The sequence below is a fragment of the Euprymna scolopes genome, chromosome 14 (assembly GCF_053919585.1).
Source record: "Euprymna scolopes isolate OS-2025 chromosome 14, ASM5391958v1, whole genome shotgun sequence".
Taxonomy (NCBI): Eukaryota; Metazoa; Mollusca; class Cephalopoda; order Sepiida; family Sepiolidae; genus Euprymna; species Euprymna scolopes.
Window position 1 is genome coordinate 158,211,277 of NC_136495.1, and position 72,089 is coordinate 158,283,365.

General features: G+C 34.9%; 2 protein-coding genes across 3 annotated transcripts in view; both read right to left on the reverse strand.

Moving 5' to 3' along the window:
* Positions 1–4,222: 4,222 nt before the first annotated feature.
* Positions 4,223–54,163, reverse strand: LOC145293307 (ATP-dependent RNA helicase DDX51-like). The gene is made up of 17 exons (XM_080139950.1): positions 54,012–54,163; positions 50,226–50,356; positions 47,129–47,484; positions 43,466–43,616; positions 42,690–42,835; positions 34,758–34,874; positions 32,920–32,981; positions 30,474–30,582; positions 29,796–29,944; positions 26,832–26,853; positions 23,447–23,639; positions 16,408–16,481; positions 13,655–13,770; positions 12,903–13,019; positions 10,930–11,095; positions 5,583–5,720; positions 4,223–4,347 (listed from the first exon to the last, which is right to left on the reverse strand). The coding sequence occupies exons 1-17, from the start codon at positions 54,032–54,034 to the stop codon at positions 4,300–4,302; spliced, it is 2,118 nt and encodes a 705-aa protein (XP_079996076.1). The 5' UTR covers positions 54,035–54,163; the 3' UTR covers positions 4,223–4,299.
* Positions 54,164–66,547: 12,384 nt separating this feature from the next.
* LOC145293309 (WD repeat-containing protein 90-like) overlaps positions 66,548–72,089 on the reverse strand; it is a 199,468-nt gene continuing 193,926 nt past the window's right edge. For both annotated transcript variants that reach the window (XM_080139952.1, XM_080139951.1), the window contains one exon: positions 66,548–66,874. In XM_080139952.1, coding sequence (XP_079996078.1) covers positions 66,720–66,874 — 155 coding nt within the window. In that variant the 3' untranslated portion in view covers positions 66,548–66,719. The remainder of the gene's footprint in view (positions 66,875–72,089) is intronic.

The window sequence follows — 72,089 nt, forward strand, 5'->3', positions numbered from 1 at the left end:
CTTCTAGTCAAATTAAGGCGGTTACAGATGCTGATTGCAGTCCAATAACCATCAGACGACACTTACAAAAAAAAGGCATGGTAAATAAAAAGTGTAAACAAATTCCTCGATTGCTTCCATGTCACAAAGTGGACCGCTTAAGATTTGATCGTGAATACCAAACCTAGGACATTGAGAAGTGGAAGAATGTCCTGTTTTCTGATGAGAAAAAATTCAATTTAGATGGTCCTCATGGTTTCTAGTGATATTGGCATGACAAAAAAAATGCGCCTTGAAATTTTTTCCACACGTCATAGTGGTGAAGGGTCCGTAATGGTATGGGGTGCCTTTTCTTACAGAGGAACGATGGAGCTCCAGGTGGTGCAGGGTCGTCAGACAGCAGCTGGTTATGTTAGCATGCTACAAAAAGCATCTTTGATGATGGAGGGTCATCATTTGTGTAGGGATGAATGATTACTCCAACAGGATAATGCTGCAATCCATACTGCAAGACGGACTTTGAGCTTTCTACAAGAAAATGGAGTCCATTTCTTGGGACATCCTACATGCTCACCAGACTTGAATCCAATTGAAAATGTTTGGGGATGGATGACAAGAAAGGTTTATGGAAATGGCAAACAATAATCAACAAAAAATGAACTTTGTGAAGCCATCTTCAGAAACAGGAGGAGGAGCCCCTGCACTTTAATGAAAACCCTTATTTCTAGCATGCCCCCCCCCAAGAATTTTTGAAATCATAAAAAAACAGTGGAGGTAGAACTCATTATTAAGTTTGATTGTTGAATGTTTTCATATACTTTTCATACACTTTTTGTACAATTTAATAGAATTTTTGTCTCTGGTTTTATAATTTTGATCATGTGTAAAAAGCCTAATTTAATAAAAATGTAAATTTTAAATAAAATCTTTGGAATGTAGCTTTTTGTTTCCATAACTTTTTAGATTGTAGTATTGGTAATCTTAAGTTGGAAGACTGTAAAATCTATCCTTAACAAAAAGGTTTTTTTTTTTTTTAAGATTTTTAAGTGGTCTTAAATCTTTGATCAGCAGTGTATGTACAAAACATGTTTGAATCAATTTGCACTTTATTTATGCCATTATATTAATTTATTTACAACTGAACGAATTAGTTCAACTAGGTCATAAAAGGTTAAAAACAGACATTTTAAACTGTTTATTTATTTATTCTAATAATCAAAGCACAAAAGGCACTCGAGGATAAAGGTTAATAAGATTGTTAGAATGGATGATAAAAAAATACTATGAGAAGATTGTAAAGTGCAGAATTTGATTATTTAAGATGATCGCTTGACAGTTATCGATTTTTTTTACATTCATTCAGGATGGGTTGAGCCAGTTTCTCCCATAAAACACGTAGCGTCCTAGATGCATGCAGACCACGTTTCAACAGCCAATCTCGGTACTAGCAGAAACAATGTAGACCTGTGGACCGAAGATGTGCAACCAAGTCTCCAGTGGGCCTCTCTGGTGTCTTCATCAATCTTGGAGTAGTTCTGGAGTTATTCCTTTGTGGATGAATTCTTCTGCGTTGCCGTGCACAGCGTGTATGAACTAATAAAGTCTTCTTTTTAAAAGTTGTTGGTTAAGAGACAAAATGGTACCAGCAGAAGTCGATGGAAGCAGTATAGGTCAAACACTAGCAACCTTTTGAGATCCACAGCTCATCAGGTCATCTGACAGTTATCTGTTGACATTGAACTTGAAAAAGACCATGTCATTGTCAGCAGGAAAGCAATCCTATCGTACTATGTTCTACAGATGGGAATTTCTTGGAAAAGAAACTCTGTTCATGGAAACTTCATTTTCTTCTAGGTACATAGAGGAAGAATAAAAAGTTCTGTGAAGTGGTTGTAGGTAGACAAGTTGGATAATATGGATTATTCGCATGCAATTGCCTCCTGAGGTAACTGAGTGCAGAATTAAATGCAATTATGACACGTGTTAATGTAATGTTAGTTCTGTCATATATTGGCACCCTATGCTAGTAAGTAAAGATTATGTTAACTAGTATGAATTTTGGCAAGGGTTACATTAAATGCATGTCAGAATAACTTGGTGGCAACCAGACCCAGTACAGCTGTCATGATTTAAGTAGTGGGGGAGTGTCAAGACTACCTCCCGGGACAAAATACACTAGAAATGCAGGTGTTAAATGATATTATGTAGAACTGACGTTACGTGTTTAGGGGACAGAACAATGTTTCGACAATATCAAAACCGGGAACTGATAGGAGAAAAATATGTCTGAAAATATTGAAAATCTAAGTGAATACTGTATCAAGACTCTGTCCATGTCCCTCGCCCATCTTAAGATTAAGTTAAAAAACTTAAGTGATCAGAATTAGATTGATCTCTCCTCCCATAAACAACCATTTTCTAAATAAAACCTTTGAAAGCCAACAAGTCTCCATTATGTTTTCATGTGTGAGCAGATTTGTTTGTCTTGTGTTAAATGGAAGATCAACGACCAAAAGGGGTCACAAACCACGCATGGAAAAGCGACGATAAAAAATGAAAGACCAGCGACCACGCACGTATGTATAAAAGATTTTGTTTGCTGATTTGTCTCGATTGCTCACTGGCGATAACACACGTTTGTGTGAAAAGACATGTCCAAATGATCTGCTTATTTAATGTTTATTGTTAAACGTATTGAAAATGTTACAATTTTCTCTTGTGATTCTATTGTTTTTGTGCCTCACATCTGCTGCTGGTTTACAATTCCAGTCGCTTTTTAAACAATTAAAAATTCATTTCTGATTTGGCATAACCCAACCCTGGAAGTCACCTGATCAGAAGAGCCTGATTCAACCTGACAAAGTATTTTGATTAATTTTTTTTCAATAAGTAATAAAACTAATGGAAATATTAGGTTGGCAAGAAGGTTCTTGCTGAAAAAATTAATTTTTATTCCAAATGATGTATTTTCAAATAATTTTTCGTTATAATACTTTTACTTTATATATCGTTTTAAAGAGTGTTTTTCGCTCTAATCGTTTAAATTTACAATCGTTTTAAAACAATTATGTCTTCTTTTCAGATCATTGAATATAAGATGGAAAAAAAAAAAAAAAAATCGCCGAATTTTCTTTGTTTTTAATTCAAGCTAGGCCGAAAAGCTGCAGAAACAGCATGCGATATCAATGAAGCGTTTGGCCTAGGAACCACTATTGAATACATAAGACAATGGTGATTTAAGAAATTTCGTGGCGCCGCCGAGTTTTAGAAGATGAGGGTAGTGATCAGCCATCGGATGCTGACAACGATCAATTAAGAGCCTTAGTCAACGCCAATCCACGCACAACTGTTCGAGAACTAGTTTTTGAATTAGACGTAACATATGATGATTTCCAACCACTTGAGGGAAATTGGAAAGACAAAAAAAAACTTGATAAATAATTGAACAACAACAAAAGAAACAGTTATAAAATGTCATCTCTTTTACACAACAAGAACAACCTGTTTCTTGACTGGGTTGTAAGTTGCGATGAAAGGTAGGTTCTTTACAACAACCAGCAATGCTCAACTCAGTGGTTAGACACTGAGAAAGCTCCATGACACTTTCCAAAGCGAGAGTTACATCAAAAGAAGGTTATGCTAACTGTTTAATGGTCTGTGACTGGTCTTATCCATTAAAGTTTTATGAATGCAGATGAAACCATTACGGCAGAAAAGTACTGTCAACAAATGGATGAAATGCATCAGAAACTTCGACAACAACACCCAGTATTAGTCAATAGAAAAGGCTCAATTCTCCTCCATGACAATGCCTGACTGCATGTTGCTAAGATAACCCTACAGAAGTTGAACGAATTGGGCTATGAAATTCTGCCTCATCTACCATGCTCTCCAGACCTTTCACCTACCTTCTACCACTTTTTTTAAACATCTCGACAACTTTCTGCATGAGAAATGCTTCAACTAAGCGATATCAAAAACGTCTTCAGCAACATCATCGCCATCAGAACACAAGATTTTTGCATTACTGGCATAAATACACGGGCATAAATACTTTGGATTCTGATAGTGCTTAGTTCGATCAATAAGTATTTGTTTGAGCAGACATATGTTCATCTAAATTTAAAAGTTAAAAACTGCAAGAACTTTCTTGTCAACCTAATATATTGTGTTCTGAAATAGCTACAACATTTTGATGAATTACAAAAAAAGCTTGTAAAAATATAAAAATTGCAAAAAAAAATTAAATAAACAAAACGTTTAAACATTTTTTTTATTAAAAAATTATTTTTTTTTATTTCTATACAATTAAAAAAAGTCTCATATTCCAAGGTCAATTGATTTTGTGTTTGTTCTTTTCTTTTCATCCTGTAAAAAAAAAAAATGAAATATATAATTATATATCCTAAGCAAAAATTTTAATTTCATTATATCTAAAAATTTTAATGGAAACACACAAATCGTTGCAAAACATAGATCAAATTTATTTTAATAGCTCAATTAGACTCATAATTATGATCGTTCAAACTGTTTCTGTCTTGTCTACTATTTATTAAAAGTCAATTTTTATAATGTATAATAAGGAGGTCTTTTTTACACCACAAGACAATATCACACACACACACGCATGCACATACACTCAGAGCTCAACTGATTTCTGAGTAATACCAACAGTTTATCTTATGTTGTTTTTATTACAGTGTGATCGCAAAAGCAACACGTAGATTATAATAATACTTCAAACTATGAAGCCTAACATTATCAAAAGTAAAACAGACAAACTGCAGACACTGTAATAAGAACATAAAATCAGCTGAGCGAATTCTATTCTGTATTGTCACCAACAAAATCTAAAACTTCCTTTAAACACCTCGGCCTAACATTTACAGGGAACTAGAATAGATTCATTGAGAGCATTGCCAAGGCTGCTGCAAAGAAGGTGGGCTCTCTCTATCATGCTAGAAAACTACTTACACCTGAAAGCATCTTGTACCTCTATAAGGCCACCATTCGCCCATGTATGGAGTACTGTTGTCACATTTGGGCTGGTGTATCTGCTTCTTGTCTCTCACTCCTGGACAGGGTTCAAAAGGAAATCGCCAACCTGTCATCTAGGCTTCAGCCTCTGTCCCATCGACGAAATGTTGCATCCCTCTGCCTGTTCTACAAATACTTTAATGGTTAATGTTCTGACGAACTACAAGCACTTGTATCTCCTCGATGTGACTACCCCTGACAAACCCGACAAGCAACTAAGTCCCACCCCTTTACAGTAATGATCCCCAGGTGTAAGAAAGCCTTTTACTCTAATAGTTTCTTCCCCAGAACTGCTAGACTTTAGAACTCTCTTCCGAGACTCTGCTTTCCCAACTGCACTGATATGCAGAAGTTCAAGTGTAATGTGAACAAACATCTTGCTACTCATCTTCCTTCATAATACCCTTGCAACTTATGTCCCCGATAATAGCCTCCTACTTCAAAGTGGCACTGTGCCTTGTTTGGGGTGAGAATTGATTAAAAAAAAAAGAAAAACTGGACGCAACATAGTTGTCTTGTAGATCAACAGAATCAGAACGAAAACCACGATGAAGAAATTTGCTTACTTTTAGTGTTTGGGGCAACAACTCAAGAGATTCTTTGAATTTTGGAATTAGCAGTTCCAGATCTTCATTTGGAATCCGTAATCTGGAATAATTCTCTTTGCCTCCACACTTCTTTCGTAACGTCTTGAAGTGAGTCACCTGAAAATATATTTTTTTTAATAAAAACAAGTTCAGAATTTGAAATCAAAAAAGATGATTTAGGAGTCATTCTTATGTTTCCAAAATAATTTTGTTTTATTTGTAAATTCCATAAAATGGTTGACAATGAAACTGGTTATAAAAATGATAGCCTCAAAAATAAAATGATCACTCAAGTTTTATCTGTATCTCTATTTCTACCTATACATGTGTGTGTGTGTGTGTGTGTGTGTGTGTGTGTGTGTGTGTGTGTGAGAGTTCGTTCCCTATGGACTCAGAAATGGCGGGGCCGTTTTTTGTTTTCAACTTCACACAAATGTACTTGATGTGTCTAGAAGTGTTCTTAGATAGGTATTGTATCAAAAATCGATAATCAAAAAAATTCTGATTAAAGAAGAAAGTCCCAAATTGACACCCTTATACAATCTAACTTCACAAATGCGTTAGAGAAGTTTTATCACCGCACAATCAGAAAGCCTAATGTATAAAAATCAACAGTACGTTCTTTTAGAAGACAGTGGTGCATTCAAAATAAATATTTCTGTTTAGAGCACAACTAAACCATGATACTTGACTTTTGCATTTTAAACTTTAATTCAAGACATTACATATAAAAATGATTTTATCAAATCAACAGTAGGTTCTCTACAGTGCAATGTAGACTACAATGTATTGTGGGCTAATTCAGTGTGTGTGTGGGGGGGGAGGCATATTAAGCTTCCTCCCAGTACAGCATGATGAATCCCCAACAATCAATCGATTTGATTGAAAAATGGTTGATTTCACCGATTTCGATGGCAATAAAAGTATGGAAGAGTGGAACAATCCCGGGCAATGTCGAGTGTCCTTGCTAATTAAAATTAATTAAAAGAAATGAATAAATTCAGATGTCACATCATATTTTCAAATTTTCTGCCTATGATTTTTATATTAACACATTTTTTGTAAAACTAGCTGTAATACAGTGATTACGAGAAAAGCTGGAAATTTTAGGTTGTAAATTTTATTTTGTTTAAATTTTATTGTGTCTGCCTTCTATCTTCGATTTGTCTAGAATTCCGCCATAAAAAAAAAAAAGAAAGAAAAATCTGTATGATGTATTTATCTGTGATGAAAAGAAAATATTTTTGAAAAGAAATCATGTAAATTGATGAATTAGTTTTATTTTTAAATAAAATAAAATGAAATTAGTTTTATTTTTAAATAAAATAAAATGAAATTAGTTTTATTTTTAAATAAAATAAAATGAAATGACAGCTCAAGCAAAAGTTACGTTTAAACCAGGACCAAACTCAAAGAAAACCAACCTGCCTCCTCCCTTGAGGTTTGCATTTACTAATATCCGCGGGCTTAGAACTAACTTAGATGATGTTGAGTCATTTCTCCTTGTAAACACCCCGAATATCTTAGCATTAAGTGAAACTAACCTTCACTCCTCCATTCCCTCTAACCACTTTAACATGCCTGGTTATCTCCCACTCTACCGTAAGGACTCGGACAGACATATGCATGGACTTGGAGTCTATATTCGTAACACCCTCCCCCTGACTAGAGAAATAAAACTAGAATAAGAGGACCAGGCCTTTATGTGCTTCAGACTAAATATGCAACACAATATTAGCTACTTGTATTTTCTCTACCGCTCTCCCTCAAACCAAGACTGTACCCTAATAAACAAAGTCTCAGACAGCATAGATATAGCACTCTCCCTCGATACTAGCGCACAAATACATGTATTTGGTGACTTCAATGTCCACCACAGTAACTGGCTAGGATTCTCTAATCACACAGACGTAGCTGGTAGCGCAACACATAGCTTCTCTATATCCCATTCCCTATCTCAGTTGGTTACATTTCCGACACGTTTCCCAGACCAGCAAGATCAACATGCCCCACTTCTAGATCTCTTTCTGACAACGGTTCCCAATGACTGTACAACAAATGCCCACAGCCCACTTGGGAATGCTGATCACGCTGTGATAATGGTAGAAATCAGCCTAAATTCTCGCCCTAAAACTGAAGACCCACTTCTCAAAACAACGAGGTATTACAAAAAGGCTGATTGGGAAGCCATCAGGGAGCTCATCAGAGATGCCCCATGGCAAAATATCTTTACTCTTCCAGCGGAACAGTGTGCAAATGAGACCACTGAATGGTTCAAAACTGCTATTGAAGCACATGTTCCCGCACGGAAATTCTATAGCAAGCCCCACTCCCCCCAATGGTTTACTTCTGCTTGTGCAGCTGCCATTTGTCAAAGGCAGCATGCGTTCCGCAGATTCAACCGACAGTTTATAGAAGCTAGAAATAATTGTAAGAGAGTGATAGAGAACGCTAAGACAGATTACTCTGAAACCACCAGAAAACGCATCGAAGCACAGAAATTAGGAACCCGGGATTTTTGGAAAATCTACAACAGCGTAGTAAATAATGGACAGTCAACTATTCCCCCACTATCAAACGATCACGAGGTTGCTTGCACGGCAACTGACAAGGCTAATCTACTTGCCAGTCGGTTTGCCTCAAACTCCACACTGAACTCGGTACACCACTCACTCCCTGATTTTCCTCTGCGAACAGACGCCTCACTAGACGATTTGAAAATCACCCCTTCTCAGGTACATGCTATTATAAAAAACCTAGACACCTCAAAAGCGTGTGGACCAGATCTCATCCCGGCTGTGCTATTAAAAAAATGCTCTGCCGAGGTTGCTCCAGTTCTGTCCAAACTTTACAATAAATGCCTTAACGAATCTTGTTTTCCTGATTGCTGGAAAACCGCCTCTGTGGTACCAGTCTTCAAGAATTCTGGTGAAAGAACTGACCCACTAAATTATCGCCCCATTAGCCTCCTCCTGCTTTTCGCCAAAATATTTGAGTCCTTAGTTAATCAAGCTCTAGTCCAGCACCTAACAGCTGCTAAACTCCTGACTGACAAACAATATGGATTCAGGCAAGCCCGTTCAACAGCAGATATCTTAACTGTAGTTTCTGAACGTATATACCGTTCATTGGATAAGACAGGGGAGGGTAGAGCGGTGGCCCTTGATATATCTAAGGCTTTTGACAGGGTATGGCACGATGGTCTTCTAAGGAAAATTAGATCATATGGAATCACTGGAAGAATTCATAATGTAATCCTTCTTAAGTAATAGAAAAATCAAAGTTGTCCTCGACGGTCGTACATCCAAACAATACGACTACGACATAAGTGCGGGAGTACCTCAGGGGTCTATCCTTGGACCTTTATTATTCCTGATATTCATAAACGACCTCCCTGATAAAATTGTTTCGGAGATGGGTATATTTGCCGATGACACCACTCTCTATGAGGGGAAAACAAATGAACACATATCCAAGGAAATGGCAGAAACACTAGAGGATGACCTCCAATCCGTAGTGGAATGGGGACAAAAATGGTTGGTCACATTCAATGCTGCTAAGACTAAGCTTGTTTCCTTCTATAACTACAAGAAACCTTCTCTACCACCAATAGCAATGGCCAAGAACACATTACCTGAAAGTACTTCTTTTAAACTCCTCGGCCTAACGTTTACAGGGAATATGAACTGGAATAGATACATTGAGAGCATTGCCAAGGCTGCTGCAAGGAAGGTTGGCTCCCTCTACCGTACTAGAAAACTACTTACGCCTGATAGTATCCTATACCTCTATAAGGCAACCATTCGCCCATGTATGGAGTACTGTTGTCACATCTGGGCTGGTGCATCTGCTTCTTGTCTCTCGCTCCTGGACAAGGTTCAAAAGAGAGTCGTCAACCTGATAAATCCTGAGCTGTCATCTAGGCTTCAGCCTCTGTCCCATCGACGAGATGTTGCATTCCTCTGCCTGTTCTACAAATACTTCAATGGTGAATGCTCTGACGAACTGCAAACACTTGTACCTCCCCGACGTAACTACCCCCGACAAACCCGACAAGCTACTAAGTCTCATCCCTTTACAGTAGAGATTCCTAGGTGCAAGAAAGCCTTTTACTCCAATAGTTTCTTCCCCAGAACTGCGGGTCTTTGGAACTCCCTTCCGGGATTCTGCTTTCCCAACTGCAATGATATGCAGAAGTTCAAGTGTAATGTTAACAAGCATCTTTCTACTCATCTTCCTTCATAATGACCCCGCTAATTAAGTCCCTGATAGTAGCCCCCTGCTTCAAAGTGGCACTGTGCCTTGTTTGGGGTGAAAATTGAATAAAAAAAAAAAAAAAAAAAAAAAAAAAGAAAGAAAATTAAATTTTACGAGTATCCTAAGAGTGACCGTCTTGCCAAGCATTTGGAAAAAAAAAAAGCTCCAAAACAAAGGGAAATAACTCAACAATAATTCATACACTAGATTTATGATGTAATGTCTGCAAATTTCTATTAATCGCTTCAGAATGATTTTCTTTATAAAAATAAAACTACTTAATCAATTCATGTGATTTTTGGTATATGATATTTTCGTTCTGTCACATATAACATACAGATCTTTTTATTTATTTTTTTCAACAAGAACCAAATTATTCTTCATAAAAATTACTGCTTGACAAATTTTTTAGCAATCACCCTATATGATAAATTTACTTAATCATTATACTCCATTGTTAACTCTGCCAAGGAACTTATGCTTTCGATTGCATTTGTTTGCTGGTTTGTCCCAATGTTTATTTGTGCATAGCCTGGTCAAAACATTGATCATGATCAAATGTAATTTCTGAATATCTAGCTCAAAAGTTAAGCTCAGAGAAAACATAAAAAAATAACTTTGGTTTTGTTCATTGTAGAAACTCACTACTTGGTCCATATTGTAGCCAATGAAGTACCCATCTTATATGATTCATCATGGTCAAAATTTTGATGAAATTTCAATTTCTGATTTTTTAAAATTTAATATATTGATCAGATGCTTTTTGATGACAGTAAGCACCATGCAAAACTTTAGCTTGATTTCAGAAATAGTTTTTGAATCATCGACGTTTGCATGGTATAACTTTGAGAATATTTCATACAATATGGAAAAAATAAGATAAGATTTTGATTGAGTCATAGTCAAAATTTTGACAGAATTTCAATTTCTAATTTTTAAAAATTTAATATATGTTCTAATATATAATAGGTATTTCGTTTCCACATTAATTCAAAAAGGGTTGATATGCCATAAAAAAGGCAAAAGAAATAAAAACGAAAAACTTGAAAATGAAAATTTATTATCTTACCTCTTTGACTTGTACTAAACTTATAGCAGTGCCCTCCTTCCCTGCCCTCGCTGTACGTCCAACCCGATGGACGTAGGTTTCTACATGACTAGGGCAGTCATATGATACAACAAGCTGTACATTACTTAGGTCCATTCCGCGAGCCATTACATCGGTAGAAACAAGTCTGGAAAACAAGAAAAGAAAAATAATTGAAAAAAATATTTATGTGAAATCGCGCCATCAGTTTTAATAACAACTCAAAAAAATGAGCAGAGAATGAATTGTAATCCTTAACAAATTATTCAGCAACTTACAGAGGTAAATGGTAAGGTAGAAGCCGCTGGATACGTGATGATTAAAGAGACACATTTTGTTTACTTTTTAAACTGTCATAGCGAACCTTCTGTTCTTCTTTTAAGATTAGCCTTGTAATGCCTATAATTTCTAATTAATTGCTTAAAATTGTTTAAAAATGTTGTTTTTTTTTTAATAAAAATAAAACCACTTGATTAATTTATGTGATTTTTGAAATATGATCTTTTCGTTCTGTCACAGATATGTACATCTTATGGATTTTTCTGGATTCATGTCTGTAACATAGGGAGAATTCTGGTTGGTTGTTTTGTTTTATGGCATATCAACCTTTTTCAGTTATTTAATGCTGAATCTAGTAATCTATCTCTTTTTTGATCAGAAAAAAACATTTTTTTTATTGAAATAACTGTGTTACATGATAAGGGCTGTCCCCTTTTCATGTAAGTAAAAAAATCGGGAATTAGTTAAATGTAAATATGAAATAGGATAGTCAAGGATTCGAACTTGCGAAGCTAGATTTGGAATTGAAAATTCCATCATAAGTTAAAATAAATGCAGAATGTTATTGAAATAAGGAATGTGGGATTGTAATTGTTTAGCTTACATATCTGTATATGGAAAAGGAATGTAATAATGAAATTTGTTTCTGTGAAAATTAAAATAAGGAATTTAATCTTCAATTGAAATTGTAAACATATTTTGTAAAGAGGTTATTTGAAAAATAGGTAACTGAACTCGGGGTCATGTCAAGTTTGGCAATGTGACGCATGTCATCCAACGTGCTTTATGAGCACATGTTTAATCATGCAATGATGTGACGAGTTCTCAATATAGATAGAGTTTTTAGATGAAGTTGGGAGAAGAGGAGAAGAGAAGAAGAGTCGGGGAGAAAGAGGTCAGAAATGGCTGCTGACGTCAAACCTTGGAAGCGAAAGGTTAGAGAAGAAAAAGCCATGTAAAGAAACTTTGAATTCCTCAAGCGAAATCATGGATCGGTCATGAAATAAAGGACGTCATCATCTTTGTGTATCTGCGTTTTCGTGTTGTGATTCAACAAAAAAAGGTATTGTCCATTTATATTATAAAAACTTTGTGAAAATCATCATCTCAAAAATAGGTAAGAAATATATGTATCAATATTTATAGAAACACTCCCGTTCATACAGAACTGTCTCTCTCTCTTTATATATACCTGTTTATGTCTCCAATACGCTATCTCTTACAACATGAACATCTTAAGACATATGAACACTCAACACATGAACACTCCTAAGACTGTCTCTATCGCTCTAAGACTCTCACAAATATGAACAACAACAAATAACATCAGTCCTCTTCTAATAAGAATTACATAACATATACGAATATTTGGTGCCGTATTTGGTACCTACTAAAAATAACACCCCTATGCAACAGCTGTAGACAAGACATTAATCCACTTGATACAAAAAAAAACTAAACAATGTAAAAATACTACTTAAAGGTCAAAAACTAACCAACGATAAAATGTTATATAAATACATTCCAACCCCAAAACAGCAATTCTTTCTCTTTTTTCATAAACATCGTTGATTGAATGTGAGAACTAAGGGATAATATAAGGGAAGTGAAAGTTACAAGGCTGCAAAAAGTAAACCCAAGATTCACTTTCTACTTTTTAAAAAGTATTTACTTACAAATTAATTTTTCCAGCTTCAAACCAGGAAAGGATTTTCTTCTTTTGATCACTTTTCATGAGTGAAGTTATTTTGGCAACTTTAAATTCGTCAAAACATTTCGCGAGAAGAAATAACCTTTAAAAAAAATGAAGGGAAATATTTTGTTTTCAGACATCATATGCATTCATCAGGTTTAGATTAATAAAATTGTGTGTTTCTCGTCTATATGTGACTTACACATGTTTTTTTTTATTAAAATTAAAAATGAAATAGCATAAAGTGCTTAAATAAAATTTAAAAAATTGTTAAATTATAAAATTGAATCCATCAGGATGAATTTTGGCTTCTTTGGAAACAAGTCAGCCATTTTCATCATTTGACAGTTAACAAAATAAAAAAAAAACATGAATTAATTTGTGATCCTTAAAAATTTTCAATAAATCTGGAAGAATCTAAACTGTCAAATAGAAAGTCATTTAAACTAGCTTTAAAACTCTTTGCAAATCCTAAAGTATTAAAAGATTGAAAATTTGGGAAGTTATTCACTTTCAATAATTTTATAAATAAAGATTAAAACATTACCATAATCACAAAATTGGTTCCTTGATAATTTAATCTAAGTAATAATGGTTTATGTCCAAATAAAATTTAAATTTCAAGAAAGAAATTATTTGGTAAAAAAATCTGTCATAATTAAAAAAAGATAATTTAAGTATTATAGTAGTTCATTTTGCATTAGTTTTAAAGTAAAAAAAATGTTGATTTCTTACCTGTGTGTACATTCTTTTGAATTGGTGAAACACAACACATGTTTATATTTCATTGCCGTAAGAAAATGGAAGAGAATCAAAGGTTTGTATGATGGTGTACATACTACATATTTTTCCTGAAAAATTCAATTAAAAATATATATTTTTATATAGAAAAGTAAAAATTCAATTAAAAAATATATATTTTTATATAGAAAAGTAAAAATTCAATTAAAAAATATATATTTTTGTATAGAAAAATAAAAATTCAATTAAAAAATATATAAATTATATATAGAAAAGTAAAAATTCAATTAAAAAATATATATTTTTATATAGATAAAAGTAAAATACAATAGAATGAGAAAAATATAAAAAGAAAAGTAAAGTGACATTCAAATTGTGTTTTCATGCAAACCAAAGCAGAGTTGTGGCTCACAGATGATTGTTAAAGTGAGCATGAGAGGATAGAGAAATAGTATTTATAAACTTGGGGGGAAGTGGGGGGGGGAGATGAAAATGGAAGAAAAAAGTTTAATCAAAACAAAGTTTAACAACAACAAAAAAAAAAAGAAAAAAGAAAAAGAAATCAAAATCGAATTGAGTAAAATTTGAAACAAAAAATTAGTTTTTCTTATGTAATTCTTTTGTTGAATTGATGTTTGGCAATAAATCTCTAATTATTCTTGGGCCAATAATACCTGATCTCTCGACATATGCTAATTAGAAAATATATGTCATGCTTACTGTAATCTAAGGAAGACATAAGTAGAAAGACCTTTTTCAAGGCTTTATTCTACTAAATTTGCAGCAGTAATAACAAGGCAAGAGGCCAAGAATATAAATAAACAAAAGAAAACATATTTAAATAGGAAAGAAAATAACAGGATCACCTGAGAGGAAATATGCAAAAATAAATAATGTAATAAATTTAATATTTCTTTTAATAAAATTAGAACACTTATACAACAGCAAAAATTGCATTTCAAGTAAAAACTCTATTCAATATATTTATGTATCATGCAAAAATAAGTATCCTCACCAAAAATTAGGAAAAATTATTGGACAAAACTTTAGTTAAAGGTAAAAATCAGTTTTTGTATTTTGCTGTGCCTCCACTCCTTATTATTTGCTTAAATGACATACTGAGTTATCTCCCCGTTCTTCATGGGATTTCTGCTTTTACTGTCTTTTATCCTGAGAGATTATTGCAATTTGGTCATGTGATCTGGTTTTGCAGACATAGTTGTTAACAATGATTCTAAATAGATCCCACTTTTTTACAAAATGAACGCTGGTAATACCATTAACAGTAACTTTTAATCAAGATGAAATTCATGAAAGATAGTAATACCATTAGAGCATTAATAGTTATTTTTAATCAAGATTCAATGGCTCTTGTGAGAGAAACCATGTCGCTTTCAAACTGAGAGTATTCTACATCTCTACAAAGCCACCATTCGCCCATGCACTAAGTGTTGTTGCCACATCTGGGCTGTTGTATCTACCACTAGTCTCTGACACTTAGACAGGGTGCAGAAAAGACTCTAATTTAATAGGTCCCATACTATCAAGGAAACTCTAACTCCTGCCTATTCGCTGCAATATTGCATCCCTTATGCCAGTTTTACAAGAACTTTAATGAAATGTGCTTTCATGAACTCATAGCACCTGTACATACCCCAAGTAAATCGGGAAAACAGCAAAATTCCGCCCCTTTACTGCTGAGATCCCTAAATGCTTGGAAGCTTTCCACTTTAATAGCTTCTTCCCTTGGATTGCTAGACTGTGAAATTTCCTCCCCGTTTCCTGCTTCCCATTAACATGCAGAAATTTAAATGTAACATAAACAGACATCTTGCTTCTCAACTCCCTACATGGTATGGTGCCCCTGTAGATATGGTTCCAAATAGTAGCCCCTTTTGTCCAAGTGCCAATATGGCTTGTTTTGGGTGAATAAGAGTAAAATAAAAAAATATTTTTAAACATATGAAATGATTAGAATGGTATGAAATGAATAGGATGGTATGAAATAATTAGGATGGTATGAAATGAATAGAATGGTATGAAATGAATAGAATTGTATGAAATGAATAGGATGGTATGAAATGAATAGAATTGTATGAAATAATTAGGATGGTATGAAATGAACAGAATGGTATGAAATGAACAGAATCGTATGAAATGAACAGAATGGTATGAAATAATTAGGATGGTATCAAATGATTAGGATGGTATGAAATGATTAGGATGGTATGAATAGAATAGTATGAAATGAATAGAATGGTATGAAATGAACAGAATGGTATGAAATGAATAGTATGGTATGAAATGAACAGAATGGTATGAAATGAATAGTATGGTATGAAATGAACAGAATGGTATGAAATGATTAGAATAGTATGAAATGATTAGGATGGTATGAATAAAATAGTATGAAATGAATACTATGGTATGAAATGATTAGGATGGTATGAAATGAACAGAATGGTATGAAATGAATAGAATGGCGTGAAACGCTACCTATATGGATGAAAAGGTGAATATATTACAGCAGAGTTAGATCTGCATCAGTAAAACTCACACATATTCATAATCGAGCAGAGAGCAACTATTATAGAAGTTTGGGACAATGAAGGTTGTGCATTAAGCAACCCAACCAAAGAATGATAAATTTACAAGCAAACAAATTCATCCTGAAGAAAACAAATTACAAAGTTTTAATTTTAGTTTAAATAATCAAAAATAAAATTAAAAACAAAACTATAACTTACTATAAGACATTTTGGAATTACAAATTGTTGGACAATGTCTTCAGCTGGTTTGAAGAGATTCTTGTTTTCTTCGGCTAAAAATAGAAAACAATAAAAAATAAACAAAAAAACATTTTGAAAAAAAGAAAAATAAATATCATTTGGTTAAAAAAGGGTCCAAGTTTGCTGTGTTACAAAGCATCATAGATTTGGATAACAAGAATAACTAATATTTTTAGCTTAAGTTACTTTGTCTAGTTGCATCAATTATGAGGTGCGTTCAATAAGTTTCCAGATTTTTTTTGCATGAGCACTTTTATTGATCGTAGACACATGAAACTTCAGTCCCCTTCTGAAGTAATCTCCTCTGGCTGCAATTCACTTGTTGTACCGTTCAAACAACTTCTGGAAGGTCTTATGGAAGTATTCTTGTGTTAGTGTGTCACGGATCCTCATCACAGCTTTTTCATCTCCGTATCATAAAGACGCCTCTTAACTGAATTTTCAAGAGTCTATGACAATTGTAAAATGTTTGTAAAAAAAAGTTTGGAAACTTATACAAGACACCTCATACAACTGTTTTTTTTTTAACAAAAATATGCTAATTGGCAATAAAATTTAATGAAATTAAAGCAATTTGTTTTGATAAAAAAATGTCTAAATTACCAATTTATTTTGATAAAATGTATAAATTAGGTAATGACAGTAGATTTTTGCAGTTCTTGCAAGAAGATGTCATTCTCCTACATACAGCACATGGTATTTCCAAATGGTCACCCATCTAGTATTGACCATAATCAACATGGCTTAACTTTTGGTGATCTAACTAGAGCTAATGTGTCAACATGATTATGCTGTATGTTAAGTGTATTAGTGAATAATAATCACAAATGACTCATTAATATTTGAACTTGGTTGATCTGATTCCATAATCTTAAACAGTATCCATTATGTTAATCACACACACTCTAAAAACTGAAATGAAAATGAATCTAAGGAAGATGTGAAAAAAAATTTGAACGTATTGATAACATACGGCTTTTCAAAATACAAGCAACCTCTGTTATACTTATGTATCAGGTAAAACTATTTATGCATATAAAAAATTATGACAAATGATCAAATAGAATTTTAATAAAAAAAATTAAATTATTTCATTATTCGCAGTCAATGAAATCTGATGGATAAGACCTCATAGCATCTAAGAAGATATCAGAAGGGAGATAATCTTCTACGATGTGCATGATGAAAATATGAATTAAAAACAAATTTTATTTACTTTATTAATCGCAGAAAGTCAAAAATGATATTTTTTATTCACTTTATTATTCATAATTGTAATAAATTATTTCTTTAAAAAAATGAATGAGAGTAATTCCATGTCAAATCAGCCAGAAATTTAGGATTTCAAAATCCATATCATCAGATTTTGTTGTGCAGGATGGAACGATAAAATTGTTGCCCTAGAAAAGATGGCATGATTCCATTTCCATTTGATGAAACCTGGTTTTCTTTTTCTGTTGCATACCATCTATTAGTTGGCCAGTTGTGACACAATGTTCAACAAGCAAGATTGGAGATGCGCCATTGTACAACTCATGCTTTCTACCAATCCAAGTTATGATAGCAGTACCATTGCCAGCACCCTCAAACTGCATCACTGGATTGCCATGAATAACAGAGATGTGCCCAGGATGATTAAAACAAAGTTTCTAGCCACAGTTATAGTCTTTGATGTGATTACCTGAAATGATTTTTTTCAATAAAAGTTTTAAAATAAAGCTGTAATGTCAATTTCTTTAGGGCAACAATTTTATTCTTCCATTCTGTAACTCGCACCATAAAATGCTAAAAATTTCAGGATATCTTAGTTTTTACAATGTCCATCTATGATGCAATTTATAACAAAAAATCTGAGGATTTGGGTTTCAAGTACTGGATCATTTGACAGCAAATTTTCAACCACATTAAGTCCTTTTCAAGCATTTTTATTCTTTTGTCACTTTGGAAATATTGTTTGAAATTTGAGAAATTATTAGAAATTTAAAAATTCCAAACAAGAATAAAAATAGTAATTGTCTGTATTTTTGAGATGAGGTGTTTTCATTGATTGAGATTGTCGGACTGACTTCCTCATCTTGGTTGTTATTGTCACAACGTTTCAGCCGTTTTGCCCTCCTGCCTTCGTCAGGTGTTTTGTATCGAACTGGGGAACCGTTTGTTAGGAGTCTCGAACCCAACCCTTTATTATTATTAGGGGCTAGCTATGGGCTCGCATTTATCACCAGTGATGGCGAACATATACATGGAATACTTCGAAGACATGGCCTTAGGTTCAGCTCCCTTAAAGCCCACCATGTGGCTAAGATACATTGATGACACCTTCATACTCTAGCTCCATCAGGAAGGCATCCAGGCTTTCCTAGACCATGTAAACTCAATAAGACCATCGATACAGTTCACAATGGAGAAAGAAAAAGATAACCAACTGGCCTTCCTTGATATACTCATATCACGCACAGAGCATGGGTTTAAGATATCCGTATATCGCAAGCCTACCTTCACCGGACAATACGTAAACTTCAACTCCCATCACCCATACAGTATCAAACATGGAATCGCACGTTGCTTACAACATCGAGCAGAGACAATAAGTAGCGACACCATTACATGTCACCAAGAAATGGTCAGGTTGAAGAATACCCTCCGTCGTAACAACTACCCCGATAGCATACTATCCACCAGACGTGTTAATAGTATAAGAGAGGAGAATGAAACCCAAAAACCTCCAACGGTCTGCCTACCATACATACGAGGCATCTCCGAAAAGATTCAGAGAATATGTGCCCCCTACAACATCAGGACAGTATTCAAGAGCGAGTCAGCACTCAGACGACACCTGGTATGAGTGAAGCCCCGCATGGAGGAGAACATGACCAAAAACTGCATATACTCCATCCCATGCAGTTGCAGAAAGGTTTACAAGGGTGAAACATGCCACCCCCTTAAAGTAAGGGTGGAAGAACACCGAAAAGCGGTAACTAAAGGGGAGACGGAAAAATCGGGTATAGCCAACCATGTCTGGATGGAGAGGGGGGACCATCGCCCCCTATGGGATGAAGTAAAAATAATAAACAGAGAGACCCACTGAAAAGTGAGAAAACTTAAAGAAACAGCTCACATGCTCGGACATAACAACCTACTGAGCAAACCAAGCATAGAGCTGAATGCAATTCGGACACCTCTGATAGAGAGAGAAAACCTTGAATAACAACATAGGTTTAACATTAACAAAAACCAACTAAGAATTGTCCTAGTGACATATGGCCGAGTGGTCCTAGACGTATCAAAGTTTACAGTTACCCAAAGGTGCTGAGTTCAATTCTGAACGAAGGCAGTGAAAAAAGTAACATTCAAAACAGAGAATCAGCAACTATGTCCCAAAGCCTAGCTGGAGTCTGAACACAGTACCCCCGTAATAATAATAAAGGGTTGGGTTCGAGACTCCTAACAAACGGTTTCCCAGTTCGATACAAAACACCTGACGAAGGCAGGAGGGCAAAACGGCCGAAACGTTGTGACAATAACAACCAAGATGAGGAAGTCAGTCCGACAATCTCAATCAATGAAAACACCTCATCTCAAACATACAGACAATTACTATTTTTATTCTTGTTTGGAATTTTTAAATTTCTAACAATTTCTCAAATTTCAAACAATATTTACAAAGTGCCAATATTATATAATATTTTCACAAAAAAAGTCAGACCATTGATAATTAATACTTTGATGGACTTCCATCCTTGAAAGATCTTTAATTTTTGTTGTACTAAGTTGATTTTTATAAATCCATCGTCTACACAAATTGTGACAAACCTATCAGAGGTCACCAATATTTGTAGCGCTATGCTTGTTCATCAGGTTCTTGTCAAGAATTCTTCCATATTAAAAAAAACAAAGTAAAGATGTATGATGTACATAGCTGTGATGTAATGAAAATATCATATTCCAAAAATCATATAAACTGATAAAGTACTTCTAGTTTTAAAGTAAATAAAATTTTGTGAGTAACAAAAGGGCGGCTGTCTTGTCCAACATTTTGAAAAAAAATCTAAAAAAACAAAGGGAGATAACTCAATAATTCAAACTTATGAGACATGTTATAACTAGCGTTGCCCGGGTGTCTGCAGGTGTGTGTTGAGCAAAACAAAAAAAAAAAAGTAGTAGTAGGCAGGCAGGCTCGAACCCGTACCGCGAAAGAGAAAAAGAAAATGAAAAAAAAAAAAAACCTGAAATGTTAGCTGTTGTGCCCATTGCCAAACTGGAAGTGACGTAGGTTTAAATTAAGGCTAGACTATGGAAAACAGGTGATGACTTTTGAAAATATCTGTGAAAAAAGCGACCCCCCCCCTCCCTGTAGAAAAGTGCCCAGTTGAAGATGAAGAGATTAATGATTTTGGCCAATTTTTCGATATTTGTCGTACGAAGGGTCGAGTTTCAAAATGATACTGATCTCGTGAAAATCCGTCACCTCTGTTGAAAGGCAGATATACATACATACATTTAAACAGACAGGTGAGATTTATATTATAGATGTTGGATTCTCGTTCGCATAAAGTGATTTTCTTTTATATAACTGAAACAGTAAATGTATGTGTATGTAAATATTTAACAGGTAAATTCTTAGGTAAACTACTGGTCACATAACATTGAAATTAACAGGAAACAGTAATCATACACCAAAGATGATTTATAACGAGTACAATCTTTGTGTGATAGATGAATAATGCATATATATATATATATATATATATATATATATATATATAAAATAAAATAAAAATTACAATTAAATTTACCAAAATGATCCAAGATGGAAATTCTTTTAACTTTCTTGAAGTTTTACATTTGGATTTTACCGTCACTGGATTTTTTATCTTCCACCAGACTATCCATTCGTGTGTAATCACCTTTTTCTTCACCATATTCCCTCTGCTTCACTTTTTTTTTTTCAAGTAAGATCTTTGACTTACTTGTTGTTTCATCAAATACTTCTGCATGCAAAATCTGATCCCTCATTTTGCTAATTCCTACCCTCTGATGAGAAGGAGAGTATTTCTTCGAAACTCCGCGGATTAAGGACTATCCATTTATCTAGTGTTTCCTTCATATTATTTGGATTCTTCAGACTACTGTTCTCATCTTGTGTGTGATTTTCACAATGCTTCGGTCAACGTAACCTCCGACCTTCTTCAGGTGTATCTTGTGGAACTCAGAAATTTAGACGGAATTTTGAGCAGAACCCTTTATTTACTTAATGGGGGTAGCATGTTCTTATTCCATCAGCCATGACTGGATAGAGGTTCTAAATAATTCACAATTGCAGTTTTTGGTCGCCCACACTGAGGATTGAACCTTCAGGAGAATATCACTTTTACAATTGATTTTTCCAAGTATTCTAACCACTGCGCCACGGGTTCTTGCGGACAATTCTGGTATGAATTTTAGGAGCCTTAAACCTATTTTATTTCTAGTTGTAAATATCACTTTTTATTACTAACTAGCCTGGGTGCCCGCCGTTGCCGGGGTGTTGGAGGTGTATGTTGAGCAAAAAAAATAAAAAAGTGGTAGCAGGCAGGCTTGAACCTGTACCGTGAAGGAGAAAAAGGACATGAAAAAAATGTGACATCTTTGTCGTTGCGACATCGCAAAACCAGAAGTGGCAAACATCAAAATTAAGGCTAGTCAATCGAAAATAATGGATGACTTGCAAAAATATCTACGAAAAAAAGTGACCCCTCCCTGTAGAAAAGTGCACATTTGCGGGTGAAGGAATGAATGTTTTTGGCCAATTTTTTTTATATTTGTCGTCTGAAAGTTTGAAGTTTAAAACGTTACCGGTTTCATCAGGTTCCGACGCATCTGTCAAAAGTTTTTAGCAGACATACACACAGATTTTTGCCCTTTATATTATAGATCATGACTATATATTAACGTATATATATATATATATTAATGTTTTTACTTATTACTTGTATATATTGTCTATTGTTTATAATTACTGGTTCCCATATCGTATTGACTTCTATACTAGGTCTACTTAGTAATTGGTTATTTCCTAGCATATGTGCTGCTTCTTTCAGTCGTCTTACTCTCCACTGTTCTTCTCTTTCTATAATTTTTTTGTTTGTTTCTGAAGAAGGTCGGATGTTGGTTGGTTGGTTGTTTTTGTTTTACGGCATATCAACCCTTTTCGGATTATTTAATGGCGAATCCAAAGATTTTAAAGAAAATTTTTTTTAATAGAATATATTTGTTGTTTTCACGTAAGTTTCTATTCAGCCTATAGTTGGGACCCTAACAGGTACTACTTTTACCCTCTGCAGAGAGGCAGTCGGCGTATTCTAATGCCCCACCGACAGGGCCAGGTCGGATGTTACATCAACTGAAACGTTGTGATGAAAACAGTAGTCCGAGGGATCCAAATAATATGAATAACCAATCCTCATCTCAAAAATTCAGAAACGTCATATACATGCAAGTTGAAATGCAAAATGTTCATTTCAACTTGCCGACATTTCTTTCAATACATTTTTTCAATCTGTTTAATATTAAATCTTTTTTTCCTATCTCTTGATAGCTGCATTGGTAGAGAACGTGGCTGGAGTGCTACATGTTTTAGTTTCAATTCTAGCTGATGGCACCCAAGTCATTTTTTGTTTTCAAACTTTTGAAATCACTTTCATATATTAGGTACAATATAATAATCGATAGAGAATTGGTTCTGTAATAATAAATACAAAATCTGTATGAATTAAAATATATTTAAGCGTATTTTAAGACCCAGTAAGGTTGGGAGCTTGCCGCTAGTTATAAAAATAAAACTAATTGATTATTTTATGTGATTTTTGAAATATGATATTTTTGTTTCGTCAAGTGTAGTACATCATAAAGATTTTTTCTTTCTTTCTTTTTTGAATGTAGGTTGGATTCTGGTCAAGAACTGTTCATCGTTACATAGTAATCCTTCACATATGAAGAAATATTTATAAATACCAACCTTTGTTGGAAGATTTTTTACTCTTAGCATCTTCCACTTGATTGTCTGCTTCATCAGCAAGTGGAGGTGAAGAAGCGGACTTCTGTGCATTGTTGTTTTTCATGGCAGAAAAAAGCCGCGGCTGGAAGAGGTTCAGCTGCTTCAGTTTCTGGGAATTATCTGACATTGTAGCCGAGAATAGCAGTTTTTGAAACTAAAATGTACAAAAAAAATATTTAGTAATACAACATTTTTTAATTGTTATAATACGTAGAAACATCATAAAGTGTTAAGCAAAAGTAAATTTCATTTATAAAATTCACTATGTATGTCTGTCTCCATTTTTTTCAAACTGTAACTCTTCCGAGATGGAAGGTTGCAGAGAGGCAGGTCAAACAACTGCATTTTTTGTGGACCTTTTTTATAGGTCTTTACCTGGCTAAAGTATATATAAATATTTGTATGTTAATGTTAGTTTATTTTAAGCTACTTATTACCTGTTGTATATTTATTTTTAACTTTCTATAGGTCTTTACCTGGCTAAAATAGCTGCTAAAGAGGTCAAATTTGAAAGAAATTAAAACTTGTCAAAAATAAGTCGACTTAAACCGCTCTTCTACATATGCACAAATATATATAAACATTTGTATGTTAATGTTAGTTTATTTTTAGCTACTTATTACCTGTTGTATATTTATTTTGTAACTTTAGAAATCACAACTATATATATTGGGTACAATATAAAATAGTCAATAGAGAATTGATTTTATAATAATATTTATGAAATCTGGATAAATTAAAATATCATATATAAACGTACTTTACGACCAAGCGCCCCTCTGCTAGTTTTTAAATAAAGCTTTTAATAAAGTATATTCCAGGTATGCAGACGACACTGTGTTAATAGCAGAATCCAAAGAGACCCTGAAGCTTGGGTGTTCTTGGATATTGTGATGCTTACCATTTTTGAGGTGTTCAAAGCTTCAACATGCAAACTACAATGTTGCAATGTATCAGTTAAACAAGTTAATAAATTTAAATATCTGTATTACTATCTGATGGAAGGTGCATTACTGAAATGCATAGCTGCATGCCTCGAGGGAGATAGATAGATGACAAACCATAGCCAGGACACAACTTGATGATGATGATAAGCACTGGTTTATAAAAATCAGATATTTTTTTATTACAGAAAGCTCTAAGTGCCCATAATTTGTGCTATTGTTGAAATATTGGTGAACCTAGATTTTGAGACATATCTCTTTTTAATAGTTTTGCAACATGACTTTAAGGCGTGACCACGGTTCATGTATATTTAAGGAGTGCAAAATTGGTTGGAATCAGTTGAAGTTGCAAGTTGGAATGCAAACATCTAGCGATTAACTTATCAATTCATGTAACAGTTGTTGCTACCTGACATGGACTTCTATTATCTGTGTATTATTTTTTACTTGACAAAACAAGATTTTGATATAACAAATAATTTTGGGTAAAAATAGCTATTCATGTTTTGATTAACTTTGTTGAATCAAAGTGACGTGTTAATTTTTTGCAAGATTCAAAAATTTTTTTCCGATTCTGATACAATTACCGATTCTGATTCGATTCTTTATTTAGTTATATATTTTTTGCTTTAATCTCCAGTCCCCCCTCGCCAATCTTTCACGAAAAACACCCGTCTAGCTGAATCCACTGTGAAAAATTTCCCCCACTCTATATCTGTGCCTAAATCAAAACGCGGATTCCATGAACAAAGCTTCTTTCTTAGAACTGCACGCCTGTGGAACTTTGTTCCGTCTGCCTGCTTCCCTCCAGACTACAACTTGGATGTTTACAAGTCCAATGTTAACAAATTCCTAATGAACCGCCCCCTTAATTAAACACTTCATCAAATCTCCACACTAAAATAATGTACTTGCAATAACCCTTATCCCTGAGTGGCTTTGGGGCCTTGATAAGTGGTGATCTCTGTGTAAAAAAAAAAAAAGATTTCCATAAAAACCCATGTAATATATTTGTGCAAAAGTAATACACGTAGTATGTTATATTAGTTGATAGCGCTAACTATTTTTTCTCAAATGTTTTACTGAAATTAGTGAGATAATTGAAGATTTATTTCTCTTTTAAAACAAAGCCGATTACTAGGAATTCATCATCAGTTGAAAAAAATTAAATAACATTTTTGTCATAAACGATTGTACATACTCTATGAAGGCAGTTTTTAGTAAAAAATTAAATTAAAAAAAATCATTAATTCATTTTGGAAATGAAAATAAAAAAAGAAGAAAAATTTATTCACTTGTGCCATTTTTAGCATATCATTTTTTTTGTGGCGCAATTTTTACCTAAATTTGTTATTACGGCCTCTAGATTTTAGTTTTACCGGAAGTTGAAAAATTCAATAAACATTTATCATTTTATCATTAGTACCTGCAATAGAAAAATCTGTATAAAAGCCAAGTACATCTAAGAATGGAGTACTGCTGCCACATCTGGGCAGGAGCTGCTAAAAGCAGCCTATCCTGCCTTGACAGAGTTCAAAATAGACTTTGTGGTTTAGTGGGGGATGCCCTTTTCTCTTCCCTGCAACCTCTCTCCCACAGATGAGACATTGCGAGCCTGTCTTTGTTTTATTGTTATTTCCATGGCAAGTGCTCGTCTGAGCTACAATCTCTCGTCCCCCCTCGCCAATCTTTCACAAGAAACACCCGTCTGGCTGAAACTACTGTCAATAATTTTCCCCACTCTTTATCTGTGCCTAAATCCAAACGTAGATTCCATGAGCAGAGCTTCTTTCTCAGAAGTGCACGACCGTGGAACTCTCTTCCGTTTGCCTGTTTCCCACCTGCTACAACTTGGATGTCCTCAAGTCCAACATAAACAAATTCCTGACAAACCGTCCCCTTAAGTAAGACACTCTATCAAATCCTCAATACTAATGATTACTACAATACTATCTCATTGATTACTGTACACGCAATAACCCTTATCCCTGAGTGGCCTTCAGGCCTTGATAAGTGGTGACCCCATGTAAAAAAAAAAAAAATTAAGTTTTAAACAAAAAGATAAATAAATAAAATGAAAGATTAGTTTTTGGAATCAAAAATTGGGCTAACATTTTTCTGATTCTGATATTTCTGATTCCCAATACCGATTAATCTTCTCTACATGTCTTTTTTTAAGTAAATAATAATTATTTTGGAATTTTTTTAAGGTAAAAATGTCATTTTCCAACCAAATTAATTAAAAAATATGTATGTTACTTTGTTTTGTTTATGTTTGGGAAGATGTGGCTTTTAAGTGACATCAGATACTGTGTCATGCTAAACTTGTTCCTTTCAATTACTAGCACAATGAGGGCTGCCGAATTTGCATCAAAACTAAAGTAAATTTTTTAAATACTTACCGGTATGTTAATTTTCAAACAACTGAAATGAAATAAAATAAATGAAAGAATTAGTAATAAGTAGCAGGGATAGCCAGTGTTGTCCGGACAAAAGTGTAGCATATTTCTATTTAAATTTTTATCTTTTAAATACTTTTACCACTGCCCTGGTTTCTTCCTTCCTCTCCTCACCACTTTCATCTCCACCAAGGCCATTCCTCTCTCTGGATATGCACATACAGTGACAACTCGTTTTTATAGATACCTCAAAAAAAGGAATCAGCATAAAGAAAATAACTCTTGGATTAAAAAATAAGAGTTACTTTCCTTTAGTTAGTACATAATCTGTCTGGACCCACTCCCCACTCTCCACCCAACCTTTATGAAATCTGCGCCAGTTTATGGTCAAAGAATGAATTTTCTTTTTCTAACTTTTAGATATTATTCATCCAGGCAACACTGATCAAGAAAATACCAACTTTGTGGGTTTTTGTTTTGTCATTTTTTTTAGTTTTAGCCAGACATACAAGCATATACACAGACAATGACCATTTATATTATAGATGAAATTTCATTTAACAAAATGACAGCTTCAAGTCAAAGATACAAAAAAGAAACAAAAATAAACGGATCATGTTACTGATTATACGAGAAATGAAAAGCTACGCACTTGATAGAATTAAATAAGGCACTTGTCTGGAATTTGTTCTATATAAATATATAATAAAGAAAAATCTATATCATATACGAACTTCTGTTAAACAAAAATATCAGATTCCAAAAATTACCTAAATTGATCAAGTAGTTTTATTTTTATAAAGAAAATCGATTTTAAATGATTAATGAGAAATCATATGCATTACAAGGCTGATTTCACAAATTCCAATTATTGTGGAGTTATCTGCCCTTGTTTCCTCAGACCTTTACTTTCCATAGTTTTCACGTATCTACAAAGTGATGCAAAAGTATTGTAATGCTTAACAAAAAAGCAATAACAATAAAGAATCGTACGAGGATAACTGCATAAAATAGTTTGAAAGTCACGTCAATAAGAGATCGAGTCTCACTTATGAATTTATGACCTACTAAAGTCATAAGAGTACCAAATCTCGTGACACTAGCATCTTCTAGCGCTAGAACCAATTTTCTCTAATTTTCATTTGCTAGTGTTCTAAGCCACTGCTCTTCAAATCGTGTGACAGACATATTGGTTTGATGCGAGAAGATGGAAGATACGGTTTCGGGAAGATTTTTCAAAATTACACTTTGGTCTTCACTTGCAGACTATTACTTTCTATAGCTTTAACAAGAGAGTTTTTATTATGTTTCTGAATTTTTGAGATGAAGATTCGTTATTCATATTATTTGAATTCTTCGAACTACTGTTCTCATATCGCGAGTCATTACATTGACCAAAATGTGTAAATGACACTCAACATGAGAACAGTAGGCCGAAGAATTCAAATAAGAGTTTCCATTGTTTCACAGACAAACACTAAATCATCATCTCAGACAACATTTCCCAAGACACAAATAAAAAAATAAAAAAAAACGAATTCAGTGAAGGTTCTTGATGTACTCTCACTTTCACATTAAAGCTTTCGCTCCGTCTCAGAAATAATCTGATAAACTACAAGCACTTGTACCCCCCCCATAAATACTCCTGACAAACAATCAGCTAAATCCTACCCCTTCACAGTAGAGATCCCTAGATGTAAAAAGGCCTTCTACTCCAATAGTTTCTTCCCCAGAACTGCTAGACTTTGCAACTCCTTTCCGGGATTCTGCTTCCCCAACTGTACTGATATGCAGAAGTTCAAGTATAATGTGAACAGACATCTTGCTGCTCATCTCCCTTCATAATGCCCCTGCAACTTATGTCCCTGATAGTAGCCCCCTACTTCAAAGTGGCACTGTGCCTTGTTTGGACTGAAAATTGAATAAAAATAACAAATTAAAAAAATCAAATACAAGGGGCATTCCAAAAGTAATGTCTACTACAAATGGATCAGAGGGGATTGCAAATTACATTTTTATGATCACAGAACTTTTGCATTCATAACCTGAGAGTTTCATCTCTCTCTTGCATATATTGACAGTGTGAGACTAAGAAAGCAACCCCTGTCATGAACATGCATCAGAAGCAAAGATGCATCATTGAATTCTTGGCAAAAGTGCATCGAGAATGGTGGTGACTATGTAGAAAAATTAATTCTGAAACACAAAAGGTTGCTTGTTTTAATGGTACCACTCCTGTCTTCGAAGATCTTCAACTTTTGGATAAAAAATAAATAGAAGGCTTTACTTTTGGAACAACTCACATACTAATGCTAAAATAAAGAGTGGAAAAGTACGAGGTCATAGCTGTAATTCTTCAATGATACAAACCAAATCTTATAAAATGATTAATCCTAATTTTAAAAAAAAAATAATGTCTTACTTTGCGATAATGATTGGACCTTGCTTTGGTCTTATATAAAAAAAAAAATGTCTTACTTTGCGATAGTGATTGGACATTGCTTTGGTCTTATATAAAAAAAAAATCTCTTACTTTGCGATAGTGATTGGACCTGGTTTTGGTCTTATAAAAAAAAATCTCTTACTTTGCGATAGTGATTGGACCTTGCTTTGGTCTTATATAAAAAAAAAATGTCTTACTTTGCGATAGTGATTGGACCTGGTTTTGGTCTTATATAAAAAAATAATGTCTTACTTTGCGATAGTGATTGGACATTGCTTTGGTCTTATATAAAAAAATAATGTCTTACTTTGCAATAGTGATTGGACCTTGCTTTGGTCTTATATAAAAAAAAATGTCTTACTTTGCGATAGTGATTGGACCTGGTTTTGGTCTTATATAAAAAAATAATGTCTTACTTTGCGATAGTGATTGGACATTGCTTTGGTCTTATATAAAAAAATAATGTCTTACTTTGCAATAGTGTGGACCTTGCTTTGGTCTTATATAAAAAAAAAATGTCTTACTTTGCGATAGTGATTGGACCTGGTTTTGCTCTTATAAAATCGCAGTCAAAATCAGTTTTGTTGTCAGTCGTTTTGTATACTGCTTTCTCGACATGAGTCAACCAATTGTGTTTTATGTCATCAATAACTCGATCAGCTTCATCAATCACCTACAATTAAAAATTAAATATAAATCAATCAAAAGTTCACATTTTAATCAAGTTATTATCTATCACGTATAGCCCCTTTAAGAATTAAAGTTGAGCCTTGTTTAGGGAATACGGAAAAAAAAGGTCAACTTGAACGCAATATTCTGAATCCTAGTTGTTGAAGACTCTCTGACCGTTTACTATGTATGCCTGCCAATATGGCATTCATAGACACTTAATTCTCTTCATATCTTGTGTTAACTGCCAGTGGTCTTGAGGTGCTAACCTATGTAGTCAAGGGGTGTTTCTGATTGGATTCAACACTTGTGATCAACCAGCAGTAATTGTTAATATTTATAAAAAAAACATTATAGTTATTTATACACATATATACATTAATTTGGTAGATTTCAAAAAGTCAAAACATTAACTAAAATTTCAAATATTATAATCAAGCTCCAGGAATAAACACTAAACAATGTCTATCTAAACGCGTTTCAGAAAACCACCTTTATTATCAAATAGAATGTACGTCTATGAAAAAACTTACCAAGAATCTTAAATGTCTCAAATCAAAACCTTCTGTTTGAGAAATGTGATCAACAAGCTTGCCTGGTGTTGCAACAATTACGTCAGCTAAGCATTCATAACCATCCGATCTGAATTGAACAAAAAAAAATATTCTGAAAAAAATCTTTAATACAAAATAAGAATGATGCAATAAACAGTTTTTTATAATAATAATAATAAAAAAAACGGTGCTTGAAAATCTGTACAATGTACGTATCTGTGATGGAAAAAAAATATTGTATTCCAAAAAGTCATACAAATTCATCAAGTAGCTTTAGATATGAAATAAATTGAAGAAATAATCATTTATGTATTTTATATATATATATATATATATATATATATATATTTAGTAAAAATGGTAATTAATAAAAACCTGGAGAAAGTGCTCAATACTGTTGTAGAGCAAATATGCGTTTTATTTTTTATTACCGTATTTTTCTGTTTAGTTACATTATTGTTTCAGCTACGCGACCGTTTTTTTTGGCCGTCAAGTAGCTTCCTCAGACTTTTACAGAAATGTTCGTTTATGGTGGAATGAAAGCGTGAATGATGTCAGGGGAGGGGTGCGAGAAAAGTGGAAAGAGAAGAAGGGAACAAGGGGGAAAGGTGGAAGGGGGGTGCTTGGTATGTCGGTAATGTTTTAGTTTTGGAGTTTAAGGACATTAGGTGGTTGTGTGGGGTCTGGGAAGTTCATCTCTGGTGTGGCTGAGGGCATAGGGATACATGGAGGGGGGAGGGAGATATATGGGGGTAGGAGAAGGGGGGGTTACTTTAAATTTCAAGTCCTAAGGTTTAGGTTGTTGGCGTCTCATTGTGAGATGATTTCTTGATAAGTAGGTCTTGACCTGTTGGGTGTTCGCTTAGGTTGGGAGGCAGGGGGGAGGGGGGCTATGATTCGGTTTATCTATTTGATTTTTATTTTTTGTTAAGTGCTTGGTGAGGGTTAGCTTGCGGCCGTACATGTATATATATGATATGTACTAACAATTGCTATAAGAATTAAAGGAAATTTAACACCTATAAATGCAAAATGCAGACACAAAAATAAAGAATCAAGATACATAAAATAAATAAATTGAATAATCATTTTTTTTTGTAATAAAAAAAATGATTATTCAATTTATTTATTTTATGTATCTTGATTCTTTATTGTTGTGCCTGCATCTTGCATTTATAGGTGTTAAATTTCCTTTAATTCTTATAGCAATTGTTAGTCATCAGGAGGTAACATCTTAACAAATGGAGTCAAAGGTAACTTTTTAGAAGGTTCAAATCTCCTGACGAGTATACAGTGCCTAGTATTCCAAAGTCATCACCCATCTGATGCTGGCCAGCACTACTGTCAAAGGAAGAGTAAGGCACCTTCTTCCCTTTGCTAGTCTGTGGAGACCCTTGAACAAAGTAGAGAACCCACTTCAACCCCCACCATCACTACCAATCAGAGTAATGTGAAGTCATGGAAAGCAGATGACTGATGCAATACAGAAGCAATCAGGAATAATTCTGTTCATGGTTTCGTATCTCGTTGTGCTCGGCAGAAGATTCATTTGAGTACAAAGGTTAAGACAATTGCTCAGTATCGGCACTGTTTGAACAGAATGAAACTGTAACCTACTGTCTGTACAACTGCAAAAAGACCTATGCCAACACACACACACACACACATTAAAGATATGAGGTGAATACATTTAATCCAACATAAACAATAATTTCTGAAATAATATGAATTTTTCAGGTTTCATTATCAACACAGGAAACTGACTCCAAGTTCAAAGTTAAACTATAGCATAATGACATTAGTGAAGATAATAAATATTACAAAAAAAAAAAATCCCGTTTATACATTGTTAAAGTTCAATTGTTGAATTTTTATTCAAAAAAAAAATGAACAGATGAACAATTTGAGGGAAATTTTACTCCTATAATATCCCCGAGGGGAAACCAGAGTTATCCCAGAAAATTCGTTCTGGCAAAAATTTACTTCCATCCTGACTAATGTTTGTGCAAAATTTAGAAAAAAAAATTATTGAGAAAAGTGCAAACAAACAGACAAATGGGAATGAATTACTAAGTCCAAGCCGTCCTTTGTCGAGGGACCAATAACTATTTTTAAATAAGAAAATCAAATTTTATAAATATCTGAGAAGTTCACCAAAAAAAGAAAATGGCAACGAAGGGAGATAACCCAACAATAATTCATACTTACTAGATTGATGTTGTAATGCCTATGAATTCCCATTAATCGCTTAAAAATGATTTTCTTTATTAAAAAAATACTACTTAATCAATTTACACGATTTTTGGAATATGATATTTATGTTTCATTACATTTACATTCATCATATAGAATATTCTTTATTTATTTATTTATTTATTTTTTTTTTAATATGGGACAATTTTGTACAAGAACCAAATAAACTTACCTTTTCTTAACTAAGGACATTTTTTCTTTTTCAAAACTTTTTTCACCCATGATAAGGACAACCTGAAAAGATTTTTTAAAAAGTTTATAATGATTTAAAATATTCATTTGGTATATACGATGGTTAGAGTGTTTCTAATGGGCTGAGAGAAAGAGTTTAATCCCTGGTAGAGGCATATGTTAATTAATCAATTAGTTATTAATCTTTGATAGTTAGTGATGAATTAAAAAAAAAATTCTTTGTTTAATCTAAATATCTATAAAAGTGAAAGTGCCTGTGTGTGTGTGTCTGTGTACATTTCCTTACGCAATAACTATGTCAATTTTCAGTCTACAGACTCGAAATTTGATATACAGGGTACTTAGATTTGGGAAAATCTTTGTGATCGATTTTCGGCCAGAAATTTGGCTGTTAAGGGATCAAAGTTCAAGGATTTGACCTTTGAGAACTCTACCAAACTCCTCTGTCAATTTTGGGTATAAACAATTGAAATTTTAGATACAGGTTACTCGGACGTGGATCTAACTTAATAACTTGATTTGAGCCCAAAACAATAAATGTTAAGAGGTCATAATAGGGGTCAAAGTTAAAAAAAAAATTGACTTCTGCGGTCTTTACCAAATTACTCATACAATTTCTGGTCTAAACATTTGAAATTTGACATGAAGGGTATTCAGAGATAGGGCAAGTTTTTTGATCAGTTTGGGTCGAAAATTTTTAGTTACCAATATATAAATGTATGTATGTATGTATGTTTGCATGTCTGCCTAAAACTTTTGACAGAGGCGACGGATTTTACCACGATCAGTATCATTTTGAAGTTCGACCTTTCAGACGACAAATATCGAAAAATTGGCTAAAACATTAATATCTTCACCTTTAACTGGGTACTTTTTTATAGGGGGGGAGGTCGCTTTTTTCGCTGATATTTTTTAAAGTCATCCTCTCCTTTTGATTGTCTAGCCTTAATTATAACATAAGTCACTTCTGGTTTCGTGGTGGCCATAACAGCAAAGACGTCAGGTTTTTTTCCCCATTCTTTTTCTCCCTCGCCGTACGGGTTCAAGCCTGCCTTCCTACTACCACTTTTTTTTTTTTTTTTGCTCAACATACACATCCAAACACCCGGGCAACGCCGGGCTGAAATGCTAGTATGTTAATAATATTTAATAATAATAATAATAATAATAATAGTTAATTATGAATTAAATAAAAAAAAACATACCTTGCTTGTTTCAAATAAAATTCACACAGGAAGTCATATCAACAGTTGACAAAAAAGATACATCAATTAACATGTAGCATGTTTTAGTTTTAACACAGACATGAAGAGAACCATCTTTATTTATTTACATGATGAGATGAAGAGAGCAAAACATTTGTTTATATACAGACAAATAGAGAAGATTACTCAAAAGCTTAAATGACACATCATAAATCAATACACGAACAATGGGAAGCAACTGTTTATACGGTTAAAGAGAGACAACTGTTACAGTTTTAACTGCGTCAAAATCTCACTAACATTGACAAATTTCCAATATTATATTAATAAACTAAAAAGATTATACCAGACAGCGTAGGTGAATTCACTGCAAGCATAATGTAAAACATTTATAATTATTTAATATATTGGTTTGGTATCATGGATAGAGTGTTAGCTTATGGGCTGGGAAACAGGGTTCAATCTCTGGTAGAGTCATATTAATAGACTACAAAGATTATACCAGATGGTGTAGGGGATTGACTGTCATGCAAGGATACAACAAATGAAATATTCATAAAATGAAATATTCATAAAATGAAATTAAAAAAAAAAATTAAGATGAATGAAATACCTTTAATCCAAAATCTTCAGCATACGTTTGGAAAACCTTGTACACTTGTTGCGCAAGTGTTCGAACAGGTAAGATTACCAAAGCACGAACTCTCCGAACAACACGATTTTTCAAGCACTGCAAAAAAAAAAAATGAAATGTGACATTTTAAACTTAACACAAAAACAAAAGTAATTCGAATATCATTTGTGAAATTGTTAGTAACTATGGATCACGTAAATCGATTACTGATCTTAATAAAATTTGGTTCTTGTCCAAAATCCTTCCTAAATTAAAAAACAGAAATAAAGAAAAATCTGTATGATGTATGTACATGTACCTGTAACAAAACAAAAACATCATATTCCAGAAATCATATTAATTGATCAAGTAGTTTTATTTTTTAATAAAAAATCAAATTTTATGAGTATCCGAAGCATGTCTGTCTTGTTTGCTATTTTGAAAACAATATAAAAAAAAACAAGGGAGATAGCTCAACAAATATCTAAACTTGCAATATTTATGTTGTAATGCCTACAAATTCCCAGAAATCATTTAAAAGTGATTTTCTTTATATAAAAATAAAACTATGTGATCAATTTACGTGATTTTTACATTATGACATTTTCATTTTACCATGACTACATGCATTATACAGGGTTTTTTTTTGGGGGGGGGGGTTAATATAGAGAGAATTCTGAAAAAAAGAAAAAAAAAGATTGGACATATAAGAAACAAAATTGTTAAACAACATTTTTTTTTTACATAGGAGTCACTACTTATCAATGCCAAGAGGTCACTCAAGGATAAGGGTTAATGAGTGTACAATAATCAATGGGATAATATCGTGGTAATCGTTAGTGATGAAAATTTGATAAATTGGATTACTTAAGGGGCGGTTCATCAAGAATTTGTTTATGTTGGACTTAAAGACAACCAAGTTGTAGTCAGCCGGGAAACAGGCAAACAGAAGAGAGTTCCACAGGCATGCACTTCTAAGAAAGAAGCTTTGTTCATGGAATCTACGTTTTGACTTAGGCACAGTCAAAGAGTGGGGAAAATTATTGACAGTTTCAGCCAGACGGGTGTTTTTTGTGAAAGACTGGCAAGGGAGGACCAGAGACTGGAGCTCCTATGAGCTCTTGCCATCGAAATAATGATAAAACAAAGACAGTCTCGCAATGTCTCTTCTGTGAGAAAGAGGTTGTAGGGAAGAGAAAAGGGCATCCCCCACTAAGCTACAAAGTCTGTTTTGTACTCTGTCAAGGCAGGATAAACTGCTTCTGGGGGTTAGTTTCATAAAAAACTAATCAAGAAAGATGGACAGATGAAAAAGGTGTTACATTCTGAAAAGTTAAATCATTTACAACAAAAAATTGTAGCATCTAAAATTAAGATATTTAGGAACAATAATTTTAGTGCTTGTTCGGAAATTCCCCATCTTTGCCCAAGAAAAAACAAAGAAAAATCTTCACATATAGAAATTAATGTACACCAAGGGATTAATAGGAGTTCATAGGCATTAGAATATAAATCTAGTATGAATTATTGTCGAGTTATCTCCTTTTGTTTCTGAAGATTTTTTTCCAAAATAGCAGACGAGACAGTCACACCTCGGATACTTATAAAATTTGATTTTCTTATTTAAACATTAAACTAATTGATCAATTTATGTGATTTTTGGAGTATAATATTTTCATTTCATCAATAATGGGTACATTATACAAATTTTTCTTTATTTTTGTTTTTTAATATAGATGGAATTCTGGACAAGAACGAAAATATTATATCAGGATAAAAATCAAAATGATTGAGTGATAGACAGCTTTACAAAATCTGAAGAACTCCATCCAATATTAACAAGTGAAATAACAAAAAATGTGGCAATTTGATGCTTAACTGATTGGACTCCTCAGTTACGAAGATCAAAAAGTCGAACAACAATTGTTATTATCTAAATATTAATTTACTTGTCCAACGTCTGGTGCCACAAAAACAAAAAAACATCATCGCAAACATTAATTAATGAGAAACGAATTACTTCCCTTTATAGTCTCTCTTTATCGGTTAAAAATCGTTAAAACCATTTCTTCTCCAAAAATTTTCAAAACCAAAAAAAAACATGGCTGTCTGTTTACGTTTCAAATTGGCTATTTTATAATTTTTTTTTAAATCATGTTTAAAAAAAATATACAAGTGAATTTCCATTCTAATTCATAAAAATTATTCAGAAACAACAAAACAATGTGTTGTGTGTTGAATTTTCATAGAAAAAAATCTAAATTTTTTTTAAATCAATTTCTTTTAGTTTTAAAAAGTCAAATAAAAATTTACTAAACAAATTATGTTTTCTTTTATTTTTTTATTCATACTGTTTTAAAAATTTTCAACTACCGTGGAATTTCCATGGGTTCTGATAGTTTTTATTATTGTTGCAAGCAGTAATCCAGAGAGCACAGGTCAGTTATAGAAAAAAATTTTTTTTTTTTACAAGGTGGTCAGCACTTATCAAGGCCCGGAAACCACTCAGGGATAAGAGTTATTGTAAGTACAGTACGGTGTGGATATTTAAAGTGTCTACTTAAGGGGGTGGTTCATCAGGAATTTGTTTACGTTGGACTTGAAGACATCCAAGTTGTAGTCAGGAGGGAAGCAAGCAGACGGAACAGAGTTCCACAGGCATGCAGTTCTAAGAAAGAAGCTTTGTTCACGGAATCTACATTTTGATTTAGGCATAGATAAAGAGTGGGGAAAGTTTTTGACAGTGGATTCAGCTAGACGGGTGTTTTTTGTAAAAGATTGGCGAGGGGGGACCAGAGATTTCCTCAACAATTTTTTCCATGATGTATAAAGGATACGTAACAGATGAAATAAATTTTCAGAAATATAACTTTCTATTCGACAGTTTAAATATTTCCAAATTCCTTTCAATTTTTCCTCAACTTCACTTTTCCATAACTGTTATAGATTGCATAGGTTTTAACAGTAATTATTTTGAAAAAAACAAATATAAATAATTATTTAATTAATTATTTAAAGACTATATATTTTTAAAATTGTGTGAAAAACATTAGTACAAAAACAATAACAATTATAATAACAATTATTCATTTGCAATATTGAAAAAAAAAATTATCTATTTATTTGCAAAAAAATAAAATAGCTAATTTTATTGTTTTTATTTTCAATATTTTCATTTTTTAACGTCTTATACTATACAAGTACCAATAGATCTGTTCTTTTAAATCAGTCGTGACAATAATCTTAAAGATTGATGAAAATATTTTTTTAAATATCCACCAGTTATAAATGCCATTAATTCTTTGGAAAGATTTAATCAAAAATCGCTTCTAATTCTTCAAGTAGTTCATCCTAATTTTTTTAATCTCTACATGTAACTGCTTTTTTTTTTCTCATTTTATTAATTTTGTAACTTTTCTTTGTATTCCTTCCAATCTCAATATTAGGTGGTCATACATAAAAATGTGCACGCGAAATAAGGCCGTTCCAAATACATTAACAGAAAACTCTTTGATATACTTACATATCAGGTAAAAGTAGGTATCTACACCAGAAATTAGGGGAAAATTATTGAGTCCAAATTTTAATAATATCAGTTTTATCATATTATTATGATTGTCATTGATTATTTGTCATTGATCATGATTTGTCATTGATCATGATTTGTCATTGATCATGATTTGTCATTGATCATGATTTGTCATTGATCATGATTTGTCATTGATCATGATTTGTCATTGATCATGATTTGTCATTGATCATGATTTGTCATTGATCATGATTTGTCATTGATCATGATTTGTCATTGATCATGATTTGTCATTGATCATGATTTGTCATTGATTATGATTTGTCATTGATCATGATTGGTTAAATGAAAAACTGACTTATCTCCCCTGTTTTATGTGTAATTTGCACCTTCATCAATGGAGAATCAAAAAAATATTCCATTTCAATTTCCACGCCAATCAGAGCCCCCATCTTTGAGATAAAATGATGCCAAGAGAGTAGATAATACTCAATATATTATCTGATTGGTGCCATACAACAATTTGCATACAATCAGCATTCCAGACTAAGATATTTTTTTTTTATGTTTGTTTAGTTTTTATTTAAATAAATATTACAAATGCAACATCTCAATAAAACACATAGACATGGTTCAGAAATAAACCAGAAATCATAAACAAAAAAAGTACTCATTCTGGGATGCTGATTCTAAAAAAGATCACATTTAAACTTCGCATCATTTACACAAATCACACACACTCCCCCAAACACCAAGAACTTCCATCGCAAAAGCAAAAACTGGAAGAAAGGACCGAACAACAGTGTGCAAAGTATTTCCTAAATGAATTCACCCAACCGCAAGATTCTGTTGCGAGACGGCCACTATACAATGCAACATAATGGAGTATGTAAATATTTGCACTCGACCATTCGTAAAAAGTTGAACATCCCATGTAGCAAGTTTAGTGAACACATATCAGAAAGAACAGTAGGGAATAAGTTATGCACCATCCATTATGACTATGTAATATGTGTATAGAAAATGGAACTATTAAACCTGACATAATGATATGGGACAAGAGGAAGAAAGAAGCAACCTTAGTAGAAGTCAATGTCACTAATGATGCTGGGATAAACCAAGCTAAGAGGGAAAAAATAATTATAGGCTCATAAGAGTAGTGGTTGATGGACAAAAATCAGAGGTCTGAAGTATTAATGCTGGAGTCCCTCAAGGGTCCAACTCTCTTCCTGATCTACATCAATGATCTCCCTAAACACATACTTAAATCATTCGTTAACATCTATGCTGATGACACGACCATCTACGGCAATACATCAAAGGCTGTAAATGACAAACCTCCCTCTGATTCTCTCTCCTCTGATCTCAAATGAGTGGTTCAGTGGGGGAAGACGTGGCTGGTTACCTTTAATACATCTAAAACTAAACTCCTATCTTTACATCATCAACGCTCTGATCCCCATCTGACATCAATTGAAATGGATGGCTCTCGTCTAGGAGAAGCCCCATGTTTTGACAAGCTTCTGGGCTTGACCTTCACTCCTGATCTGAAATGGAACACGTACATCAAGTCTGTTGCCAAGGTCGCTGGAAAGATGGTGGGATCCTTCTACCGCTCCAGAAGATATCTCACTACTGATGCAATTCTCTATCTATATAAAAGCCAAGTACGTCCAAGGATGGAATACTGCTGCCATATCTGGGCAGGAGCTGCTAAAAACAGCCTATCCTGCCTTGACAGAGTACAAAATAGACTTTGTGGCTTAGTGGGAGATGCCCTTTTCTCTTCCCTGCAACCTCTCTCCCACTGAAGAGACGTTGCAAGCCTATCTTTGTTTTATCGTTATTTTCATGGCAGGTGCTCGTCTGAACTCCAATCTCTGGTCCCCCCTCGCCAATCTTTTACAAAAAACACCCGTCTAGCTGAATCCACTGTCAAAAACTTTCCCCACTCTTTATCTATGCCCAAATCAAAACGTAGATTCCATGAACAAAGCTTCTTTCTTAGAACTGCACGCCTGTGGAACTCTGTTCCGTCTGCTTGCTTCCCTCCTGACTACAACTTGGATGTCTTCAAGTCCAATGTAAACAAATTCCTGATGAACCGCCCCCTTAAGTAGACACTTTAAATATACATACTAACATACTATACTTACAATAACCCTTATCCCTGAGTGGCTTCCGGGCCTTGATATGTGGTGACCACCTTGTAAAAAAAAAAGAAAAAAATACGAAGCTTCTATGTTTTTTTTTAAATTTTTTTATTACATTTTCACCCCAAACAAGGCACATGCCACTTTGATATAAGGGGCTACTATTAGGGACCTAAGTTGCAGAGGTACTATGTAGGGAGTTTAGCAGCAAGATGTCTGTTCACATTACACTTGAACTTCTGCATGTCAGTACAGTTGGGAAGCAGGAAACCGGGAGAGAATTTCAAAGTCTAGCAGTTCTGAGGAAGAAATTATTAGAGTAAAAGGCTTTCTTACATCTAGGGATCTCGACTGTGTAGGGTGGGACTTTGCTGCTTGCTGGTTTGTCAGAGGTATTTTCATTGAGGGGGTACAAGGGCTTGTAGTTCGTCAGAGCATCCACCATTAAAATACTTGTATGTACAACATAAGAAACTGGAATCTTAGGAAGATTGCCATCATTTCAGTAATTATAGGAGAAACAGAACTCATAAAAAAGAATTTCAAAAACTATCTGGCAATATACCCAGTAAACCAAGTGCAAGAGAGATACAAATAAAAACATCACTCAGTTATGATGTATGAGATAGCGGTTGAATAGCTAGCATTCGGCAAGATGCCCCATTCACTGCTAGAATAAAGAAAGAAAGAAAATGTATCGGAGAGAACTTAAATGTCTTCTGAACGCTAGCCTTGAGAATCTAACATCTCTCTGTACAGGGGTTGGTCAGGACAACTTGGCATGCGGGTATTTCCCCTTACAAGTAAACCCGGACTAAATATTCAAAATAACATAATATGCAAGATCCACTTGGTATGTCTGCACACTCGCATATTTTTTTTTTTTTAATCAATTTTCACCCGAAACGGGGACATAATTTGCAGAGGCATTATTAAGGAGATGAGTAGCAAGATGTTTGTTCACATTACACTTGAACTTCTGCATGTCAGTACAGTTGGGAAAGCAGAATCCCGGAAGGGAGTTCCAAAGTCTTGCAGTTCTGGGGAAGAAGCTACTGGAGTAAAAGGCTTTCTTCCATCTAGGGATCTCGACTGTGAAGGGGTGGGATTTAGTTGCTTGTCGGGTTTGTCGGGGGTAGTCACGTTGAGGAGGTACAAGTGCTTGTAGTTCGTCAGAGCATTCACCATTAAAGTATTTGGAGAACAGGCAGAGGGATGCAACATTTACGAGGAATGGTCCACTTTCTCTATGAGATGCTGCATATAGTAACAGCACTAAGCTGGATACTCCACCAGACTAGATGAATTCTTGTCCTGGAATCCAGTAAGAGCAAGAGACTATAAGAAAGATAACATATTTCATTCGGGGAAAATGAATATTTGTTCACTTGTTTACTAACTCCACATTTGATGGAACACGGCCATATTTTAATGTGTTCTGATGAATTCATAGCGCTCGTGTCTCTACAATGTGCATAATTCAGATTCACCTGACAAGCAGCAAAATCCCACCCCTTTATTGTTGAGGTTTCTAAATGCCAGAAAGCATTCTACTCTAATAGTTTCTTCCCTTGGACTCTGTTACACTTTATAATTCTCTACCTGCTTCCTGCTTTCCTAACTGTACTAAGCTGCAAAAGTTTGATTATAATGCGAACAGACATATTGTTGCTTAACTCCCCACAATCTCCTGTTAGACACGATCCCAAATAGTAAACCTTTACGTTCCAAGTTGCAATATACCTTGTCTGGTGTAAAATGAATTTAAAAAAAAAAAAACTAGATTTTTGAAAATTCTGATTGAAATGAAACGAAAAGAAAAAAATAGAAATTTTGGTGCAAGTCCAGAGTTCAAACCAAAAAACAAAATCTTAATCATTTGCATGTCATGAAACGAACATGTCACAATCGCATAAATTGATCAGGTAGTTTGTTTTTATAAAGAAAATCATTTTTAATACAATTTTAAGCGATTAATGTGAAACTGTAAGCATTACAAAGCTGATCTCGAAAGTTTGAATTATTGTGAAGTTATCTTCCCTGTTTTTACAAGATGATAACATGCGACAGTCCCTTATTTCATTTTCTCACAAAAAAATAAAACAACTTGATCGAGTTACGTAATTTTTGGGATATGACATCTTCGTCCCATGACTGGTACGTGCATCATAAAATTTTTTTTGTATTTTTAATCAGGTTGAATTATGGATTTGCACTTACACCAAAATTTCAAATCAAGTTTCAACTCACTTGAATTATCGGAAGTACAAAGGCCAGTGTCTTTCCACTGCCAGTGGGAGAGGAGCAGCAAATATCTCTTGTTCGGAAACCAGCACATCCAACTCCAGCGCCAAGCTTAACATCATTAAGAATTGCTGGAATCACTTGATACTGAACTGAAATGAACGATAAAAAGAATTAAATGATCTTTTTGTGGCGTTTGGTTTTTTTATCGATTCCAAAATATGGAAGGTGCTGCAGCAAAAAAATGAAGAATCAAAACAACGAAGGTTTTTATTTATATTAAAATTTATTTATATTAAAATTTATTATATTAAAATTTATTATATTAAAATTTATCATATTAAAATTTATCATATTAAAATTTAAACTAAAATTTATCATATTAAAATTTATATTAAAATTTATCATATTAAAATTTATATTAAAATTTATTATATTAACATTTATATTAAAATTTATTATATTAAAATTTATCATATTAAAATTTATCATATTAAAATTTATCATATTAAAATTTATCATATTAAAATTTATCATAGTAAAATTTATCATATTAAAATTTATTATAGTAAAATTTATCATATTAAAATGTATCATATTAAAATTTATTCATTTATCTTTTCTTACTCATAAAATTTTTCTGTATTTTTGTTTTTTAATTTTTTAATTGTGACATAAATCTGCCTTCCACGATTAACAGTAATAAAATTTTCAGTGGACAAATCTTTCCGCTACAAAATGTTTAACTATAACACAATTTAAGAAAGACCCAAAGTACAAACCTGGAAAGAAATGGCTTATTCCATTATCTAAAAGTTTCTGTTTGAGATCCGAATCGAGATTTGGCATTTCTAAGACTGGGAGATTACCAGTCGTCACATCAGGTTTGAACACACTGGGGTGAGCTAACCAGTTAGGAAGAACTTGATTAACCTGCAAGAGAAATGACACAACACACATTTCAATGAAATATTTATGATTAGCAGGGTTATCTAGCTTTGTCTGGAGCAAAAGAATAACATAGCTTCTATCCCCAACTTTCTCTCTCCCTACCTCGATTTCCTCTTCCTTCTTCCCAAACCCTCTTTTTTCTATAGCCCATTCCTCTCTCTGGACATACACACATGCATAACTGAAGTCCATATAAGGAAAAATAACTCTGTGAAAAAAAAAGAAAAAAAAAGAGTTACTTCTCTTTACATGATAACATTAAAAGATGTATGTACGCCTTGATTACATTAAATGATATAAATGACCATTTGACCATCAAATGATGAATCATTTTTTTGTTTGTTTTAGATACTATACATATAGGAATAGGCCAATTAAAAACACATCAACTTTGTAGATGTCTGTTGTGTATTTTTTATGTTTTATTTGAACACACACATTTTCCCTTTATATAACAGAAAATCAAACTTTTTTAGTTACATTCCATTATCACAAAAAGTTAGCAAGTAAAAAACGACAGGGTTAAAAAAAAAAGAGTGTCCAACCTAATAGCTCCCGCTCTATATCAACCAAACATCCACCCCTGTTCAATCACCGAAATGTTGCATCTCTGTGTCTGTTTTACAACAATTTTAATGGAATGTGCTCAGATGAACTCAAGGCACTTGTACCTCCCTTCAACATGAATAGCCCGACTAACCTGACAAGTAGCAAAATACCATCCTACACTATAGAGATCCCTAAATGCCAGAAATATTCTAACAGTTTTTTTCCCTTGAACTATTGAACTACTACACTTTAGAATTCCCTGCCAGTTGCCTGCTTCCCTGACTGTACTGATATGCACAAATTCAAGTGTAATGTGAACGGACATCTCATTGCTCAACCCCCTACATAGTGTCCCTGCAGATTTGATCCCAAATAGTAGCTTCTTACATTCAAAAGCCACTGTGGTATATTTAGAATAAATTACAGTAAAAAGAAATTAAATAAGATAAACATCTTGCTTTCTAACTCCCAATTCAAGTTTCTCTCCTATAAATCTGTCCTCTATCACAGTAGCAATGTTTTGCTGGAGATAAAAAAAAAAAAAAATTATAAGTGAAGCATGTTTATCATGTGTCGAGGTTTAGCAACTGTTGAATCTGCATGGAATTTCAAACGGAACCCTTTATTTAATCCATGGGGATGCTTTTGTTCGTCAGCCATGACTAAGTAGAAGTTCTTAGTAATTTACAATTGTATTTTGAGTATTGTCAACACTGAGGATTGAACATTCCACCTCAAAAAAGTGTAATTTACAACTGAATTTTACCAAGTACTTTATCCACTATGCCATGGGTACTTGCGGGATAGGAACAGTAGTCGAAAGTATTTAAATAATACAAATCATCAAATCTCATTTTAAAAATTCAGGAACAAATTTTTTATGCTTGTTGTTAAATTCCTAAAATATTATTAACATATTATTATTATTATTATTATTATTATTATTAAGATATTATTATTATTATTATTAAATATTATTAGCATATTATTAATATTAAATATTATTAACATATTATTATTACATATTATTAACATTATTATTATTACATATTATTAACATTATTAAATATTATTATTAACATTATTATTATGAAATTTTAGTAACATTATTATTAAATATTATTAGCATATTATTATTACATATTATTAACATTATTATTATTATTAACATATTATTATTAAATATTATTACTATTAACATATTATTATTAAATATTATTAGCATATTATTATTACATATTATTAGCATATTATTTTTATTAACATTATTATTATTATTACATATTATTAACATTATTATTATTAAATATTATTACTATTAACATATTATTATTATTAAATATTATTACATATTATTAACATTATTATTATTAAATATTATTAACATTATTATTATTAAATATTATTAACATATTATTATTAAATATTATTAACCTTGGATATTTTCACAAGTTGTTCTTGTCATTGTTTTTTAATTTTCTTTTTAATATAATTTTAATTGTGATCAGAAGTTTAATTTGTTAGATTAACTTTTCTCTTTGGCCTTTTATGACCTGGTCATAAAATAAATGAATATAACGGCATAAATAAATTGCGAATTGATTCAAACACGCCTTGTACATATTATTTTAGTATCTGGGTAGATGCCAGATGCCTCCAGATTGCAACTGTTCATTGCTTACATTCAATTTGCCGCCATCTATCTCGGAGTGGAGGATTTCGTTTGTTGTCATAAAAACACTTTTTTCAAACACTATGGATAATAATCAAGGTAAGTTTATGAAATGCAAAAATTCTCAGTGGTAGTTTAACTATAGAACTTCATAATTTGAGTAAGTTGCCTTCAGACTTCAACGAAGGAGGATGACGTCGCCTTTCTCTTAATATTCGGAAGTTTGTATTTCAATGAGTACCGGTTTAGTTTGTGTAATAATTATTGCAATACTATCTCTTAACAAAGAGATATTAAAGGTTGCTGTTCATTATAGATTACTTTAAGTCTATGTATAGGACTATGGCTAATAAGTAATTACTTAGAAGCTTAGTTATGGGTTAGGAGTTATAATCAGGAGCATGCCTAGGAAATTTTTAGGTGTTAATGGGTATCGATTTACGAGTCTGTTAGGGTCAAGGGCGGAGAGCAAGGACCCCTCTAAATTACGTGAAATGGATTAGATTTAGTGGCAACTTAAGAAATAGAGCAGTTTGATTTGTTAGTGATCAGGAGAAAGAGAATTTAAGTAAAAAAATAAAAAGGTTTGTCATGCAAAACAGACAAGGCAGTCATTTTGGAGGTAAAGTATCTATAGGATGTACTTAGTATACTAGCAGCGGTATTTTGCACTTTTGAGAGGAATTATAGGTACAATAGTTTCATGGTTTATTGTACAAGTTCGTAGTCTAGGTCAGGGACAAAGCACTTCTAATATTGTAACTGGGTTTATCTAATTTTAAAAGTAGTTGAATAGAGTACCTCCTCCACATAACTACCCCCGACAAGCTACTAAGTCTCATCCCTTTACAGTAGAGATCCCTAGGTGCAAGAAAGCCTTTTACTCCAATAGTTTCTTTCCCAGAACTGCAGGTCTTTGGAGCTCCCTTCCGGGATTATGCTTTCCCAACTGTACTGATATGCAGAAGTTCAAGTGTAATGTGAACAAACATCTTTCTAATCATCTCCCTTCATAATGCCCCTGCTAATTAAGTCCCTGATAGTAGCCCCCTGCTTCAAAGTGGCACTGTGCCTTGTTTGGAGTGAAAATTGAAAAAAATAAAAAATAAAAAATTTTTTCCTGTTTGAAAACAATCACACTATCATTACCCTTTAAACTAACTAAAATTAATAAATATTTTTTTAATCATCCACATCATAATTCAGGTCATAAAAAGTTAAAAAAAAATAATTTCAAATATTATGTACAAAATTTATTTTCATTTCGTCTTACCTTATCCAAAGCCTTTTCTTTATAATCACCAAGAACGGTAAAACCCCCAAATTCATGTGGCCCTTCAATATCCGGCATTACAACCTTCTCCACCTCCTCCTCTTCCTCTTCCTCCTCATTTTTAGGGACTTCCTGTTGTGTTTTTTCAAGATCTTCTACTTCTTCAGACTTCTCACTCTCATTTTTCACTGGACTCTCAGCTTGTACTACAATTTCTGCTGATGTAATGGATTCTTCCTTTGTGGAATTATTATTTGCATCTGGTTTCTCTGATTTTTTCTTCTTTTTCTTCTTAGGAACGCCATCCAATTCGTTTGGCTCTTCTTCTACTTTTTCTTCTGTAACGACTGAAGGTTCTAAAAATAAAAAAAATTATAATGAAAAAATAAATAAATAAAAATATTGACTTATGTTATCAAAATAACAAGAAAATAAAGAAACATGGAGCAAGAGATGACAACGAAGGAAAGGAGAAGTATTTATTTGTTTCTCTATAAAAGTAAAGTTTGACAAAATGCCAGAAGTCTAAAAAATTCAAAATTATAGAAAAGATTGTTATTAGGAAAGGGAGGGGGGGTATCAGCGTCAACCATAGTTACCTGTATAAAGGAAATGATTATAAAAAAGTGCTCATCCAGAACAAAAAATGAAAATGAAGACAAATCTGTACAATGTATGCACCCATGACTGAAAGAAAATATCGTACACCAAAAATCATGTAAATTGATCAAGTAATTTTATTTTTATAAAGAAAATCATTTTTCAGCAAAGATGATTTTTGTCAGTTCCATACACTCTTCCCATACTAAGAATGGTTTTCTAAAGTCTTGTAATTTTGAATTATGAAGAGTTATCTCCTTTGTTTTTTCAGACTGTTTTCATAGTGGTGTCACGGGATTGTCAATTGTAGTTTTTTGGGGGTTTTTTTACTCAGAAATAATTTTTCTTTACTCAAAAATAAAATTTTATTTTTTTATTTAAAAGTAAATTTTACTTTTTTTACTTAAAAATAAAGTTTTATTTTTTTTACTTAATAATAAAATTTTATTTTTTTTACTTAAAAAATTTTTTTTTTCTTTTATTTAGAAATAAAATTTTATTTTTTATTTAAAAATAACATTTTATTTTTTTCCTTAAAGATAAAATTTTATTTCTTTTTACTTAAAAATAAAATTTTATTTCTCTTACTTAAAAATAAAACAGAAAAAAAAAACAAAAAAACTATAAGATTAATTTATATGATTTTTTGGTGTACAATATTTTCTTACATTACGGCTGCGTACATCATACAGATTTTTTTCTTTATTTTGTTTTTTCACCAAAATTGTTTTGCTAATAAAGTAACATATATTTTGAAAAAGTCAAGTCAGATAAAAATAGTGTAGAAAAAATAATTGAGACTAAATGGAATCAATTTAGAAATAATACTGGGATCATGCATAAACAGGAGACTGTGGGGAGTTGAGCAGCGAGATATCTGTCCACATTACATTTTAACTTTTGCAGGTTAGTACATTCAGGAAAGCAGGAAAAGGGAGGGAATTCCAAAATCTAGCAGTCTGAGGGAAGAAACTATTAGAGTAGAAGGCTGTCAGGGGTGGGATTTTGCTGTTTCTTAGGTTAGTTTCGAATATGTACCTCGAAGGGACACAAGTGCTGTGAGTTCATCAGAGTACATTTCATTCATGTAATTTTAAAACAGGCACAGAGATGTTTGGCTGATATTGTGGAACTGATTAGATTTGAAACTGTTTTCACCCTGTAAAAGTGAGAGACGTGGCAGATGCACCAGCCTAGACGTAACAATTCTCGATAAATGGGCGCGAATTGTGGCAATATGTAAATTTTCAAATCAAGGAGAAATATTTAACCAATGTTCATCAGAATTAGAAATTTTATTAATTCTTTTGAAGATTAGGATTAAATAATTTCTTACTTTGTTTAGTAAAGTAGTTAATCCTCATTTTTTTTCTGATATCTCCTTGTAACCGTAATCTTTTACTTTTTTTTTAGTTTTCTAACTATTCTCTGCATGATAATATTTAATATCAAATATTATTAATTAAAAGAAAAAAAAGAAAAGAATAATTCTATTTCTACTTCTAAAATAGAAAACATCTTTAACAGTGAGCCTTCTTGGAACCATCACGTGATGCAAGTTTGTATATTTGATCCCAGGTGCAGAGCCAAAGTCAGATTTTTATAACCTCGACAAATCAACAGACAACCTTTACATTAGAAGACTTTAAAATAGAGTTGCAACCTATATATTAGAAGATGCAATCAAATATTTCGGAACTTGAAAATTTGTCAGAGTTCACGTTGGAACTTTTGGAATCCTAGGAATTGGAGTTGGATTTTTCATCTGCCGATTCGACAACCATGACTTTGACTGCGACAAAAGACAAAGATCTTGATGACCATATTCACTGCCATCTATAAAAAAAGAAATTGTCAACATGAACAAAGCTTCTTTCCCAGAACTGTCCGCCTTTGGAACACTGCTTTGCTGGCCTGCTTCGTGATTGAATACAACATGGTAGCCTTCAAATCCAATGTAAACAAATTTTTGTTGAGCGGTCCCAATAAACAATCAAATTCTACCCAATTTACACCATTAACGATTACTACACTACCACCCTACATTCATTATCCCTTATCCCCGAGTGGCCTTTAGGCCTTGATAAGCAGTAACTCCCAAATAACAAAAAAACAAAACAAATATTAACCCTATTTGAAAATTCGGTCATTTTGGGTAAAAGTTTTTATGTTTCAAGGTTTTTATATTTTAAAATATTTATTCATGGTATTTGGTTTGGTTGTTTTGTAAAGTAAAATTGTTGTTTTCGGCTTTGCAGAACATGATTGAGTTTTGCAAAAAAAAAAAAGGAAATAATAGCATTAATGTTTTGTGCGTTTTACATCAGGAAGTTGGTATCTTCAGACAGTCGGATTTGGTAGCACCAGACGAGTATCTGTTTAATATGTCAACACATGTTCGACTAGAATTGTCCTCGAAGGCAACTTCTGTTTACTCTTCTTCAAATGTAAATCCCCCGCATTGACGGAATACGTAAACTTGTATTTTATTTCTTACGTGTTTCTTCTTCAGCAGCATCATCTATTTTGGACTGGGATGCTTTCTTCCGCTTTTTGGCATCTTTCAGGAGATTTTTCAAAACCAATTCCTTAGATTTTGAAGAAGTGTCACTATAAAATAAGTCATATCTGGAAAAGAAAAGAAAAAATAATAATTTAAACTAGCATGGCTACCCGCTATTGCACAGGTACATGAACAATAAAATAGAAGAGTTAAAAAGTACGTTTTTTTTAAACTTCTCTTTCCATAGATTTCTCTATCTTCATCCCCCCCCCACTATTGCTTTCTCTGACAACCAGAAAAAAACAGTTAACAATGGACTACTGTTCTCATCTTGAGTGTTACTTTTATGTTTCAGCAGATATAACCACCAACCTTTTTCAGGTGTACCTTATTGAACTCAGGAGTCTTTCTGTTGGACTTGAGAATCTGCATTGAATTTCAAATCAAACCTTTTATTTAATCCACAGGCGTAGCATTCAATCATCGATGACGAGGTAGAAGTCCAAAGTAATTCGTAATTGTACTTTTGTTGTCCGCATTAAAGAGTGAACCTTTCGTTACTTCCTGCATCGCTTAAAAAAGTTTTTCACTGCCACATGTTCATTTTACCTGGTTCGCTGTTCTCCTTTCTCCAAACTTCTTTGACTAAAATATTTGATAAAATTCCAATTGATGTAATCTTCCAACAAGACAATGCCGCATACCATACGTTAAAAGTTTCAATGGGTTGATTTGAGAAAAAAGGGATTACAGTGACGATGACAAGGCCCTTTCAATCCAGAGATGTAAATCTCATCGAAACTTTGTGGTTCCATCTAGGGAAAAGGGTGAAAATGCACAAACGTTCATCAAAAAAGGAATTAGAGGCCAAACTTAATGAAGAGTGGCAGAAAATAAATCCTACCATGTGCAAAAATTTAGTCAATAATATGCAAAAATTTAGTCACTGCATGCGAAACCCAAATCAGTTGAGTCAGATTTCTGTTCAGTTCAGGACGCAGTACCATGAATAAACAACTCGTTCCGTCTCGTGACATAAAAGAGCTCGGTGACAGAAAACCCTCACAACTACTGAGAAGGATGAAACAACTAATGGGCGAAAGTATGTTACAACCAGACATCCTGAAACAATTGTTCATCAGCAGATTACCGTTCAGCATTCAAATGATCCTGCCATCTTCCAAAGACACCAGCACGGTCAAGGAATTGGCGGACAAAATTATAGCAGTCACCGTTTCCATTACTCCGATGCAGGTACAAGCCCCCTGAGATTCTCTCCCCGAAACCACAGACGTCTCTATGAATACGAGCGGAGGAATCGAAAGACTAATCCAGCTAATCCAAAGCCTGATAAGCTGCACAACATGGAGCTGGGAGAGTGTAGATACTGACAGAAATTGCAAGATTATTTTCCATTTCAACATTCCAGCGAACAGGATCGTCCTCAGTAACGAAGCAGTAGCCAAAATAGCAGCAGTCTGTGTCGTTGCCACACACGTTATGGCGAGAGGGCTTTCAAATGCAACCTACAAGCCAACAAGGAAATGACCAGGCCAGCCAGTAGGGGTGACCAATACTCCTGGCCAGAGCCACATGCGTCTCACTCACACGGACAAAAACACTGGTATACGATTTCTCGTTGATACTGGTACGGAGGTCAGCATCATCCCCAAAAGACTGGTAAAAGAGAAACGACCTCAGTCAACTTTCTGCTTACAAGCCATAAACGCACCAACAATAACTGGTCATCGCCACTCCACATGGTGCCTAAAAAGACGGCTGGCGACTGGCGCCCTTGTGAGGATTACTGGGCACTCAATAGCCGCACTACTCTGGATAATTACCCTATTCCCCACCTCCAAGACTTTTCAAATTCTCTCAACGGAAAATCGATACTTTCTAAAATCGATCTTGTACGCGTATACAACCAGATTCTGGTCAACCCTACGGATATCCCCAAAACTGCGATCACTACCCCATTCGGACTTTTCGAGTTCTTACAAATGCCTTTCGAACTAAGAAATGCTGGCTATACCTTCCAGCAGTTCATAGACACAGTTATACACGGTTTACCATTCGTCGATGACTTACTAGTAGCGAGCTCATCAAAAAACGAACATATTCAACACGGAATACAGCATCATAATCAACCCCAGCAAATGTGAGTTTGAGAAAATTTGAAAAGTCTTCGAGGTGGGGAATAGGGTAATTATCCAGGGTAGTGTGGCTATTGAGTGCCTGGTAATCCCCACAAGGGCGCCAATCGTGAGCTATCTTTTTGGGCACCATGTGGAGTGGCGATGATCAGTTACAGTTGGAAGGTCGAATTATGCCTTAGTCCAACATGTGCTGAAATTCTTGTTTGGCAGCTTTCAAGTGATCAGGTTTGAGTCCACGCAAATTTTGTCAAAGTAAAAAGTAAATCTGTGCCTTTGCGTACGGATGTAGTTCAAGACTGTACCACGTGACAGGGTGTCCACTTTCTATCCAATCAATGCTCCAAGGAAAATATTTTTTTAAATTCTTTTTCTGATGATCTCCTCTGGGAGTTGGTCAACGTGTATATAAAGACAACTGCACACGAAACCCAAATCAGTTGAGTCAGATTTCCGTTCAGTTCAGGTCGCAGTACCATGAATGAACAACTCGCTCCGTCTCATGATGTAAAATCACTAACATTGATTTCGCGCACCATGTACTAAAGCCTCTAAATCGCACTGGATTAATTCACCCCACAAAATGGCCTTGTGTCACATTAGAAATCTATGGAGTAAAATTATCACATTATTGGAATTCACTCATATACAAAAAAATTATTTCCTTGTGTTTAAAAAAGGAGAAACATTTTTCTCTAAAGAAAAGCATTGATTGCCTCAGTCGAAGAAGGATTTCTCTATTTTCATTTTTGCTACAGTTCTTTACTCCAGTCCTATCAGATTCTATTTAAGAGAAAAATATAAAAACGATTTGATTTATTTTTGTTGTTAAATAAAACCATATGAACTTTTAAATTCGTTTGACTATTGTGCAGATTTTTGGCTTTTTTTTTTTTTTTTTTTTTTTTTACGGTGAGGTGTGAGTGATCATGATCCGTGTTCACGTCACTGATATGACGTTGGCATAGATGGACATCGGCCATTCCTCGTTACCACACATACATATCGTAACATTGGTGACACCCGCCGTTAAAATGGACCCTTATGGTAACAGGGTGATTGAATGCAACGTACTAGTTAAATCAATCAATCACTGATTGATTGATTTAACTAGTACGTTGCATTAGAAACTGATCACCCCTATAAATATTTAGATATTAGCTTTTTCAAAAAAACGTTTTTGATAATCTGGTAGACTAGTGTCCATTTGATAATAATTCGCTTAAAAAATTGAAAAATAAAAGACGAAAAAAAAAAAAAAACAGAGGGGGGTACCACTTTCATACGTGCGCCAAGCCAAGTTCGTTTGTATTCGGAAACTGGTAAACATTAATCAGAAGGGGCTTTTTCAGGGTATTCATCGTGAAGCAGAACGGCCAGCAGAAAACGGAAGTAAACAAATACATAGAAGAACTTGAACAAAGTCGAAGAGGACTCTTTTAAATTAACAGAATCGATGTTGCTTTAAAAAGTGGATGAGCACGGCAGTACGGCACGTGTGTAAACAATACGATGTTGTTGCAACGATGGCCAATCAAAACATTAAAAAAATATATTCAAAAATATTTAACACGACAACACAAGAATACGATTACGATCAGAAGGTGAATGAACATATAATTACCTTTGAATGTCAAATAATGACATTTTTAATAACAATTAATCGGTGAGATAATATTTCTGCGAACACGTGTGTTCAGTTGGAAACAAAACGGAAGTAGCTCACTTGAAGATTGTATTTGACTACAACCCACTGGAATGACTTGTTCAGATTTGGTCACCAGACGAATAGAAATTTGTATTATTAATTTCAAATATAAAGAAAATCAAAAAGAAGGCGACGACGCAAAAGTTATATTTTTTACAATTTTTTTTTCATCTTTTAAATCCAAATTTTCAGATTATATAGGGGGGGGGTAAATAACCTAAAATTTTAGATAGGGGTGTCAAATAGCTTGGAAATAGAGTAAATCAGCGAAAAAATAGCAAAAAAATAATTTTTTCGCATATGATGTTCTCAACACATTTAAACAAATGACCTCCCTTTTCATGGTCGTAGAGGGGAGAGGGCTGACGATGATGATGGGTGCATCCCTATTATAATGCAGATCATCATTGATGATCTGCATTATAATAGGGATGCACCCCCCCCTCTCTCTCTCTCTCTCTCTCTCTCTCTTTTCTGGGTCTGTTCTCGTCTGACACACCTCATCAGATCTGTTTTTTTTTTCTAATGAACTAACCTCAACAGATATACCACCAGACCTCTCCTTGCTCTCTCCCTCTCTCATCTGACCTCGACAGACACATCTCATCAAACTATTCCTCTCTCCCTTCAGTCTGACGGTTACTATGCAAACAACATTCACCAATATATGCACACCCTTAAACACATTATTTAGCATGGACGACTTTATCCTCAACTTATATGGCCTGGGTATTTATAAAAAAGGATTAGGGGTGGGAAGGGATGCCATAGAGGTCACAACCAAGAATACATGAAATGAACAACGTTGGAAGTGGGTGTAGATTCTGACTCCATATAATTAAAGACGGACAAATATTGAAGGTTGAGAACCGATTTTATTTACTACTAACAATTTGTATTAGGGGAGGCAAAGTGTTCGTAGGATGGAATGTGATTTAACAAAGGAGATGAATGTTCGTAAAACGTTTGTAGGTATTTATGAATTGACAAGGAATGAAGGTTCGTAAAATGTTTGTAGGTATGTATGAATTGACAAGGAATGAAGGTTCGTAAAATATTTGTAGGTATGTATGAATTGACAAGGAGTGAATGTTCGTAAACGTAACTTATCTTTTGGACGATGGATGTGGTAGGGGTCAGCCGGTCATCCTGCTGTCGGTGATGCATGTCCTGGCTTGTAACTAGAAAGCGGGTGACTTCTTTCATCAGCAGCTAGCAGTCCGGCGTCTTCGTCTTCTTTTTCCTTCTCTCTTCTTTGGTTTGTAGGAATTAGGCAGTGTTTAGAATTGAAGGCGTTTGGCCCATAACATGAGAGCGTAATCGGCTTCAGTTCACTGGTGCCTTATTTTTTTTTTCTTCTTCATTATGTCTCTTCAGGTTTGGTGACAGAATCCGTCCATATGTTCACTGATGCAGCGGGGCAAGTTCTCTTCTCGTCATCTCTTTATGTCGGGTGGGAGAATCTGTCCGTGCGTTCACTGACGCAGCAGGGTGAATCTCCTCTTCCTGCCTTTTTGGTTCCTTCAAATCCCTCGTTTTATAGTGGCAAACTGGCTCCCAGCGACTGTGATATTTGAGGTGTTTATTTTAGGCACGGAGCTCTGCCATTAGTCGATAATTATTTTGTGGTTATCTTATTTTTTTCTTCCCAGGCAGAAGCGATGCGTGGAGCCATGTGAAAAAGATGATTTTTCATTTTGTCTCTCATGGTGGATGCATTAACATCCGGTTTGCTGCTAATTCTCATCATGTTCCCACACACATCGCCACCCGAAATAGCGGAGCTATTCCGAGAGAGTCCATGAGGATTTTGGTGGATAGGGTTTGAAATCAAGTCAGGGGGAAGATTTGTAAGGACATGATAGAATGGTGGATGCGTTAACATCCAGTTCACTGCTAATTCTCATCATGTTCCCACACTTACAAGCACACACACATGTAGCAGTCAAAACTTTCTACAATCACAGGCAGGAGCTAATTTTCACGGCTCAAGATTTGACATCCGTTTTCTCACTGGCTTGTCCAATCACAAGCCAGCTCTCAATCACGTGACCAAGTACATAAAAAGCGAAACTGGCAAACCTTTTTCTTTCCTTCCTGCTCTGCCTGGCAGCAGACCTCACTTGGGGCTGTTGGCCACAGGATAACGTGAGTACAAGGCAACATGGCGATCTTCAAACTCCCACTTGCTTCCATATACACGTACACGTACATATATTCACGTTCGCGTATATATACTCACATTCACGTGTATACACACACACGCTAACATACACACATGTACTCACATACATGCACACGTACGCACACATGGACAACGTCACTTCCCCTTTCAAAGGAAATCCACACATGCGCAAAAGACCACCGGAAATAACTATAAAAGCAAGAGCAATAAGCTGCTTCCTCCTTTTCGAACCAGCTCTCCCTTTCGGGAGGCGCGCGCCCGTGCACGTCCCCTTCTACTGTATGTGAGGCAAAAAGCTAACATACAGTATGTACACCTTATACGCTTTCTCTCTATATACATACAACTTGTGCGTGCGAATACCTTCACGTAACTGACTGCTAACATGGCGCGCAGTTTAACTGATGTCAACCCTCTATCCTTTTCTTTGTCAACACGCTGGACTATCATTCTCATTTTACACTGCATCACTCACTTCTCTTCCCACGCGCGAACAAACGATAGTGATCCGAACGTGAGATGAACACACATTTCCTTTTTCCTTCTATACTACTAGTCCTGCAACAAACGATGGTTACACCCGCACGGACATGAACACATGTTTTATCTAAAACATTAATTCTTTCAACAGTAAATAAACGACACGTTTATCTTATCCAGCAATTTTGTTTTTGTTTCCTTCATTCCATTCATTTCATTATTTTCTTTTGTAACAGGATTAGGATTTATACATCCTAGTCTTCTACAACCCACAACTCATAAACACATTAAACACTTTTTCTCTCTTTTAAATGATCTTAGTATCCACCTCAGGAACTCTTTTCACAACTACTATAAATACAAATGCGCACGAACACTGAACTCTCCTACTAACGAAGATGACAAATAAAGTTGTTTATTAAATGTTAAAATGAAACTTCCTTTCGTTGTCTTCATTTTACTTAACTAAAATTACTTATTCTTAATTGTTAACTAAACACACACATATTTTATAGATATAATTCTTATAGATACAATTTCATAGTGATCCCAATCCAGTTTGCAAATAAATCCCTTTTTAAATACTTTGTTGTTTTAATGTTGTCTGTTTTCATTGGTATATTCTTGTGTTTGCATGTGTATATATCAGCATAGCAGCATCATTAAGCATCGTCCAACTCTTATAAAGCCCCTCAAATTTTACTGGAGCTTCTATTTAATGTATGTTTATGTAATGACTTAACAGACAAATTCATTTCTTCTGTATGTACATGCAATCTCTTGGATAATGTTTACTTGTAGTTCGGTTGGTTAAAACGGACAGGTTAAAACTCGTAGGAATACACATAACAATCCAAGCATTTCTATGAATGCAACTTTCAGTCAGTTTCTATTTTTGCTCAGCTTATGGGCAGGAAGACACAAATAAGTTCTTGGTGACAAGATGCTAGAAACATATTCTTGTTCTTTGCCAGAAAATGGCATGATAAGATGGAACAAACAGTTCAACTCACAATAAACCTGAAGAATTTGTTATACTCATCTCATTTACAACTTGGCACTTCTTAGTCCCAGATGTTTATTCCTTGAACACCTTAGTCCGTGTGACAAACACATTTTTTTTCTTTCGGTGCCTATCATCATTGGTGCGTTTCTTCATTTAATGCTCAAAAATGAAATTTTTTCATAGGTTGCCATTAGGCAGTGCAGCAGCAGCAGCCCTTTCCCCTTGAATCTTTGCTGGACGGAACAACATTTTCATTACCACAATTATGACAGTCAGCAGCAGCAGCTCCAACTCTTCCTGCTACAACATGCCAACAATGCCGCCATCAGCATCATCACAACAACAACAACTCATTTTTGAACATCATCAGCAGCATAATAATCAACAACATCTGCAGTTTGTTCTACAGCAGCAGAGTCAGGAAAGTGACAATGTTTAAGTAGTTAAACAACACTGGAAATCTGAATAACACTTTCACTTAAATATGTTGGCAACCTTCACCCGGTCCCTCTTTAAGTACCCAGTTTTTTTTTGGAAAGAATTCTAATAAGATATCAGGAAACAAATGGCAACAATAATCATATGATTCATACGAAATGAATGATCAGCAATCAACAGTTACGTCGAAAGCAGCAACACTAAAAAAAAAAAACGACAATTCATCCAGGATAAGCATCGCCCCCTTTTCATCGTAACGACCCATCATCTTTCCTGTCTACTTGAATCATGAACCCTTTTCTCATTTCTTTACATTTTGCTGCACACACAAGTTGGTTTTCCCTTCTTTTTGATGCAAACCCAGAATTCGGATCTCGGAAGGACAACTCTGACAACAAAAAACAGGTTTTCAAGATATATCGAAAAAAGAACAAAGTAACAGAGAAAAGTGATGACATAAGTAAGGCTTGTCAGTCGGATCTCCGTAAAGAATCCCATTCCCACGAGAATGCTTGGCTCTTGATTAATATAGTATTTGGAAGAGTCCATTAATGAGTTAGTAACGGTCGCATAACACTCATGTTCCAAGAGGTTTTTTTGTGATAAAGTCATCCTTCACAGCCTCCCTTTTCATGTCTGCATGTGTGATTGGAAATTCTCTTATAATATCTGCAATCATCTTTATTTTGCAGTTTGTTCTTAATGTTGTGATGATTGAATCCTCGAATACTTTCAAACGAGTCAGAATAACCTGTCGGCATCACAGATGCTTTTAGAAGACAAATACTCAATTTTGAAATTGTAGTTTAATAATAGACAATACTATATGATGAAGAAGTCTATCGGCAATATATACAGGTAGACCTCCCCCCACCCCGAATATCGATAACAAAGGTTTGTAAACCGTCTGCCGTGGATATATCTATGGCACTTGGTCACAGCAAAAATTATGACCAATGCCTTTTTCTTGATCTGCAAATATTGTTTTCTGCAGGTAGTAATGATCACAGTGCATGTGCAATGGCTTTCTTTGTCCAAACAGGTAACTTTCTTAAGAGGTTCATTGAAGATTGGGCCTTAAATTATGCATATTTTAATAGATATTTGGGAGAAATTTGTCAAACCAAATAAGTTTTGCAGAGCTTGGACATTTTCTAAGGCCGGCATGACGGTAGCCTATTTTTTTTTTAATCTTTTTTTTTTTTTACATTTTCACGCCAAACAAGACACATTGCCACTGTGGTGTAGGGGGCTACTATCAGGGGCAGCAGCTACTGGGGCACTATGTTGGGATTTGGGCAGCAAGATGTCGGTTCATGTTACACTTGAACTTCTGCATGTCAGTACAGTTGGGGAAGCAGGGACCTGGAATGGAATTCCAGAGTTTAGCGCTTCTGGCGAAGAAACTACTGGAGTAGAAAGATCTCCTACATCTAGGGATCTCTACTGTGTGGAGGTGGGATTTAGCTACCTGTCGGGTTTGTCGAGGGTGTCTACGTCATGGGGGCACAAGTGTCTGCAGTTCGTCAGAGCATTCACCATTAAAATACTTGTAGAACAGGTAGAGGGATGCAACGTCTCGTCGGTGGGACAGAGACTGAAGCTTAAATGCCAGTTCAGGGCCTATCAGGTTGGCGACTCTCTTTTGAACCTTGTCTAGGAGCGAGAGACAAGCAGCAGATGCACCAGCCCAAATGTGACAGCAATACTCCATACATGGGTGAATGGTGGCCTTATTGAGGTACAGGATACTTTTAGGTGTAAGTAGTTTTCTAGCATGGTAGAGAGAGCCTACCTTCTTCGCAGCGGCCCTGGCAATGTTTTCAATATAATTGTTCCAACTCATGTTTCCTTTGAACGTTAGGCCAAGCAGTTTGAAAGATGTACTCTCAAACAAGGAGTCACTGGCCATTGCTATAGATATAGAAGGTTTCTTGTAATTATTGAAGGAAACCAGTTTAGTCTTGGCAGCATTGAATGTGACCATCCATTTTTGTCCCCATTCCACTACAGATTGGAGGTCATCCTCTAGTGTTTTTGCCATTTTTTTAGTTATGCGTTCATTGTTTTCCTGTCATGCCTGTTATAGAGCGTGGTGTCATCAGCATATATACCCATCTCAGAGGCAGTTTTGTCGGGAAGGTCATTAATAAATATTAGGAACAATAGAGCCTTAGATATATCTAGAACTACCGGTCTGCCCTCCCCTGTTTTGTCCAGTGAATGGTATATATGTTCAGAGATTACAGTGGAATGGGCTTGTCTAAATCCATATTGTTGGTCAGTCAGAAGTTTAGCATCTGTAAGGTGATGAACTAGAGCATTGTTAATTATGGTCTCAAATATTTTGGTGAAAAGTGGGAGGAGGCTAATGGGGCGATAATTTGATGGGTCAGTTCTTTTGCCAGAATTCTTGAATATTGGTACCACAGAAGCAGTTTTCCAACAGTCTGGAAAGCATGATTCATTAAGGCATTTGTTGTAGAGCTTGGAGAGAATTGGAGCTACTTTGACTAAGCACTTTTTTAATAGCACAGCTGGGATAAGATCGGGTCCACATGCTTTTGAAGTGTCCAGGTTTTTTATGATAGCATGTACCTGAGCAGGGGTGATTTGTAGATCGTCTAGTGTGGCGTCTGTCCGTAAAGGAAAGTCAGGTAGGGGGTAGTTGGAGGGTCCAGTGTGGAGTTGTAGGCAAACCGACTGGCAAGCATGTTAGCCTTTTCGGTTGCTGAGCAAACAACCTCGTGATTGTTGGTTAGTGGAGGAATTGTTGATTGCCCATTATTTACTACACGGTTGTAGATTTTCCAGAAGTCACAAGTTCCTAGTTTTTGTGCTTTGATGCGTTTTTTAGTGGTTTCCATAAATTCTCTCTTAGCTGTCGCTATTTCTTTGTTAACGTTATTTCTAGCTTCTATATACTTCTGTCTGTTTGAACTGGACTTATGTCGGTTAAATCTGTGGTATGCATGCTGCCTTTGAGCAATGGCAGTTGCGCAAGTAGAAGTAAACCATTGGGGAGAGTGAGGCTTGCTATAAAATTTCCGCATGGGAACATATGCTTCAATTGCTGTTTTGAACCATTCAGTGGTCTCATTTGTGCACTGCTCAGCAGGAAGAGAAAAAATATTTCCCCATGGGGCATCTCTGATAAGATCTCTGATGGCTTCCCAGTCAGCCTTTTTATAATATCTCGTTGTTTTGAGAATTGGCTCTTCAGTTTTGGCTCTAGAGTTTAGGGCGATTTCAACCATTATCACTGCATGATCAGTGTTCCCGAGTGGGCTGTCAGCATTTGTTTTAAACTCCTCTGGGAACTGTGGTCAGAAACAGAACTAGAAGTGATGCGTGTTGTTCGTGCTGGTCAGGGAAACAGGTTGGAAACGTAACCATTTGTGATAGGGAGTGAGATATAGCCCAGCTATGTGTTGTGCTGCCCGCTGCATCTGTGTGAGTAGAGAATCCCAGCCAGTTTTTGTGGTGAACATTAAAGTCACCAAATACATGTACTTGTGCACTAGTGTCGAGGGAGAGTGCTGTGTCTATGCTGTCAGAGGCTTTGTTTATTATGGTGCAGTCCTGGGTCGAGGGAGAGCGGTAGAGAAAGTAAAAGTAGCTAATGTTATGTTATATGTTTATTCTAAAGCACATAAAGGCTTGATCGTCCGTTTCTAGGTTTGTTTCTCTAGTCAGGGGGAGGGTGTTACGAATGTAGACTCCAAGTCCGTGCATATGTCTGTCAGAGTCCTTACGGCAGAGTGGGAGATATCCAGGCATGTTAAAGTAGTTTGAGGGGATTGAGGAGTGTAGCTTAGTCTCACTTAGTGCTAAGATATCCGGCCTATTTCTGAGGAGAAATGCTTCAACATCAGCTAAATTAGTTCTAAGGCAACGGATGTTAGTGAATGCAAGCCTCAAGGGAGGAGGCAAATTGGATTTGTTTGTCCCTAGGCCTGGTTTAAGCTTATTTTTTTTTATTGTACTGTCATCATGTTTTTAAAGAGTTTCAGTTAGGTAAGGGGGAGCTGAACAAGAGGTTATGCAACACAAGTAGACCATTAGTTGACCTTTCTTCAACTAGGACTGTGGCCTCAGGAAAGCCCATCAGGGATGAGTGCAGGGTCACTTTCCATGCGCGACATGGCACTACAAACACCCCGATATTATACAACTGTTGATGGAGTAGCCACTCTAAGCGCTACCAGAGTTAGGGCCACTGTACTACCAGTCGGAAACAGCAGCCAGGAACTGTCAATCCGGTACCCTCAACCCATCAGGAGAAGGTCACCCCAATCTAATTGCACAGGCATGTGGAGTACTCAAGCACTCCCAAGTGCCCAGTTTTGAGGGGTGGGATGTGTCGGGAGTGGGGAAACGGCATTTATTGCCCTAGACAAGAAACAAGATCTACCACTAAGTCTTTTGTCGATTCACTGTGATAGTGTCTCTGCGCCTGACTAATAGGCAAAGAAGGAGTATGGAAGCCGGCGATAGACAGAGTCTATCTACTCCTTAAGCAATTTAGGTTTGCAGACCGGTAATTTGTTTGAGTCACCAGCTCTAGGAAGGTTGTCATCCAAGACTGGAGAGGCCTCCCTCCCCTTTGGTTTTAGTTTCAGAGTTTTCCTTCTCCTAGACGGGTGATCTGGGAAGATCTACTGGGTCTATCAGCCCTGAAAGGGTTTGCTCCGCGCCTGGGTCCTAATCCAGGTATTTCTGCGACCCCACATGGTTAGTTAATGTTACAGGGTTAGTTTGTAGAGGTTATATATCTTATGAATAGTTACACTCATCAAAGTGATTTAGGGACATGCAGTGGAAGCAGTTATGTGAGCAGGCTTGTTAGAAAGGCGTTAGTGTGGATTAAGACTTTTACCTTTAGGTTTTTAAGTCATGGCGTATTCCGTATATATAATTAAGTAAATAGATATTAGGGCAAGTTTTCAGTAGATGCAAATAGATAGAAGTTGTGTTAGTGTTTCTACTACTGAAGGGAGATAATTTCAGTTTTCATTTAAGAGTCATCGAGCGTTTTGCTTAACAGGGAGTATCGGATTTGGTTTAGTATTGTTCGTTGCAAAACCATCTAGAAGAGGCAATTGTTATGTAATGAAGATCGCTTTGCATGCGAGTGCATACTTTAGATAGGAATGAACTCTAATGCATGTCAGAGGTAGAAATGTATAGATGTTTAGTGATGACTGTTAAGCGGTTAGCATGTGAAAGTTAGGAGCTTAGGCTAAGACGTGTGTATAATGTAGGGTTTAGTGGCAGCTAGACGGGGGGGGGCAGATTGTTAGCTTTCAAGGGTCGGGGTTATTAACTTACAGAATACAGTAAAGTTTCATTAGGATTTAGAGTTTCAAGTATTGTTTTAGCTTGGGAGAAAGGAATAAAATTTTTCCCTTCTTTTCCCCTATTTTGCATGCAGGTTAGACGTAGGTAGTCGTCTTAGAGGTAAAGAGAAACAATTATTTTGTCGTGATTCGGAATTCATATTTATAGGCAGTCGTTAAGGTTGGGGACAAAACAATTGTATCTATTCACAAGAAAGTCCTAGTGATGCAGCTAAGATCACTGTAGATTTCAGTTACAATTATAGTAACAGTTGATAATAAGCTATATCCATTGGTTTGGTAGAGATATCAACGAGGCCTCTTTATTAACACAAGCGAGTAAAGGGTAATTGTAGATATTAAGTATATTAATTAAATAAAGTTCTTCTAACTTCTACAGTAGAAAAATAAATCCGTGTTTGTGTTACTTTCGGAAAATTTATCCTGCCTAATGGTATTTTATTTCTAGCCTTAGTATATAGCCTATTTGAAGTAAATTGGAAAAATATTAGTACTACTAAACTGTTTATTTCTCTCCTACTGCAAGAACTTAGAACCGCCCCCTAAGTAATGACACCTTACCAATTCTCCAATACTATTGCTACACTATCCCTTTGATTACTGTACACACAATAACCCTTATCCCTGAGTGGCCATTGGGCCTTGATAAGTGGTGAACTCCATGTTAAAAAAAAAAAAAAAAGGGTTGGAAAGTGGAATTGAGAAGTCAAGCCTCTGAGGAGAGCTACTCTGGCCTGCAAAAAGAGCCTGTCCTGTCAGCATTCTCTGATAAGGGCACCTCAGGCAATTAGCAATAAACTAACCTTTTCTCAAAGAGAGAAGGCAAAGCCTACGAGGATGGACCTCCTAGAACTACACAGAACTGAACTTGCACAGCACAATCAACAGGGACCAGATCATTACAGTAATGCTGTAATCTTTGTTGGTTTTAGGGACCCAGAGGTTTTATTGATTGCTTTATTGTGTCATTATGTGTGTCATTTTAGTAGGTTATACAAGTACATACTAAAGGAATCCCCAGGGCTGGAGTTTTTGCATGAAAGTGTTGTCCTCCCACATACAATACCCAGTATTCCCACATAGTCATCCATCTGATATCGACCAGGCCTGATGTTGCTTAACTTTGGTGTTCTAATGAGAACTAGTGTATCACTGTCATTGTGCCGTATATTCATAACGGAGAGAAAAAAAAGATGGATATCCATAAGCTAAAATTGCTGTTCATAAATTTAACGACTATCGTGAGGATAAAAAAGATTGAGAAGAAAAAGACAGTATGAAGAGGTTTTGTTCTTTATCGCACTTGAGTAAGAAGAGTTTGAACATTCAAATTTCTTGGGTCTTGAAAAATGATTTTGCAGTACCGACACAGTACCACACCCATTAATTGATGTTAGTTAGTTGTTTTTGTTTTACCGCATATGAACCCTTTTTAGGTCATTTACTGCCAAATCCAGTGATTTTGAAGAAAAAGTTTAATAGACTATATTTATTTTTTTTCAAGTCAGTTTCTATTTAACCCATAGTTGGGACCCTAACAGGTACTACCACTCCGGATCAGAGTGGACCTGGAAGCAATGGCAATTAAGGGGTGGCTCTACACTCCCCAAAGCCTGCAAGCTGGGGCCTCACCATCGGATATAGTTTAAGGTCATATCCAGGACCTTAATTGATGTTAATAGTTTTCCTTTACTTGGACTAGTTGATCTACGAAAGCTTGAACGTCTAGTCTACCCTACTATTTCAGTGGAGCTAGGATTGATGGAGTCATACTTCTCTCACATGAAAGTGATGCGTTAGCCTGACAGAATTGAAACATTTTGTTTCTGAATTTTTCGAATGAGGATTAATAATTGATTTTATTTATTCAGATTTCAGTTCTCATCTCGAGTGTTATTTTCACAACGGTTTGGTCAATGCAACCTTTGACCTAATTCACGTGTATTTTGTCAAACAGAATTTCTAACAACTATTTCATCTATGGAAGTAGTATGCTCTCATTCAGTCAGCCACAACAGGGTAGAAGTCCCAAGTAATTCACAATTTGCAGACCATGGTGTAATGGATAATTTCAGTTGTAAGTTACACTCTAATGGCGGTTCAGTCCTTGCGAATTACTCAGGACTTCCACCCAGCCATGGCTGACAAAACAAGAGCATTCTTCAATCGTCTTTATTAAAGGCACCTCGTAATATAATGTAATATCTGACACACACATATATAAAAAACATACATATATATTAATAGAAGATGAATCTTCATAGTTCATTCAATTTGTTTCATTTTGTGTATCTATTATTGCAATCTATTGCCTTCTATAAATTATCTTTATATAATTCCCACTATTTTTTTTAAAAGATAGCAAATGTTAACAGTTGTGTCCAGATCAGAATCTGATAATTCTGTATAGGCATTAAACTGATTTTAATATTACACATGTAACATTATGTGAATAAATTAAAATCCATTTAATATTACACATGCAAATGAGAATAATACAAAATGTGTCAACATTATGTGAATAAATTAAAATTCATTTAATATTACACATGCAACATTATGTGAATAAATTGAAATCAGTGTTTATTTAGAATCACACTTAATTAAAAAAACAAATTTACTCATCACAGAATGAAGATGTCATATTCTAAAAATCATGTAAATTGATCAAGTATTTTTTTTTTTATTAAAAAGAATAAAATTCTATGATTTTTAGTGATTAATAATTTTTGGCGGTTATTGCACAGTTTGTAAATCTTGATAGTCGAATAGAGTTGTTCGCCTTTGAAATCCTAAAAAACAGTGGCTCCCGGCTCTGCCTCGCTTGTCATAAATTAAAATTTTTTTATTTAAAAACAATACTTGATCAATTTATATGATTTTTGGAATATGACATCTTCCTTCTGTGGTGGGTGTGCCATGATCTTTAATGTTTACTATAAGAACATTGAGATATTTTAAAAACAACAAATGAATAATTAAATAGACATGGCTTGTTTTTGTATTTTATTATAAGGATTGTCTATGCATAGACAAAAATCATGGATAAAAGTTTTTATTTTTTTAATGAATTTTTTTTTGTGTATGTTTGGCAGCAAACGAATGGAAATAAATATGTTTGAAAATATAAAAAAACAAAAAAGTTTTTATTCTTGTCATCTGGCCATTTGCCAGACAAAAATCTCGTTGAGAGCCGCTGTAAAGAGGAGACGACCATCAGGAGAAAATCGGACTGTGTGAACGGAATTGTTATGGCCGAGGAAATCTTGAAAGCTGCCTTCATAGAAATCCATTAATTGGATATTGGAACCTACAAAACACGAAGATGAAACCGGAGTTTTTGAGTAACAGAAAAAGAAAGGAGAGAGAGATGGGAATAATGAGAAGGATGAGAATAAGAAAAGAAAGATAAAGTGAAGTTGACAAAAACAATGAGGGGGAAGGTAAAAGCAAAGATTCAAAGTGGAGGGATGGAGTGTAATGATTTATTTTTATTCTTGGTTAGTTTGTTGCAGTTGTACAAAACAAAGGGAGACAATTCAAGAAGTTTGTTGCAGTTGTACAAAACAAAGGGAGACAATTCAAGAAGTTTGTTGCAGTTGTACAAAACAAAGGGAGACAATTCAAGAAGTTCTTAAAATTTATAACTTTTAATGATTATTTTGATTCATTATGAAAATTTTTCTTTTGTAAAAGATTTTACTTTTATTTCTTAATGATCACTTTCATTCATTCCAGAATTTTCTTTTCTTAGACTGTTCATTAGTGTTGAAGAAAAGTCGTACATTTTCAAAAAAGTTCATTTTTTTATTCTTATAAATACAAAAAAATGTTTGTTCTAATTTATTTCGAAATTCTAATTATTTTAGGAAACCTAAAAAAATATTTTAATACAATAAATCTTCAGATAATGATTTATTTTATGTTATGGTGTTAATTTAGTTTGTTTTGTTTTTAGCAATAAGTTATGCTTATGTAAAATTTTAACAACACTTTGATATGTCTCCTCTTGTTCCAAGTGGAACTCTCCAAAAATGAAAACCAAAAAATTATCCTCCAAACCTAAAATGCACAAGTACCTTTTTGTTTTACAGCATATCAACATTTTTGGAGTTATTTAATTCCAAATTCAGTATTTAAAAAAAAAAAAAGAAAGATTTTATGCCATTTTAACATGTCTGATTGTCTCCCACTTTGCCGTAAGGACTCAGTCTACATTCACAACACTCTCTGCTTGACTAAAAAATTGAAATGAGAAAACCAGGATTTTATATGCTTTAGACTTAAGTTGCAAAATAGTTACTCATATTTTCTCTACCAGTCTCCCTCGGCCCAAGACTGTACTCTAATCAACCAATCGAACAGCATAGATTTAACACTCTCCCGAGACAGAAAATTAACCACATCCTGTCTGTTCATCTTTCAGCTAACATTCACGTCTGTGAAAACTTCACTCAAACAAGACAGATGATGAGGAGAGCTTCTGTCACGATTTCTCCATTGCTTATGACCTCACTCAGATTGTTCACGAACCCACCTGTGTGCCTGACACTGATGATCAGTATACAAGTCTCAGTTAAGATAAAAACAAAATGTAATAAATCCTCAGATGTATCTCTCCCTTGAGCATAGATATAGCACTCTCCCTCGATACTAGCGCACAAATACATGTATTTGGTGACTTCAATGTCCACTACAGTAACTGGCTAGGATTCTCAAATCACACAGACGTAGCTGGTAGCGCAACACATAGCTTCTCTATATCTCATTCCCTATCTCAGTTGGTTACATTTCCGACACGTTTCCCAGACCAGCACGATCAACATGCCTCACTTCTAGATCTCTTTCTGACAACGGTTCCCAATGACTGTACAACAAATGCCCACAGCCCACTCGGGAATGCTGATCACGCTGTGATAATGGTAGAAATCAGCCTAAATTCTCGCCCTAAAACTGAAGATCCACTTCTCAAAACAACGAGGTATTACAAAAAGGCTGATTGGGAAGCCATCAGGGAGCTCATCAGAGATGCCCCATGGCAAAATATCTTTACTCTTCCAGTGGAACAGTGTGCAAATGAGACAACTGAATGGTTCAAAACTGCTATTGAAGCACATGTTCCCGCACGGAAATACTATAGCAAGCCCCACTCTCCCCAATGGTTTACTTCTGCTTGTGCAGCTGCCATTTGTCAAAGGCAGCATGCGTTCCGCAGATTCAACCGACATAAGTCCAGCTCAAATAAACAGAAGTTTATAGAAGCTAGAAATAATTGTAAGAGAGTGATAGACACAGCTAAGACTGATTACTCTGAAACCACCAGAAAGCGCATCGAAGCATTCCTGATATTCATAAACGACCTCCCTGATAATATTGTTTCGGGGATGGGTATATTTGCCGATGACACCACTCTCTATAACAGATATGAGGGGAAAACAAATGAACACATATCCAAGGAAATGGCAGAAACACTAGAGGACGACCTCCAATCCGTAGTGGAATGGGGACAAAAATGGTTGGTCACATTCAATGCTGCTAAGACTAAGCTTGTTTCCTTCAATAACTACAAAAAACCTTTTCTACCACCAATAGCAATGGCCAAGAACACATTGCCTGAAAGTACTTCTTTTAAACTCCTCGGCCTAACGTTTACAGGGAATATGAACTGGAATAGATACATTGAGAGCATTGCCAAGGCTGCTGCAAGGAAGGTTGGCTCCCTCTACCATGCTAGAAAACTACTTACGCCTGCCAGTATCCTATACCTCTATAAGGCAACCATTCGCCCATGTATGGAGTACTGTTGTCACATCTGGGCTGGTGCATCTGCTGCTTGTCTCTCGCTCCTGGACAGGGTTCAAAAAAGAGTCGCCAACCTGATAGGTCCTGAACTGTCATCTAGGCTTCAACCTCTGTCCCATCGACGAGATGTTGCATCCCTCTGCCTGTTCTACAAATACTTTAATGGTGAATGCTCTGACGAACTGCAAACACTTGTACCTCCCCGACGTTACTACCCCCGACAAACCCGACAAGCTACTAAGTCCCATCCCTTTACAGTAGAGATCCCTAGGTACAAGAAAGCCTTTTACTCCAATAGTTTCTTCCCCAGAACTGCGGGTCTTTGGAACTCCCTTCCGGGATTCTGCTTTCCCAACTGCAATGATATGCAGAAGTTCAAGTGTAATGTTAACAAACATCTTTCTACTCTTCTCCCCTCATAATGACCCCGCTAATTAATTCCCTAATAGTAGCCCCCTGCTTCAAAGTGGCACTGTGCCTTGTTTGGGGTAAAAATTGAAAAAAAAAAAAAAATATCAATACTCTATTGCTGACTGGATAGCTTTCGTACATATAGATATCAGATCTACCTCTACATTCTATGTTTAAAAGGAATGTGTCCTCCATAGTATCAGACCTGACGGAATGGTTAATTGTAAGTATAGACCGCTTCATACACTCCAAAAAATTCCAGCAAAAACCTAACAGCCAGCCGTGATTCTCTACAGAATATGCTGCAGCCATTGTGCACAGAAATCACTTTCCATTTCCATTGCATCTAACGTAACAGATGAACGGAGACTAAAGCCACCTTCTGGACCACCAACAACCACTGTAAAAAAGTAATGAAGAACATAAGAGAGTTGTATGCTCAGTCTGTCAAGTCCAAAGTAGCTGAGCAGCGGCTTGGTTCCCACCAACTTTGGCAAATAAACGGGGTCCTGAATAGAAGTGTATGCTCTATCCCAACTATCATCAATAGACCTGAGGTAATCTTGTCACTATCGGACAAAGCCAAACTCTTTGCCAAGAACTTTGCAGCTAATTCTACCGTTTGTGATCAGCCCCCCCCTTATTTCCTTGTGTGTCTGAAAACACTATGTGACATACAAATATCTGTATTTGATGTTGCCAAGTTAATCAAAAACTTTGATTCCATTAAAGCAACTGGCCCTGACAGCATTCCTATTACAGTGCTCCAAAAACTTCAGCCAAAACTAGCTCCCATAGAAAACTGTTTAAGTATCGTCTTAAAGAGAATTGCTTCCCAACACCCTGGAAAACCTCATCAGTATGTCCCATATTTAAAAATTCAGGTGATCAGTCATCTCTCTCAATACAGAACAATCAGTCTCCTGTGTCGCTGGAAGCTGTGTTAATAGAGTAGTCAACCACCTCAGCAAAAATAACCTCCTCAGTGACATGCAAAATGGCTTCTGTTCTGCTAGATCTACAGCAAATGTGCTAACAGTTATATCTCATAGGATTAGCGCATCTCTCGACAGAGGCTTCCTTTCTAGGGCAATTTGCCTTTGATAGGGTATGCCATAATGGTATACTCCACAGAATTTCCAGCAACAGTATAGCTGAAAATGTCTTTTCAATTATTAAATCATTTCTCTCTGATAGGTTCATAAGAGTAGTGGTTGATGGGCAGAAATCAGAAGCTCAAAGTGTTAATGCTGGAGTCCCTCAGGGGTCCACCCTGGGCCCAACTCTCTTCCTGATCTACATAAATGATCACCCAAATCACATCCTAAGATCATGATGATACTACCATCTATGGCAACACTTCAAAGGTCGTAAATGACCAACTTCTCTCTGATTCTCTTTCCTCTGATCTTGATCATGTGGTGCATTGGGGAAATAGATAACTGGTTAATTTTTACGCATCTAAAACCAAGCTTCTATCTTTACATCATCAACACTCTGATCCCCGTCTGGCATCAATTGAAATGAATGGCTCTAGTCTTGGGGAGGTTCCACGTTTTGACAAGCTTCTAGGCTTGACATTTACTCCTGATCTGAAATGGAACACGTACATCAAATCCGTTGCCAAGGCCGCTCGAAAAATGGTGGGATCGTTTTACCACTCCAGTAGATATCTCACTCCTGATGCAATTCTCTACATGTATAAGAGCCAAGTACGTTCAAGGATCAAATACTGTTGCCACATCTGGGCGGTAGCTGGTAGAAGCATCTTATCCTACCTTGACAGAGTTCAAAATAGACTTTTCTCTTCCTTTCAACCTCTTTTCTACAGAAAAGACATTGCAAGCCTGTTTCTGCTTTATGGCAAGTGCTCATCCCCCACCATCCTGACTTTTATGAAAAACATTCATCTAACTGAAACCACTATCAATAATTTCCCCCACTCTTTATCTGTGCCTAAACCTAAATGTAGATTCTATGAACAAAACTTTTTTCTTAGAGCTGCACACCATTGGAACTATTCCGTTTTCCTACTTTCCAGCTACAATATGGTTGACTTCAAGTCCAATGTGACCAAATTCTTGATGAGCCATTCCCTTAAGTAATCCAATTTACCAAATTTCCACTACTAACGATTACTACGACATGTTCCCTTTGACCACTATACACTCATTAACCCTTATCCTTGAGTGGCTACTGGGCCTTGATAAGTAGTAGTACATGTATTTTGTTACTTTAATTTCCACCATCGTAATTGGTTTGGTTTCTCTGGTTACACAGACGCAGCTAACTCAAACTTAAGTTCCTGGTCC

Excerpts from the sequence above, each read along its gene's own strand:
- LOC145293307 (XM_080139950.1), bottom strand. The coding sequence starts at position 54,034 with ATGTCATTATTTGACATTCAAAG. Across the intron at positions 16,482-23,446 it reads TAAAAAATCTTCCAACAAAG|CCGAAGAAAACAAGAATCTC; the intron begins GTTGGTATTTAT and ends TTCTATTTTTAG. Across the intron at positions 11,096-12,902 it reads GAAGCTGGAAAAATTAATTT|ACTTGTTTCTACCGATGTAA; the intron begins GTAAGTAAATAC and ends CTTGTTTTCCAG.